Here is a 72,089-nt window from a genome sequence, read left to right on the forward strand (position 1 = left end):
TGGATATCCTCTCATTTTGGGAAGGCCTTGGTTAGCTACTGCAGATGCTTACATAAGTTGTCGTGCAGGAAATATGACCATCAAAAATGGTCCCATGTCCAAGCAGCTAGTCCTATACCCTCCTGCCCAACCCTCCTTAGAGCATGATTTACCACTTTGGCTAGAAGAAGGAGAAGAAGACGAGGTGTACTCAGCACCTCTGTGTACCCTAGATACCACTAGAAGAGACCCTCCAACCGAGGATGACTTGATCGAGAACTTGATCCAAAACCCACCTACCAGTGCACTACCCTTAGAAAAATTGGTGGAGGATGCCCAAGCTGGAACCTTAGTGGATCTTTGTACAACCAACCATGTCACTCCCAGAGTTAAGAATGTGGAGTTCGGCCCTGAGAGAGCATTGAAAAACAGCTCCTCCCTATCTCCTTCTCAGGAAAAGGAGCTGTGTAGCCTGTTGGCCAGCCACCTAGATGCTTCTGCTTGGAGCTATAAGGAGATGAAAGGAGTCCATCCCTCGGTCTGTACCCATCATATATACATCAAAGAGGACTGTAAACCGGTTAGGCAACCCCAGAGGAGAATGAATCCAGCCCTTAAGGACATTGTCAAGGAAGAATTGCAAAAACTGTTGGATGCCGGATTCATCTACCCCATCTCAGATAGTGAATGGGTGTCCCCTCTAGTGTTGGTTCCCAAGAAGAATGGGAAGTGGAGAATCTGTGTGGATTACCGAGAGCTGAACAAAGCTACCAAGAAAGACCATTTCCCCCTACCTTTCATAGATCAAGTGTTGGATGGACTGGCAGGAAAGAAGTTCTTCTCTTTCCTGGATGGGTTTAGCGGGTACAATCATATTCAAATCAGCCCGGAAGACCAAGATAAGACCACCTTCACCTGTCCTTGGGGTACCTTTGCCTACCGTGTCCTTCCCTTTGGGCTATGCAATGCTCCTGCTACCTTCCAGAGAGCTGTCTTGAGCATCTTCTCGGAGCTGGTCCATGATGCAATAGAAATCTATATGGATGACTTTACTCCTTATGGGGCCAACTTCCAGGAAGCATTGTCCAATTTGGGAAAAGTCCTAACCAAGTGCATCGAGATGAACTTGTCCCTTAGCCCTGAAAAATGTGAGTTCCTAATGACTGAAGGGACCGTGCTAGGCCATACCATCTCTCGCCAAGGGTTACAGGTGGATCCTAACAAAATTGCTCTAATCAAGAAGGTTCCACCTCCACAGAAGGTAAGGGATGTTAGGAGTTTCTTGGGATTAGCAGGATATTACCGAAGATTCATTAAGGACTTCAGCAAGTTAGCCTCACCATTGTTTGGCCTTTTGGCAAAAGATGTGGAGTTTAATTGGACTGATGATTGTCAGAAGAGTTTGAATGAATTAAAAGACAAGTTAGTGTCAGCACCAATCCTGAGAGGTCCAAACTGGGCCCTACCTTTCCACATCCACACTGATGCCTCGAACAAAGCCATAGGTGTAGCCTTAGGACAAGTTGAGCAAAAACTTCCATATGCCATTTACTTCGTTAGCAAAAACTTGTCCAAAGCTGAGCTGAATTACACTGTAACCGAGAAAGAATTCTTAGCTGTGGTCCATGCATTGAACAAGTTCCGACATTACATCACTGGCTATCAAACATTTGTACATACTGACCATGCTGCAATCCGATATTTAATGAATAAACCAGATGTGAATGCTCGTATTATTAGATGGTTACTTTTATTGCAGCAGTTTGACTTAACCATTGTTGATAAACCAGGTAGAGAAAATGTTGTTGCTGATTTTTTATCTAGATTGGATTTGTCTACAGATGAAGATGGGATGGTGGATGACCAGATGCCTGATGAGCATCTGTTTGCTATCTCAGTACTCTCTCCATGGTTTGTTGATATAGCAAACTACCTTGTTTCAGCTCAGTTCCCTCCGCACCTCTCTTCAAAAGAGAAGAGCAGAATCATCAGAAAGAGTGCCTCATTTACCTGGATCGGGGGCAATCTGTTCAAGCTTGGCCCCGATCAGATCTTAAGGCGTTGTGTAAGGGAGGAGGAAGTCTTTGACCTCCTCCTCACCTGTCATGATGGGCCTTGTGGAGGACATTTTGCAGCAAAGAGAACTGCCTTCAAGATCCTGCAGGCAGGCTACTATTGGCCCACAATTCATCAAGATGTCAGAAGATATGTCAGTCAGTGTGACCAATGCCAAAGAATGGGGAAACCGACCCAAAGGGATGAGATGCCTCTCCAACCTCAAGTGACTCTTGAGCCATTTGAGAAGTGGGGTATGGACTTTGTGGGCCCAATCAACCCTCCTTCAAGGCAAAGGTCTTACATCATTGTGTGCACTGACTATTTGACAAAGTGGGCAGAGACCAAAGCAATCAAAGCAGCAACAGAAGAAAGGGTGGTCGAGTTCTTAAGAGAGAACATCTTCTACAAGTTTGGCTACCCAAGAGAGCTGGTGACCGATCAAGGGAGCCAGTTCACATCCAACTTGGTTGAAGATCTACTAGCTCATCACAAGATCAAGCATAGGACTTCCACCCCCTATCATCCTCAAGCAAATGGGCAGGTGGAAGTCACCAATAGAGCATTAGAAGGGATCTTGACCAAGGTGGTGAGCAGCAGCAGAAAGGACTGGGCAGATCGCCTGGTTGAAGCCACATGGGCTTACAACACCACTTGGAAGACCACCACCGGCTTCACACCTTATGAGCTGGTCTATGGGAAGAAGGATTTGCTGTCCATTGAGTTCGAATACAACACTTTGAGGATGGCAGCTCAGCTGGATCTAGATCTCAGCCATGCACAACAAGAAAGGCTATTGCAGCTGAATGGACTGGATGAGCACCGCATGCAGGCCCTCCTTCACTCAGAAGTGGTCCAACTTCAGAGAAAGGTGTGGCATGACCAACATCTCCATGACAAGCAATTTCAGCCAGGAGATTGGGCTTTGTTGTATGATTCCAGATACAAAGGCTTCAAGGGGAAGCTGAGAACCAGATGGCTCGGGCCATATTCAATGGAAAAATGTCATGACAATGGATTTGTTCTTATTCGGACCATTGATGAGGAAGCCATCCCCATGCTTGTCAATGGGCATCGATTGAAGATCTACAGGAAGCCTCCCTCCATACAAGAGTTCATCAAAACTATGGAGAAGGCAGTATTGGTCATAGAGAAGGGTTCTGCCCCTGCTTTGGGCACACCCTCAAGAATCTAAAAAAAAAAAAAAAAAAAATAATAATAATAATAATAATAATAAATAAATAAATAATAAAGATCCTTGGGTGAAAACCTTTCTGAGGCGCCCAAGGCAGGTGGTAGGGGTGAAAACCTCATTGAGGCGCCCCTGCTATCTTTCAAAAAAAGAAAAAGAAAAAAGAGATAAAGATCCTTGAGTGAAAACCTCTCTGAGGCGCTTAAGGCAGGTGGTAAGGGTGAAAACCTCATTGAGGCGCCCCTGCTATCTTCCAAAAAAAAAAAAAAAAAAAAACAAAAAGAAAAAATACAAGATCAACAAGTTTCTTATGTGAAAGTTGCATGCAGATTGCAGGTGTTCTATGGAGGAGAGGAAGCCTCTCAACTCAAGGCCAAAAGTCCTTATCATGCAGCCAGGACACCTCACCAGCACCTCCTCCAAGAATGCTTATGTTCTTCAAGGTATGTGCACTTTCATTATAGATTGAGTCTCCTACAGGAAGACGCAGATTTTCTACAGGAAGGTGCGATTTTCTACAGGAAGGTGCAAATTTCTACAGGAAGGTGAAAATTTCTACAGGAAGAGTTGTCTGTCTACAGGAAGCTCTGTATTTCTACAGGAAACTTCCTGTAAAAGCTCAGAATAGCCCAGAATGCATTTCATGAACAGATCTGATGACTACGGGTTGGTTTGGATGCATGCAAGCCTCTTTTGGGCCCATGCACGACGCTGTTACCTTGCTCCACCATCCTCGTCGACATGCACCCAAGATCCCTGCACCAGCAAACCATATCAATGAGTTCTCGTGGTAAAGCCATTTGTCAAAGAAAAACAAGCACCGAGAGCTCATACCACATCCATGTCAAGCATCAGAAGCTCCGGGAGCGTGATCAGAAGATTCTATCCATCGTCGTGCAGCATGCACCCAAGGAGGCGAGACTGTTACAAGGCACCCCGCGGGAATCCTGTAACAGTCAAACCTGCATGAGTGGATACCATTCACAGCACCGCCATCTGCAAAACACACGGGCGCAGGCAACCAGAGCATCCACTCCATCGCCAGCATCCTGTAACCATGAGCCTCCGGGACTGTGTAAGCCGCATGCAGCAGGTAGATCCGCTCCCCGTCGTCCAAAAACCGAAAAATCGTGTGCAGCCGCGCGCAGGTAAGTGTCTCAACCCTTCCTTCCACCAAATCGCATGAGTATTACTTTGATTTGTTTGCATGGCGTAGAAATGAATGGTTGAGCGGCTGTATGGCCAGTTGACTGGCCACGTTGGCTAGTTATGGTATAGTCGGATGATTGGGTGGCAGCCACGACAAAGAAAATACGCAGCACGCACGTGAGGATAGTCCCGTTAACCGAGAAACGAGTTTAACCGAAAAGGGCGGCGGCAGATCTGTGGGAATGAATGCGGCAGCGAGTGAATATGCAGGCGAATGATGGGTGACGTCGCCCAACTGTCCGGCGGGGACAACTCACCCCCCACGCCACGAGCTGCGCCGATTCAAAATCTAACCGGCTAGATTATGCGCATGTATTCATCAACCTCCACTTCAAAACTCGAGTGGCTCTTCTGATTTCCTCTGCACGTTGATACGCCGAGCTTTCGGCTACCAGAACGCCGGTGAAGCACATCTCGACCGCTAGCCAACTACAGTCCTCCCCGAAGTTTGCACACTGCTCCTACAGGAACAGCTCCTATAGGAACACAGTTCTACAGGAACGCAGTTCTACAGGAACGCAGTTCTACAGGAACGCAGTCTTCTACAGGAACGCGGGTGCTCACGTAAAAAAAGGTGGCCGAGTAACGAGGTAACCCTAGAATTCTCATGCAAATGGTCATTAAAGGTGGTAGGATTGCCAGTCACTGTCTGGGTATAGAGAAAGTGGTGAAATTGCTGTCTGTGTGCCTATATTGTCATTCTATAGGATTGTTGAGTAATTAGACTGTGTTGAAAATTTTGTGGGTTATGCGCATTGTTCTACACTCTGTCCCTGAAACTAAACTCTCTGCCACCATCACCACCTCCGGTTAAGAAAATTGTGCCATCATGCCGGGTGGATTTATCAGGCGAGAACCCACGGATTCAGATAAATTGAGGAGAAATCAGGCAGTGGTAGAGCTCTTTACACGAGCACAGTGGATGACTTTTTGTGATAAGCTGCAGGGCTACGATGATGAAGTAGCCGAAAAATTCTTGCAGGCTCTGAAGCCTAAATCCCAGACACTGGCCACAGTGAACTTCAGAGGTCTGAGCCTCAAGCTCACCCCAGAACATATCAATCGGATCACAGAACTCCCTATGGGTCTGCCATGGGACAAGGACGAAAGAAAGCTAAGCCAGCAAGCCAAGAAAGAGTTCTTCCCACTTGAAGAAGCATTCACGGAGGACAAAAATGGGGTGAGAAGGACAAGCATGTTGCCACCATGGAACGAAGTCAGCTTGCAAATCATGAAATATATTACCTGTGAAGGTCGTTTCAGCATCGTGTATGCATATCACTTCAGGCTGCTCAATGAACTAAGACACCGGATTGATCTTCCTGCAGAGCAGAGACTGAGCATTCCTTACTTTTTGCTACAGTCCTTGATGGAGTGCGCTACAAAGCTCAAGGACGGCATACCGGATCAGGTAGCCCACCATGGGCTAATCAAGCTTCTTGTGGAGGATGCTCTCCACTCATATAAAGTTCCCCTCTCATGGGAGTCATTTAGGAATTTAACGAGAGAGGGGGATATAAAGATGTTGATTGAAGAAACGGGTTCCTCTAGCAGTGAGGAAGAAGAGGCAGTAGCCGAGAGTAAGAAAGGGAAAGGCCGAAAGATCCCGACTCCAACACAGAAGAAAGAACGAAAGGAGAAGGGGGAGGGAAAGGATGACAGAGCAAAAGAGGACACCCCCATCCTGTCAGCAAGAGAAAAGACGTTGAAAAGTAGGACGGTCAAAACTGAGGTGGTCCCCGTTAGCCCAAGCACCTCGTCAGCTCCTGCAACCAAAGCCAAAAGCAAAATCCATGCAGCCAAGCAAGAAAAGGTGGTGACATTTGCATCTACAGGGACGCAGAAGCAGGCTTCTACAGGAAGCCCAAGAACAACGCCTACAGGAAAGCAGACGAAGGCTTCTACAGGAAGCCCAAAAACAAAAACACAGGCTTCTACAGGAAGCCCGAAGATCATTAAGAAGCAGGCTTCTACAGGAAGCCCAAAAGCAAAGACCAAGGCTTCTACAGGAAGCCCGAAAGTCATTGAGAAACAGCCTCCTACAGGAGGCCTGAAGACAGAGAGAGGGCCTTCTACTGAAAGCCCGGGAGTGGCTAAAGCCGAATCTTCTACAGGAGGCCCGGAAGCGGGCAAAGCAGGGTCTTCTACAGGAAGCCCGAAATCTAAAAAGGAGGGTCCCTCTACAAGGAGCTCTGAGAGAGCAAAACGCAAGAAAGAGAAGGCTGGTCTTCTCGAGAAGGAGGCGGCAGCTGCGCTGGCCGCCCTCAGCACACCTGCAAAACCAAAAGAAAAGAGAGAGAGGGAGATCCCTCTACCTTCCGAAGCCAGGAAAAGTCAGAGAATGAAAACAGACAAGTCGCAGCCTCCTCCCAGCAGCCAAACCACTTTAGGGAGTGTTCCTACTTCACCCAGTACAAGAACTCCCGCTAAAACACAGGCCACCCCCGAGAAGGGAAGCCCAAAAGTCACTTCCTGGACACAAAAAATAAGCCAGTCGCCTTCTGAAGCCCGGCTCAAGGAAATGAAAAAGGGGGAAGAAGCGCCACCCTCGTCACCACCAGGGGCAGAGAAGGCAGGGCCCTCAAAAGCGGGAAAGAAAGAGCCTGTTCCGATCCCGAGTCCTCGGCCAAGGACAAGGAGCAGGAGCAAGGATGCTCAAGGATGAGCAAATGGTTCAGCTGGGGGGTGATGATGAGCCCCAATTTTGGTACAATTTGGGCTCATTTTGGCCTATTCTACTTGCTCAAACCATTCATATTTTATTGCTTATGCATGCATTTCTTAGTTTATTCATGTTGTTTGTAGGAAGAAGGGTAGGCACTCTATCCACGTGACTAATGCATTATGATTTCAGGTTTTTGCATTAAAAGGGAGAAAAGACCACGTGAAAAGGAGACAAGGAGACAATGAGGTGGCACTGCTGGTTTTTAGGAGAGGATGTCCACAGTCTTGGGACCCTCCTCGTGATTCCCACCATAGCTCCGAGCTCCAATCCATCTCCCCACCGAGCTTAGAAGCAGCCAGCTGTTCTACAGGAACAGCAGTTATAACTGTTCTACAGGAACAGCAATTATGACTGTCCTACAGGATCAACAGTTTAAACTTCAGTTGGACAGCCGAGCTCCTAAAATCAAGGACACCTGTTGGATGATCGTTTTTGCATAAGTATAGAGGCCGTAGCCTTTGATAGGTTGTAAAAACTTTCGCATTACTATTGTAATTCTTGAGCACAGCTCTGTGTTTTTGTTCCTTTTGTAAGCCAGTTTGGCATGACATCAGATTATGAATAAAGAAGGCAGATTTTGATCTAGTTCTGAGTTTTCTCAAGGAGCTATAGCTCTCAGGTTAGGGCCCAACCTGAGAGCAATAGATCTCCTCGGTGTTGTAATGTGCTTGCATTTAGTTCCAGCACTTTGAATTTGTTTACTTTCACATGCAATTCGAATTTACAGTTTGTTAACTTAGTCTTTTTCATGAGCTTAGATAGGATTAGTTTATGGTGCATTTGTTTCAGTTGCTTAAGTTCAATAGGAGGATAGTTATACATCATTGGAGCTCTAGCAAAAAGGTTGTAAAGGCCCACTGCCATCTCTGTTAGGGATTGGGGTGCAGTCCATAACCAACCACCAAAAATACGCATTTCTTTACTTCATGATTGCTGCAACACAGTCACGGTTATGTTAGATGCTTCCATGTAATTCACACCTGCACCACACACCTTCATCACAGCTTCATGCACATTCCTCTTCGCGTTTTGGATTGCTGTTCATTGAATTCATAGCACAGGTAGTCTAGGTGATTACATTTTCGTCTTGGTGACAGTCATAAGCATTTGTTTCATTTACACTGCTCTCCCTCGCTCCATTACCTCCTCCTTCATCTTGATCACGCATGCAACCACATCCTTGACCACTGCTCCGCTCTGTTATCTTCCAAATCCCTCCACTCCTCACGTAACTTCATTCTTTAGCCCTTTCATTGACATAGCCCTCTATCTTCCAACCTACTCCCTACACTCATTCCCCATCCTATCCCTCCACTTCTGAGCCATCACCAGCCTTATTCCTACCTTACATATCTCCCCCTACCATTCCATCACTCCTCCATCACTTCAAACACCCACGGTAGGTCATCCTGTAGCAATTTGTAGACTTCCTGTAGAAACCTCTGAGTTTCCTGTAGGATCCCCTGCAGACATCCTGTAGGAGGCCACTCACTCGGTTGTTGAGCTTCTGAACGTGAGGAACCTCTGTGGACGGATGCTAAGGATCCCTGGGGACCTCTCCTAGCCTCCCCAACCTTTCCCATGCTTTCCTTCCTTCTCCATCCCATCTGCACAACCAAACCCTAATAAGCACAAAATCACCATCATTCCATCCACTTAAAGAAAAAATACAAAAATATGTCTTTTAAGATGCAAGCAGCTTAGATTCATGCATTTTCACTTATTAGAGGTAATGACAGCATTGGTAGAAGTTTCATTCACATTCTTTGCGTTATAGAGGTTAGACTAGTCAAATTAGGGTTTCCTAGGTTTACATGCTTTGATTTGCTTTCAGTCCATTTTTGTCAAGTAAAGTAGCTTTCCTTTGAAAATAGCTTTCGTCCATCAATTAGCAAGCTTCTTCTGAGAGCCTATAGAAGTTGGCTTGAGCCCTAGCGGACTTGTGCCAGCTGACCAAGTGACAGCTGCGACAAGAGCTAGTACTTGTGCATATAGCACCGTCGCTTCCAAGTTTGTACGAACTACCGGGTTGATAAAATTAAGAGACAGGAAGCCCCAGGAGTTGTAGCATTATTGCTACAATACTGGAGCTCACCAAAATGGCATCACATTTATACTTTAATGTGTTAAAAGGGCATGACAGGACTGAAGCCGTATTAATTAACTTAGCATTAAATGTCAGCCCTCGCCGACGGTTTAGTATTCTTTGTCATAACTTTAAATAAATAAATAAATAAAGTTGTGTACAGTGCTAACATAGTTGTAGCTACCAATGCCTGGATATCAAATGAATACAGTAAGCCATTCTCGCTCATTAATGGTAAATCTAAATATATATGAGGTTTTATGTTAAAACATGTAAATAATTAATTTTTTATTTATTAGAAATTTGTTAATATTGGATGTGTGACATATGGTATCAGAGCACTCAGGTTATCAAAACTGAGGCCTCTGGAAAACAAAATTGAAAATATTTGTGTATTGCGCACAACAAAAAGACAGGAACAGATATAGCTATTATGAGAAGAATGGGAACCATACCACACCGACCAGTGACAGGATGAGGAGAAGCAAATTTTTAGGAGACCAATCCTGAAGTATGGGTGCAACTAGGAGAGGAACCTCGAAACACTAATTCCATAATTCTGGAGATTGTGCAAGAACTAAAAGCAGAAATGGCTCAACTACGGGCAAACAATGAACGATTAATGTAGGAACAAGAGAAAATCATGAAGAGTCTATCAGATAGACAGAATTAGAGGCAAACCATTCGTAGTCTGGATCAAGGAAATATGATGGGAGAACAGGAATATCATACTGAATGAGTAGAAACTAAAGTAGTGAAGAGACCCAAGAATAAGAATCCGGAAATGCATCATAACATAACAAGCACAAGAGACAAAAAGTACAACTTCAGGGATAATTCCGGAAGATAAAGTGCCACTCTTTGATGGCGAACAGGAGGAGGCAGCCATAGCTCATTAACATGAACAAGTATTTCCAACTGTACGAATATGACCATAATCTTAAGGCTAGATTGGCAATTTTTTAGTTGCAGGGGAAAGCCACCTTGTGGTGGGAGGAAGTAAAAACAGTTCGTGGTGTAAATGAACAAAGCATAACCTGGGATAAATTTCAAAAATATTTTAAGGAAAAATATCTAACCGAAAGATTTTACGATGAGAAGGCCAAGGAGTTTCATGACCTTCATTTGGGACAACTCTCTATGGATGAGTTCATAACCAAGTTCACCTCTTTACTACAATACGTTCCATACATACTGGAAGAGAAGGCTAAGGTACAGCGGTTTGTCAGCAATTTTCCATTGTTTATGAAGGAACACCTTGAGTTCGATAATCCAAAAACCATGGATGAAGTCATACGAAAGGCTCGGGTGTGTTATCAGCAAAATAAGCAGAAAAGGGAAGGAGGGAAGAAATGGAATGACAAGAAAGGAGGTAAATTCTCCTCTAGTCATAAAATAAATAAATTTGTGCTCAACAAGACCCCTAGAGGACAGATGAATAGAAATGTGAACAGGAATCCACCCAGGTTCAAAGTTCCCAGTGAAACTAAGACAAATGAGCAATCAGTAAGGACTGAAGTGGAAATGGAAGCCAAACCACTAGTACAGTGTTGGGGATGTGGAGGGCCTCATTATGTTAAAAACTACCCACATCTCAAAGGAACTGATCAGGTCGCCCAGGCCCAATAGACATCAACAGTTGGAGAAGTGGCAAGAGGTATTCCGAAAATAAATGCTACCCTTGAGGACCACCAGACAGAATATCAACCGACTATGATAGAGTTTGAAGGTAAAATTTACAACCAAACTATGTCTATTTTAATTAACCCCGGGGCTACGTTAAGCTATATTAGCCCCAAAATAGTAGAACAATGCAAGCTGCAACCAGTTAAATTTAAGAATCCATGGTTAGTACAATTGGCCACAGGGGCCAAAAGAAGAGTGCTGACCAAGGTTAGTAATTGTCTTCTACAAATAGCAGGACAACCCATTATGACAAATTTAAATGTACTACCCCTAGGGTCATATGATATTCTAATCGGAATGGACTGGTTGGAAAAACACTGGTCTCTCCTCAACTGTAAAACTAAAACCATTAACTACATGGATGAGGACAGTGGGAAGCGAGAAATTCAAGGGATAATAAGACCCTTAAAACTGAGACCTATGACAGCCTCTCAATTGGCCAAATGCATCTAGTTTGGATGCCATATTTAGACAATTCAAGTAGGATATTCCGATTCAAAAGAAAAATCTACTTCTTTGGAAGATATACCAATAGTATAGAATTTCCCAAATGTATTTCTAGACGAAATCTCAGGGCTTCCACCGAAAAGAGACATAGAGTTTACTATCGAATTAATACCAAGAGCTGCACCTGTGTCTAGAGCCCCTTATCGTATGAGTATACCCGAATTAACCGAGTTGAAAATGCAATTGCAAGAACTCCTTGACAAAGGATATATTCGACCAAGTGTATCACCCTGGGGAGCCCCGATACTTTTTGTAAAAAAGAAGGATGGAACTATGAGAATGTGTATGGACTACAGTCAAATAAATAAGTTAACCATAAAAAAAGTATCCCCTACCTCGCATAGATGAATTATTTGACCAAGTAAAAGGGGCCACTATGTTTTCCAAGATTGACCTTTGATCGGGCTATCATCAAATTAGGATCAAGGAAGAAGACATAGCAAAAACAACCTTCAGAACTCGATATGGGCACTACGAGTTTGTGGTGCTACCCTTTGGTCTAACCAATGCACCTGCAACTTTCATGTGCCTCATGAACAGCATATTCCATAAATATTTGGACAAGTTTGTGCTAATTTTCATTGATGACATCTTAATCTACTCACGAACAGTGGAAGAACACAAGGAACACCTTCGGATTATTTTTCAAGTTTTAAGGGAACACCAGCTATATGCCAAATACAGTAAATGTGATTTTTTTAAAGAACAGATCCAATATCTTGGTCACGTCATTACTAAATATGGAATAATTGTGGACCCAGAAAAAGTAAAAACCATAATGGAATGGCCAGTACCAAAAGATGTGGCGGATATAAGATCGTTTATGGGCTTAGCCGGATATTACAGGTGATTCATTGAAGGCTTTTCCAGGGTAGCCTACTCCATTACTTCGCTGCAAAAAAAGGGTAAGGCCTTTTTATGGAGTATTGAATGCCAACATAGTTTTGACCGACTTAAACATTTACTCACCACTACGCCCATATTAAGCATTGCTGATCCAAATAAAGATTATGTGGTGTGTACTGATGCTAGTAAGGAAGGCATAGGAGGCGTACTAATGCAAGAAGGCAGAGTCGTTGCTTATGAATCCAGAAAGCTCAAGGAGCATGAACAGAGGTACTCGGCCTATGATTTGGAGTTGACAATAGTTATTCATGCTTTGAAAATGTGGCGACACTACTTATTGGGTAAGAAATTTCTGCTAATGACCGACCATCATAGCTTGACTAATTATTTCAAGCAGCCCACATTGAATGCTAGACAAGCTCGTTGGGTCGATTTTATGAGCGGATTCAAGTTTGAGATTAAACATCTAAAGGGTAAGGAGAATTGTGTCGCAGATGCATTAAGTAGAAAAGATAACTGTTTATATGAAATATCATTTAGTGAAGTGCAAAACACATTCAAGGAATAAATTAAAGAAGCAACAATGCAAGGCCCCAAGTACCAAACTTTGTGGCAGCAAACAAAATTTTCGAACAACAAAGAGCAACAACTTGGGTATGAAGTAAATCAAGACGATTTGCTGATTTAAAAAACAAGGATGTATGTACCCAAAATAAAAGCCATTAAGAAATTAATTCTAGATGAATATCACAAAGTTCCATATGCCGACCATCCTGGATATCAGAAATTGATAACCGCTCTTAGAAAAGAGTATTTCTAGCCTGGCATGAAAAAGGAGGTGGCTGGATATTTGGCTCACTATTTGGAATGTCAACAAGTCAAAATAGAGCACCATCATCTAGCCGGTTTACTCCACCCATTACCAATTCCAGAATGGAAATGGGAAGTTATTTCTATAGATTTTATAACAGGTCAAGGAAACATAATGATTCAATCATGGTGGTCGTAGATAAGCTAAGCAAATCCACCCACTTCACACCAGTACAATCTACCTTTAAGGCAGTGCAGATTGCTAATATATTTATGCAAACTATTTTTAGATTGCATGGCATACCGAAGGTTATAATTTCAGATCATGATGTAAAGTTTACATCAGCTTTCTGGAAAGCCTTGTTTGAAGGATTGGGCACTCAACTACATTTCAGTACCATGTACCATCCTCAAATAGATGGGCAGAACGAGCGAGTAAACCAAGTGGTAGAGGATATGTTACGAGCATATGTGATGCAACAACCATCTAAGTGGGAAGAGTACCTACATCTTGTGGAATTTTCTTACAACAACAATTATCACACCTCTACACAAATGAGTCCTTTTGAAGTGCTCTATGGTCGTAAATGTAGAACTCCCTCAAACTGGGGTGGTCCGGAAGATAAATTAATGTTGGGGCTTGATATGTTAGCAGAGATGGAAGACATGGTCAAGAAGGTGCGATCTAACTTGAAGGCTTCCCAATAACAACAAAATAATTTTGCAGATCGGAAAAGAAGTTTTCGGGAATTTCAAGTAGGGGATCATGTCTACATTCGCGTTCGGGCCAAGAAAAGTACACTACAATGGATGGGTTGTGCCAAATTAGCACCCAGGTTTTGTGGTCCATTTCAAATTTTAGCATGGATTGGGCTCGTAGCTTATCAGCCTTACCAAGCCATATTTGAGTGCACAACATTTTTCACAATTTGGTATTAAAGAAATATATTTATGACCCCAAACACATAATAAAATAGCAAGAAATACAGGTGAAGGGGGAAAAATTGTATATATGAATGCATAATAGGTTTATATTCTGATTTTGCCAAGGTAGCTAAAGTAATTCTCTATTTCTTTTTGGCAAATACAGGTAGAACCGAAAGGTGAGTTCCTGGTCAAGCCAATGGGTATACTCGATCAGAGAGAAGTAATGCTGCGAAGACGAGTTATGATCTGCAATGGGGGTTTGATAACTTGTTATGCTTACAAGAACCTCCCACTCAGTTAAACAAATAAATGATCTAGCTTATATATGACATTTGCGGAATTAAACACTTGAAACAGGTGTATGTTTTATTTTAACTGTTTAAGTTTCTTAAGTCCATTCGTTTTTGCTGATATTAAACACATATAATAGCCATATAATTCAACAAATAAACAACCATGCATAACAACAAATTTAATCTAGGAGTTCATCCGAATATCATGGGCTACGTCTCCTTGAGCTTTTGTCATCTTGACTTGGTTCTTTGGGTTATGGAAAAGTTTATTTTAAAAGTTCCACACTTAACTCCAAAGGTTACTGAACTGAACCAATGGGCTTAGAATACCATCTATTTCCCTGTCATGGTTGTCATCACTCTACAAACAGATCTAAGCTCCCTTAGACTTGATTCCTTTAATCAGTGCTCTCAGCTACCCTGAGCTTCTTGATGACACTAACTCCTTTAGAATTCTCCAACTATCACTAAAACCTCATCCACTATCTCCAGCATATATCAGACACTGAAAATAGACTGATCATTTGCTCAAAATGAGCACTGCATCCCCAAACTAGGCCTTCCTCCACGGTTGGCACTGGGCTACATTAAACTTCCCTGTAGAAGTCTCTAAATGCTTCTGCAAATCCTTGCAATGGATTTAGAATGCTCATTACAGTCATAAATGACTGTTGGTTCTCTGAGAATGAGTATTGGTAGCTCCTACAACTGCCTCCAACTCCTGGTGGCCCTAAGCTCCAAAATCTCCCTGGATGTAAATCTCCATGAATATGACTTCTTTAACTTCTCTGGACTATTCCATTGGCTTTAGAAGGCCCCAATTAGCCTAGCTAGCCTCTTGTTTCACTCTCTCTCTTTCTGGCTCTCTTTTTTTGGCTCTCTGGCTCTAGATGAAAACTGCTCCTGGAGTGCATTTTAATCAATATCCCCTAGGGATACTCCACCAAATTTGGTGAACCGCACCTAACTCTAGCTAAACTTAGCATTCTACCTTTTCTTTAGCTGCTCTGCCAAGTTGACCATTAGAGGTGAGCATTACAATAACTATTTAGCACGCATATGAGGTGGTATAATCTCGGCGGTTAGGGATAATCCTCTAGCCTTTCAAATAGCGGAATCTTCACAAAACCTGACCAATCACTGTCAGTCCTTCTTTGACTTTTCCTCATACCAAGCACTTCAATCTACACCATTGATCTCACTTCTCTAGATCTAACGGATATCGCGTCGTCCACAAGATACTAGTTTCCACTTTCCGAATACTACCCACGTGCTTAATTCACACTTTTAAGAAAGGCACTTAAGGAAAGGTTTAGCGCTTAAAACCAAATTAATCTTGGTCAAATGTCCATAATTTGCAGTTTACTGGACTTTTTCAAATTGCGATAACTCCTTCATACAGTATCGGTTTTTGAACCGTTTGTGGCACCAGAATCAAGAAGACGAGATCTATCCGGTCACTCAGGTTCGACACTCTTTTGAAAACTTTGAAATTTGAGCTATCATTAAGGTCCTAGATCAATATCTGATCAAGTTATCACCCAAGTTAAGGTACAGTTGTAGCATTTTGGTCCTGACGAGGCTACCTAGGAGGATGAAAGGACCATGAGGGAGATATCCCCAAGGTTATTTTTGATAGAAGAACATCGGGATGATGTTTAGTCTTGTGGAGGGGAGATGTGATGTCCCCCATATACATGTAAGTATTTATTTTACTGCATTTTTTGGACAACTGAATACTGATTAACTTTGTTGTATATAAATAACAGTTCTGTTTCTATTGCATAAGTGGATTGCTGGAATTATGACAACAATTAACTGATTTAACTTAAAGTAAAAAGTGAGTTATCAAAGGATAACAATTGTTCTCAAACAGTTAGGCTGGGCGGTTACTCCAACCCTAACTACTTCCAAAGGGGAGATTTATTCCAGGAATCAAGAGGATGATGGATCTGAGATCTGGAAGAAAGAAGAGAACTGGAAGAGGTAAAGAACCAAAGGATTAAAAACTATGGTGTAAGGATAGACAATACAAGAATGGCTATGTGTGGTTAAGACCAAATAGCTCAAAAAATTCAAGAAGGAAAAAGTCTTGAAGAGATTTCCCTGAGGAGGGTAGCTTAGAGGCAGACTTCAAGAAGAATAGTGCTTGTCTCAAGGTTGGGAGGAAAAACACAGACAGAGGACTCAGTCCGAAAATCCTAGAAAGCTGAGATAGATAAGTACCTCTGAATACTTTAACTTAAAAATAGCAAGTATTTCTAGTGGTGGGAAGCGTATGGCATCTGTATTAAAAGGAAATAGAGGTATTTATAAGATTATTTATTATTTGAGTGAAGTCATAGTTAGGAACAATGAAAGTATTTATGATGCTAACCTTTACTGTATAAGGGAAAGAACAAAATACAAAACAATTGCAATATAAATTCAAGTCATACGACAAACTCTTGAAAAGCTAAAATAGCTGAGTTATGACATTTAGAAATAGTAAGAATGAATATTCTCTATTTATAAAATATAAGAAGGACAGCAGAACCAAGGTTTACACGGCCATATTGTAACCAACAACTGTAGAAATTAAAACTACAGATATCTATAAATATCATATTTAGAGCATCGAATTAACGTCGATTCACAGTTAATCGAATATATTACTAGCAAAACCCCGAGAAAGTAATTGGGCACTTGAAAAAACAAGAATCATTAGTAAATATGCTAGAAATTCCTATAACAGAATCATAGCTAAAAAAAATATACAAACAATGAAACATGTGACAAAGAAGTTCTCGCGTGTCCTATGAAATGATAACAAATACTTTATATCTGAACCCATAATATGATGCCATTCATAACTGTAGAATAAATATAGACGTAGGGTTCTAAAACTGTACAGTAACAATGAACCGCAAAGAAGTAACCACACCTTTCCATTACTATATGAGAAAAACAAAATGAATAGTAGAATCCTTTAGAAGGATTAAGTAAATAAGAGACTCAGGCATAAGAAGACAAGAAATAGCTCCTCATAACTTTGAACTCGACTCATTTAAAAAATAGTAGCAAGGCAAGATACATTTCAAACCAGAACAAGAACTGAATATTGATTACCCTCTGCATTCAACAACATCTTCTGAAGATTATTACATAAACCCTCGGTTCTAAGCCGGAGTGCCATTAAAAAAAAGGAAAACAAATATAATATTCCGCTCAAACATGAATACATATAACAAATAACGCTCTTGGTTAAACCCTGCAAATGGCATACCCGGTAGTATGTGCCATAGAATTGGTAGTCATGGCCGCAAGCCAGAATGACCTCGAGGGTTTCACATCCAAGTTGAGCAGGCCTGTCCATAAACCAAGCAGTGACGAGATTAGGAGAAAATGATACTAAACAGTAAAATAAGTTTAACGAATAAAATGAATAAGCTCAGTGAACCAATACTTGTGTTAAGGTAAATCAATGTCGGCAAACCCCTTCCAGAACCAGGGATTGAACCAGGTGCACGCAATATCATTCCATTGATAAGCAGTAATGTCGAAAGAACCCAAAATGTAGGTAGCCTGGTTGAAAATGATCGACAACAAAATGTAGAAGCAAAAAAGGAACCTTATCAGAGAAGCAGATGGTCGATTAACCCAGAGAGCCGATGAATGTTCAAATGGAGCAAGTCAAGCCTGGACATACGCCTCAAAGCATACAATGTACCACAAGTCAACTCCTCGACCGTTAGATCCGTTGGGAGCACAAGCACCGTAGATCTGGCACACATTTCCGCACGAAGATCCCAACTGGAGGTACCTCGGCAGTCGGATCGAAGCCCTAGGAATTAACAACCGTGTTATTAAATGAGAATCGTAAGGTTAAGATATGGCTATAAATGGCATCACATTTATACTTTAATGTGTTAAAAGGGGATGACAGGACTTAAGTCGTATTAATTAACTTAGCATCAAATGTCAGCGCTCGTCGACGGTTTAGTATTCTTTGTCATAATTTTAAATAAATAAATAAATAATAGTTTTGTACAGTGCTAACATAGTGGTTGCTACCAATGCCTCGATATCAAATGAATACAGTAAGCCATTCTCACTCGTTAATGATAAATCTAAATATATATGAGGTTTTACGTTAAAACATGTATTTTTTTTTTTATTAGCAATTCGTTAATATTGGATGTGAGACATGCATCTATATAATTCTTATTTGACCATTCTTGCTAAGCATATATATTTAATTACAATTAACAAAATATAATAATTCACCTTAACACTACAATTTTGTATTTTTATTTAGTTATATGTAAACTAAGTAGCAAATACTAGTTACTATGTAGCCCTTGTTTATTACCATATAATTTTTTTTAATTATTATTATTATTATTATTTATTTTTAATTAAAGAAATAATTAATATATATTATACTGAGATTTACCAATATTAAAATATGATAGTTATATATAAAATGTTAATATTTTCTAAATTATGTGTATGTAAAGTATAAATTAATAAGTTATTATAAATTTATATTTTTTTGTTGTTAAAAAAACTTAAAGAAATATTATAAATTTAGATATAAAAGAAAATCATACTTTTATTTAAATAAAATCATTTTTAAAAAATCTTCCAATAAAAAAAAATCTAATTCAAAAAAAAAAAAACTAAAATCAATAAAACTTAACCTTCAACAATGAACCTATAATATCTTAGTCTAATTTAAACAATTCTTTGGAGAGACACACATAAAAGGGGAAATATTTTTTTCTGGCTAATTAAAAATGTTATTTATTAAAATTAAAAATTATATTTTTCTTTAATAAAGTTTTTTTTGTTTTGTTTTTTATTTAAGAAATTAACTTATAATATTTTTCTTAAAAATTTGTTATCTAATAAAGGAAATAATGTGTTATCTAATAAAGGAAATAATGTTTTTATTTAATGAAAAATTCATATTTTCAATTATAGTGCAAATTGTTTTTGGTACAAAACATTTCATAATTTTATAATCGAATGTTAACAAAAGAAATGAAAAAACATAGTAGATTTAAATAATAAAATGAAAAAATGATATTTCCAACACAAAATTTCTAATGAATTACGGAAAATAAACTTATTCACTTACTTTCTAATAAATCACTAATAATATACTTATTTACTCACTGAATTATTAATAATAATAATAAATTCTAAATTAAAAATTAAAAAAATTAATAAAACAAAAATAAAATCATATAATTTTAGCTAATTATAATCCACAATTGTAACTATTTTGTTCCAAGAATAACATATTTTTTCATGGAATTTAAACAAAATTCCTTATCACTGGTATAACTTTACCTAACATCATGATGATGGTGGTGGTGGTTAACATCCGCTGAGACCAAACATTGGTCTATCGGACCTAAAGAAACAAATTATTTATTTTGATTTAAGATTTTATTCCTATGCTCAAAAAGCTTGGAGAGAAGCCTCCCGAGCTCACTATAATTTTGACATTGTAAAAGGCTAGGAAGGTCAGCGTTGTAACAAAGATTGTAAAACTGAGATCTAATGTGGTTGTACGTGGGGCACTCTAAGAGGAAGTGGTTTTCATCCTCGATGTTCTATTCTCACATCTATGGCAGATCCTTTCCATCCATGGTGTTTTAGGAACTTCCCAACGACCTGTTTCACTATGGAGCTCATGAGAATTCATTCTAATCTTTGCTATATTAATTTTCTTCTTTGAGCTAGTTAAAATAGAGAGATACTTTTGATCTTCTAGGGTGGGGTTCATGACCTTCTTATAATAACTTAATTTTATTTTATCTACTGGATCTTTCTCACACCACATTTTTTTCTTTGAACTTAGAAGTAACAATATCTTTAATGTTATTAATGTTTTGCAATGCATCATTATCGTTGATCTCCCAATAGTTTAACTAGGCCCTTGTGTCTTTATGCCACCCCCGTTTAAGCCTTAGGTGGTTTTGGCTGGAATTTAATGCTAGCTTAGGAAGTCTATGATCACCAATGTTATTGATTTTGTGCTTGTATAACAGAAACCTATTCATAGCTAGGCTCTCAATAGGGTAAAGACCTGCTTTTATAAGGAGAATAAGATAGGGTGTATTACTTTTAATTTTCAGGTTATACATTATAAAAACGCTTCTGGATTTGCTCAATATTTCTCCACGATTCTCTAGAGATGCTGCAACCCCAAACCTCACAGCCATATAAGATAACAGGAGTGACCAGAGTTTCTAAGAGGAACTTCATTTTATCCCACATTACTAGGTTTGCAGTTTTACAATTATTTTAAAGACCAAAATAAGCTTTCCACCCCCCATTAATCCTTTTCTTAATGCTATGGTTCCAGTTGAGCTTGAGATGAATATCAATTCCTAGGTACTTGTAAGAATACACTTCCTCCAAGTTATTATTGTCATACATAAAATTAGCGTAAGTGTCCTTCTTGGATTTGATAATCATAACTTTTGTTTTGTCAGTGTTAACAGTCATACCCATGGTAGATCAGAAATCCTTAAGAAGCCTGAGTTGCTTATGAAGATCAGATGGGCACCTTGTGAAATAACAATATCGTCAGCATAGAGAAGAAGGATGATGACTATTCCAACTAAGATCGTGCCATCACAGCCTGCTTCCTCTAAATAGCCTTCAAGCTTGTCGATGTAAATGCCAAATAGGGTAGGGGAGAGGGGGCAACCTTGTTTAACTCCGATGTTACACTTAATATCTTTTGACCACCCCTCATTGCTCTTTAGCTTGGCAATTACATTCTCATATAACCTTATAGCGGGAGCTCTCAACTCGAGAGGAACCTTTAGCTCTTCTAATCTATTCCAAAGGTTGTATCTAGGGATTGTATCGAAAGCCTTTCTAAAGTCCACAAAGCAGAAAAATAAATTGGATTTATCATTACGACATTCCTCCATAATGATCCTAAGCATAACGAGGTGGTCTATTGTTGAGTGATGCCTTCTGAAACCTGGTTGGCCTTTAGCTCGCTTACCTTTGCTTTCAAGCCATATGATTAACTTCTTTTCCAAAGTACTACCACATAACTTGGCTAAGAGAGGGCTGATCATAATTGTCCGATAATTAGAGGGGTTATTTGTATCCCCACTTTTAAAAATAGGGATAATGAGGTCCTTAGTCCAAGGTTTAGGGAACCCTTGCTTGACTGCTTGATTGAAAAGCTTGTGGATGTGGGGGATGAGGACAGGGTCGCCAATTTTTAAGATTTCTGCCTGGTAACCTTCAATGTCCTTAACTTTCCCATTAGCTAGGCGATTAACCCCAAACTTAATGTCTTCTAAAGAGAAAACTTCTTTCGCTATGACCAGGATTTCCAAGTTATCCATGCATTTGGAGATTCATAAAGCTTTTTAAGATAGGAATTCCAATCATGAAGAGCAATTGTATTATTATCTTTAGTCTTCCTAGTTAGAATCTGCCTCCAAAATTTCTTAGGAGCTACTTTAGAGAGGTGTAAGAGATTCTCCTATCTTTGACGAATGTACTGACTCTTTTTCTTTTAGTTAGGGCTTTGTATATTTTTATCTTGTCCATTTTAAGAGATTCATCAACAGCTTCCTTAATTGCTCTCTTCGCACTTTTACAATCTTTGTCATACCAAGGGTTGGTTTTGCTATTTCTTTTATTATTAAAAAATTCAATTGAGAAATTGTTAATAGAATATGAGAGGGTTGTAGTAAAATTATGATAGAGGTCTTCTATGTTGCCTATACTAGATAAAGGAAGCAAATTAGTTTTTAATTCATTTAGAAAGAGATCGTTTTTATTTCTATCAAATATTAAGTTCTTTTGGTTGTAAGTATTATTTTCTGTGGGATCTCTATGCATGACAAAACTAAGAGTTATAAGTAAAGGCCTATGATCAGAGTCAGGTTCGTGGTCATTTAATATGTCAAAATTCATTATTTTGTTGTATAAAGGGAGATTGGAAATGACGTAGTCTACCACGCTGATACCAAGTCCATGGATGCAGGTCATCTTGCTGGAAGTGGGCCACTTCTTTAGACCGTTGCAAATTATCAGATCTTGAGCACTACAGAGCTTGACTAGCTCCGATCCAAACAAATTTTCCTCGAGGTCTACAGAGCTCCTTTTGTACCTACTAGCTAGAGTAGGGTCTTCGTCTAACCAAAGAGGATTAGGGTTGGAATGATTGCTTAGAATAATAGCTTGGTTGTTTGAAGTTTGAGCATTAAAGTCACCTATTAAAAGGATATTGCCTTCATTCCTTAGGCTAGAAATATCATTCTCTAAACCATTGTAAGGGTTATTTTTATCTAGATTCTTCTTCTTATAGAAGTTAGAATTGATGGAAGGAAAATAACATATTGATATGTAGGAATTTTTATTATTAACGTCACTGATCTCTATCCCCCAATGCCTCTACGGGAGGATCGCTTGTTCTAGGTAGACCATAGCGTAAAGCCATCTATGTTAGGGACCTTAAATTCTTCGTGCTCCCAAGTTTCAACAAGCAAAATAATATCAACATCATTTGAGATCCAACTTAGCTTGGGGCCTTTGTTCCATGCGAAGCCCCGACAGTTCCAAGAAAGGATCTGGAGGATGTTTAATTGCTATTGATTACTTTCTTTTTGGTTTCTATCTCGAATAAAGGCTTTTCTATTCCTGATTATTGCCCATTTTCCTTCCTTTCTAGCTTCTTTTACCTTTTGAACCTCCTTTCTTAATTCTACTTGATCTTCTGGAATGAGATCTTCATTTATGAATATTCCCGTTCCTTTTAGACTTGAGGTTTTACTAAGTATGTCATACTTATGATCAGTGGAGCTCACCTTTATGCGGATTAGTATTCCTTTATTCTCGGTTAATTTCCCTAACCTTGTTGCTTTTGTGAGACACACTATTTCAATTTGTAATCTATTATGTAATTATGTCTGGGCTAAGGCTAAAGTATCCTCATCTACTTCCTCTTTTAAATCGAAGATTATAAGGTTCAAGGCCCTTTTGTTATGCTGGTGGTCTAATTCTATTAATTTTTTCAATTCATCTTTAATTGGTTTGATATATAATTTATCTACCACATTATTTAGGGTGAGGCGGCTATTAAATTTTTCTTCTAGATCTTTAATTATGTCTTTCATTTTAAGACTCTCTAAAGTATCAGCATCTCCTTGCTAGGATGTTTGGTTAGTATTTTGGTTTTGTTTTTCTATAACTTGCAACCTAGTCTCTATTGCATCCATTTTATTCTCCAGTAGTTCTATTTTATTTTCTATTTGTTTTTGGATTGTGTCATCAAGAGATGCAAATTTATTTTCCAGCATGGCTTCTAACTCTTTTTGTAGCTTGGAATCTCTTTCTTCTCTACGTTTCTCTAAAGACTCTATATAATCATAAAGGTCTTGTAGAGTAACTGTGCTAGTTCTGCCCTTGGTAATCTTTGGTAGTTGTGGTGAAATATTCATACTTGAAATTATATGAGCAAATATGTATTAGAAAAAGAAAAAGATAAGGAATGTGTGCACCTGATATCAACAAACCTGACTTCAGATCACCCGTGCCCACTGCAGCCCACAGACCTGATATCAGCAAACCAGACGGATTGGATCGAACAGCAGCCCGCGAACCCTTGTCACAGATCCGCAGAGATCAAAAGTTATTCCTCGCCACATATCAAACCACATAAGAGTTCACCCTCGTCGCAGATCCGTAGAGATCAAAGATTCTTCCATAGACCCGCAGATCTGAATTCAAATATTGTTATCGCATAACCATATATCTGCAGGGATCAATAATTATAGACCACCACAGATCAGACCACATAAACGGAATCCGTAGAGATCAGACCACGTAAGCGTATATCGTAGACCTCCACATATCAAACCACGTAAGCATATATCTGCAAATCCACAGAGATCAAACAGTCGTAAGCGTATATCAACAGATCCGTAGAGATCAAAGGTTCATAGAACCACAGTGGTATCAAATTCTTGCCACAAAAATCATGGTGCGAAGTTCTTAGGTATAGATCAAACCACGTGATGAGATTTGGGAGGGGAATGGCTAGGCTTTACGTAGGTTTCACTTTTACTGCTTTCGTCGTTAAGCTTCAGCTCTTCTTTAGGGTTTATGGCGGTAGGGAAAATGGAGAGCGTCAGTGGAGCTCAATGGCTTATGATGAAGGAGCCCTCACAAGATTTATTTCATCTAAATATGTCGTAGAGATTTGTCTCCTCCCTGTTGTAGATGATAGTGGGTGTGATACGGTTTCTTCTCGTCGTTGAATGAATATCACCAAAGATTTTAAATGAGTTTCTGAACCACAGAGATTATATATGACTACATAAACAGGCTGCACATACAAGTGAGTATAGCCGCAAAGATGCTTTCGGCACTTCCGTATTTACTACCACAAAAAAATATTTCTTTCAAACATATTATTATTGAGAATGATGTTAAATAAAATTACCAAATAAAACTATTAAAAAATATTAAAACCAATTTTAAAAAATAATTGTGTTTTCTTCATATTTTGTTTATCTATATTTACGTCGTAAGGCGTTTCCCTCTGAAATCAACTTTGTTGAATGACACCGTGTACTTTTAAACACTGTTGATACTATTTGTTAGACGATTAAAGTATTTTGCCCCGTCGGATCACAAAGTAGGTATTACACTTACGTTGAACGTAGCTAAGGTAGTTATATGTGTAACTGTGTCGTTTTTAAATGCCGTTGATATTATTTGTTAGACGATTAAAAGTTGTTAAGGTGGTTATAGGGGTAACTATATCATTTTGGGTTCATTACTATCACTCCAAGGAAGTTACAGGAACTGAAACACGCCAAGAATGGATACAGAATGCTAGAGATATTTTAGTTCCTGCTCGATTATCTTTTAGTCGTTTCAAGCACAACGTTGTCAAAGCCGGATTTCCAACTACTCCTCGTTTGAGGAACAAAGTCCTGGGACACCGATTATCAAGTACAGCTAGTTTAAGCGATAAGGGTGTCCGAGTAGAGAAAGGATTTTTAAGCTGCTACATCTCTAAAGGAGAAGATTCAAGATGTGCCAGAGATACTGTTATTTCTGAGATTCTCAGACTGGTGGATAAATTCAAGGATGAAAGTTTGAGCGTAACTTTGACTGGACACAGCTTGGGAGCTGCCCTGGCAACGTTAAGTTCATATGACATAAAAAAAATTCTCAACTCAAACTTTCCGGAACGGCCCTTACCTGTGACTGCGTTTGCATTCGCGAGTCCGCGCGTAGGGAATAGAGCATTTGCCCTGCGAATGGAGGAGCTAGGAGTGAAAGTGTTGCAGTTGGTGAATAAGAGGGATGTTGTTCCCAAAGTTCCTGGATTTGTTTTCAACGAGAATTCATGGCGATGGTTAACAAAACTGTTGGATTGGCTTCCCTGGACATATTTTCACGTGGGTGTAAAGATTGTTTTGGACAACAATGACATCCGCAATCTTGATCCTGCTTACGCCCACAATTTAGTGGTTTATCTTCATCTGATTGAAGGCTATGTCGGAGTGGGTAGACCTTTCAAATCTTCGGGGCGGAAAGGGCCTGCTCCACTTGCTGCGGCCTATTAATTGAATATCAGATTCATAAATCTGCACAAGAAAAAGAAAATTTACGGAAATAGAGCTTTTGCTGCTATTTTGTTTTAATTTTCCGTCCATGACCTACTTGTGAGCAAGTCAAGTGATCGGAACAAAAAAAGCTTGGTATAGGATAAAACTAGTTAGATGACACTGTCCAAATTAAACCCCTTCTCTATCTATTGTTCTAATAGCTTTTGTAAGAGACCTGACGCTTATCTAACAGACTTGTTAAGAATGTCGATTGCATCATAGACTTAGAGATGTTAAGGAACATCATTGTTGATTTGTTATTCATCTGAACAATTTGTTGATCTTTTTCTTCTGTACAATTAAGGTCATCATATGACACTATACTCTCAACTTTCATGACAATTCTGGCCGGTTTGGGTTCTTTAATGTTATTTTAACTCCGGGATTTTTCTCTCGGACGATGTTTGGAGTGATGAAGAGAACATTATACAATTTTCAAGTAAATGACTTCCTCGGTTGCGTAAAAGAGAGTAGTCTATTTAGGCAAAGATTGCTGGTAAAATAGTTGAAATTCAAAGATGATTTTTGTTAAAATCTACAGAAATTTTGGAATCCAAGTTACCGTTCTCAAACTTCAATTTTTATGGAGTGTATAACCAGCTAAAATTAACTTTGGAAAATCACACTAAAAAAGACAGAGATATTTTAAAACAATAAAAATTTAAAACAAATTGAAAATTAAATATACATATTTAATTATTAAACTTGTAAAATTGTTACTTTTAAATATTTTTTATATTTATGCGGTCGTCTGAAATCAACTTTGCTGAGTGACACCGTGTACTTTTAAACGCCGTTGATACTATTTGTTAGATGATTAAAGTATTTCACCCCATCGGATCACAAAGTAGGTATTACGCTTACATTGAACGTAGCTAAGGTAGTTATATGTGTAACTGTGTCGTTTTTAAACGCAGTTGATACAATTTGTTAGACGGTTAAAAGTTGTTAAGGTGGTTATAGGGCTAACTGTATCATTTTGGGTTCATTACTATCACTCCAAGGAAGTTCCTGGTGAAGATTCAGGAGCATCTAATGAAGTAATGTAGAGAGAAAAAAACCCACGAAAGGAAAGCTTGACAGTTCTTAACTTTTAAAATCTTGGAGGAGCATGGTCGCTAGTTGTGTAACAAAAAATCATGGAGGAAAAAATGTCATGTTTTCACACCAATAAAATAAAATGGTAATTATAAAAAAATATTTATTGGTTTTTATCTTTTTTTTGTTTACTAAGATGCGTGAGTTTTGAATTAATTATGTATAATGCCTATTAAAAAGATAGTTAATCAATAAGTTTAATATAATATAATAAAATATATTAAATAGGTTAGATTATCTATAATTATTGGATAATAGAAATGTCATGTTTTCACACCAATAAAATAAAATGGTAATTATAAAAAAGTTATTTATTGGATTTGGGAAGATCTCCCTCAAAAGTAGACCTAGACATTTTTTTTATCATATAAATCTAATATATTATATCATAATTATGGTGCTCATTTGTCATTTGAAGGCACTATAACATATGACTGAATACTGAGAGAGGTGGAGGCAGAGATTGTGATGACGATCATGGGATTCTTTCTTATTTTCTGCAGATTCTATTTTGTTGGGCCTCATGTGCCTCCCTCGAAAGTAGACCTGGACATTTTTTTTATCATAGCTGTCTAATATATTATATCATAATTATGGTGCTCATTTGTCATTTGAAGGCCCTATCTGTTTCTATTCTCAATTAATTACAGTTGTACTTTAATGATTAAGATGGGATGTTATCATGATCAGACCTAGGTTCAAACCTTAACAGACATAAGTCTTGAAAATCAACTTGTTAACTGGATTTGAAAACCATTCATATGTTCTAGGTAAGAAACACACGTTAGCATACATAAATCTTGAAAATCAACTTGTTAACTGGATTTGACAGCCATTCATATGTTCTAGGTAAGAAACAAAATAATGCAAACACAATAACACAAACTTTGTTGGAGAACATCTCAGTGACTAAAGGTATAAATCTGTGCACATTGAGCTCCAATGCTCAAACAAAGCAGACATAAATCTTGAAAATCAACTTGTTAACTGGATTTGATTGCCATTCATATGTTCTAGGTAAGAAACACAATAACATAAACACAATAATGCAAACTTTGTTGGAGAATATCTCAGTGATTGAAGGTATAAATCTGTGCACATTGAGCTCCAATGCTCAAACACAATATTTATGAAAGGTAATTGACTGGTCTGTGGATGAAGCAAGCATTTGGAGCCTAATTCATGAAGCTAATCCAAGAATTTAAAGTTTAACAATGATGCCCTAACTAGACACCCAGTAGGGCATAAATGGTGGGTTTGTTTTGAATCCTCTTAAGGACATTTAGAAGGAAGGTTTGTGAGAATTATTCAAACATTTTTAAGATTAAAGTCTTGGCATAATTCTGAGGGTAAGTCCAGAGAGTTGTTGCAAAAAAATATAAAGATATGAACTTACAAATGCAAAAAAATATAAAGATATGAACTTACAAATCTGAGGTAGCTTCTGTGAGTTGGCAATGTATAAGCTTTGTGGGAATGCTTGACACCTTTTTAAGGTTAAAGTCTTGGCATAATTCTGAGGGTAAGTCTGGAGAGTTGTTGCAAACAAATACAAATATATGAACTCACAAATATGAGGTAGCTTCTATGAGTTGGAAATGTCTAAGCTTTCAACTATCCCTTAATATGAGTGAATTATGTATTCATAGTTTAAGATTAATTAAGACAAACGGTCCAATACCAATCTACATCCTTTCTTGAGGCTACTGTGGAATATTTGTTCTACAAAACTACATCATACTTATAGATTGTGGTCCAGGTGTTAACATTGAGCACTAAAGTTATTTTAGTCAGAATGAGTAATGATAGGACAGACAACCTTGTATAGAAATTGCAATGATATTTTTCTTAAAGGTGACTTAATTGTATTACATTGATTTTGACATGACAGCATCAATAAAATGATATAAGTCATTGCATCTGGTACACCTATGTTTGGTGCATTAATCACTGTATGAGATTGAAGGAATCTCGTGGCATTCTTGATTAGAACTATTGCTTGGTTGATTAGAGCTATTGCTTGATTGACAACAACGTGAACCTTGTGTTGTACAACAAGCTAATCCAAGAATTTAAGGTTGAACAGTGATGCCCTAATGAGACACCCACTAGGGCGCAATTGATGGGTTTATTTTGAATCCTCTTAAGGACATTTGGAAGGTAGATTTGAAAGAATGCTTGGCACATATTTAAGGTTAAAATCTTGACACAATTCTGAGGGTAAGATCAGATATTTGTTGCAAACAAATACAAAGATCTGAACTTACAAATATGAGGCAGCTTCTGTGACTTGGCAATGTCCAAGCTTTCAACTATCCCTTGGTATGAGTGAATTTTGTATGCCCAGTTTAAGCTTATCCAAGACAAATAGTCCAACACCAATTTGTATTATAAAATAATAATAAATATTAATATTAACGAAAATTAGTTATCTGGCATTTAATTTAAGAAAGAATTGTGTCTAGTTTAAATGTATGATATTATGGAAACCTATCTAATCTCTAGATTTTTTTTAATTGAGAATTTTTTTTTATTTAAATATATAAGATTATAGCCCATGGAGTCAGCGCAATTGGTAATTTCCATGTTATGAAATATTGTGTAAACCATGAGATTCAAGATTCAAACACCCCATAGATCAAGCCAACACACACATATTCCACCTAATCTGTAAAACCTTTTTCAATGTAAAAACACTAAAATCCAATATTAAATAACAAGATATGAGAATTATTTAAATATAATATATCTCTTTGCTTAAAGGGATTTTATTCATTTATTGATTTTGACATCTATGGTGGAAGGAATTAGCCTTGATTTTAATAGTGTAATAAGTTATTAATAATTATATTTTTAATTTTTAATTTATATTTATATATATATAGATATAGATATAGATATATATTTTAATGTTTTTTTTTGAATTGGCTAAACCTTGTTTTATTTTTTACCAAAAATATATAGATATATTATTATAACTGTTGGTCTATAATTAAGGAAATTAGAGTAATAGCATAGTAGTTTATATTTATATCACATGAATTGTCTAAACATAGTAACAAAACCAAAAAGAAATGCCTAAAATAGTATGGCGATTTACTACTAAGCTAAGAAACCACTTCTCCTATGATTGTAAACACATTTATTTGAAATGTGAATCCAATTGGATAGTGTCGGGACTTCAGTGTCCTCTTCCAAATTGGAAAAATCCAAACTTGTTAATTTCCCCCAACACTAATACCCTAGTGTTCAACTTCCTCATATGCTTTTGTACTTCATCAATACATAATAAAATCTCTTGTTGGGTTTCAGAGCATTTGAATAGCACTTTACCCATGATTTTCTTAACCTACTAACATAAGTTAATGGTCTTAATATACCTAGTTTTTCGAGTTTTGGATTTTCTAGTATTTGGAACCCCAGGCTCCTACCTATTCCTCAATTTCTACATCTGATATGAAATTTCTTTCAATCATATCCTCTATTTTTGCATTATGTAATTATATTTGAATATTAGGAGGGGTGGATTGCACAAAGAGAATTACATAATGTTCAACTAATTGCTAGAATGCTCTGCTAATTGTTGGGCCCTTGAACTCAAAGGGTAGTGAGAACCCCTTCCCCCACCATGATCCCCTAAACCTATGGTTCTTGCCATATTAACATAGAGGATGGTGGAACTTAATAGGGCAAAGTCTAGTGAAACTAAGACAATATCACTAGGGGGGAGAAGAACCAATAAAACCAAAACTAGAAGGGACCCGAAGATAACTGTGAGCCAAGAGACAGACTTGGTGGAGAGAAGAATACCAAGGATGAATATGAATTCCAAGCCCAGGGGAACAAGGGAAGATAAATTATGCTAAAAACTAGAGTAGTTCCTACGCCTTCCAACTAGAAATCGTGCTTAAAACTAGAGCCCACAAGAAGTCCCATGCCTCATGGAAAGACTCGGGAAGGAAAATACAACAACAAACCCATACACTGAAATAAAGGCACAAAGTGACATTAATAATACCACTAGCTAGAAAAAATATAGACTTCCAAATAAATAAAAACCACCTAAAAGAAAACCTAGGATGAATCTAAAAGGAGAATAAGGGGAAATATATTATTAAAGGATCACATGAATCTTATTTTTGCCCACACAAAATCAAGATTGAAGCAAAAGCCTTTGAATAAATACAAACCTATTTAATTATTGGAAAGGTTAAGCCCATGACCAAATTCTATGACAAAGACATCCATTGTCAAATATTTTACCCCCAACTAGGAACAAATTGGTCTTCTGGGTATTTAAAAAACTATAGGAATATAAAATCTAGGAAAAATGAGTGTCCAAAGAGTAGTTGTTCCAAAATACAAATAATTTCCTTAATAAAATTCTTTGGAAGATGCCAACTACCCATACTCATACCCCTTTCCTCGTTATGATGCTTTGTGGTCACATCTATCACTTGCATAATAATGATTCCTAGTTGGAGAGATTATCAAACACAACCTCCAAATAGAAACCAACATAGTAATGGTCCTTCTCTCATGTGCATGAACCTCAATTGCATATGATTTTCAAGTGGGAGAATATTATATCTTTCACCTATAGAAATTAATGTGTAGATTCAATATTGCTCATGAAATTTGCTAAATCACAAGACTTGAAGCTACTCTACTTATATGTGGAAGTTAATTCACCATCTAAAACAAGAATCATAGACATGCAAAAGGAAACATCGCACATGCACAAATATTTATCTAGGGGAAAGCAACTGCTCAAAACCTCTTACTATCTAAACAATGTAAACTTTGAAATGGGAACTAATACTGTTACCCGTTTCGTAGAGATAGCAAAAAAGTGACTTGATTTTGAAAAGGGGTGATGCAGAACACACATGTTTTTTTTAGAGCATAGTTTTTGGCACTTTAATTTTTTTATGTACATTGCATTTTAGAATGCTAGTGATTTTCATGCTAATTTTAAAAAGTGGTAATTCTGCATTAGACCCTTTTTTTAAAAGACCTATTTTTTGACTTTAAGTTCTCTAATGTATGAAATGTAAATAATTATTTTGTAAATTTAATAATTTTTGAAGTGGTCGTTTTCTTCATATTTTCTTGTTTTTATTTTAATTTTAATTTTTTGGTAGTGGGGTTTTTATTGTTTTGCATTTTTAAATTAGAAGGTCGATATTTTGAATCTTTGATATTCTACATATTTATACATCCTTAATTAATTTTTCAATCCACATGAAATAATTGCTTCTAAAAAACAATATTTTTTAACAATGGACATAAAAATAACCATTTTTAACATAAATATAACTAAAAAACTACACGTTTTGATAATTTTTTGCTAGAATTGACATGTCAAAATCACAATTTTTATACAAAAATTTTAACTAAAAATGGTTAAATAATAGTTTTTTTTATGAATTTCATGTCAAAAAAATAATAATAATCACTTTTTTTTCAAAAAATAATGATTAACTTAAAAATTAATGCGAAAATCACATATTACAAATATTGAATGCATAACAGTATCAGTTCCTGTAATCGGAATCGAATAACCACCGCCCGACTGCCCATGGGGGTGGCTATCCGATTCTCGGAATCGGATAGCCACCGCCCGACCACCCCCACGAGCGGTCAAGCGGTGGCCATCTGATTTAGCCACCGCCCGGCCACCCCCACGGGTGGCTGGGCAGTGACTATCTGATTCTCGGAATCGGATAGCCACCGCTCAGCCACCCGTGGGGGTGGCCGGGCGGTGGCTATCTGATTCTGAGAATCAAATAGCCACTGCCCGGCCACCCCCACGGGTGGCTGGGCAGTGGCTATCCGATTCCGAGAATCGGATAGCCACCCCCATGGGCAGTCAGGTGATGGCTATTCAATTTCGAGAATTGGATAGCCACCCCCACATGCATCTGGGCGATGGCTATTCGATTCCGAGAATCGGATAGCCACCCTCACGGGCAATCGAGCGATCGCTATTCAATTCCGAGAATCAGATAACCACCCCCACCGGCGGTTAGGCGATGGCCATCCGATTTTCGAAATCAGATAACCACCCCTTGACCGCCCTTGAGGTGGATATCTGATTCTCAAAATCGGATAGCCACCGCTCGTCTGCCCCCACAGGTAACTGAGCGGTGGCTATCCGATTCTTAGAATTGGATAGCCACCGCTCGTCTGCCCCCATGGGTGGCCGAGCGGTGGCTATCCGATTCTAAGAATCAAATAACCACCACCCGGCCACTCCCACGGGCGGCTGAGTGGTGGCTATCCGATTCCGAGATCAGATAGCCACCGCCCAACTGCCCATGGGGGTGGCCGGGAAGTGGCTATTCGATTCTCGGAATCGAATAGCCACCACCCGGCCGCCCGTGGGGGCGGTGGCCGATAAAATTGTTTTTTTTTAAATAAAAAATAAATTTTGTTAAATATGTTTATTGTATTTAATATATATATATATATATATATATATATATATATATATTTTAAATGCTTTTTTAAAATTTATATATATTTGTAAAATATTTATATTTTAAATGTTATTTTAAAAGGTATCAAAAATATATTTAGCTTTTTTTAATTTTAATGTTTTTTTGAAAATGATGTTTAATTTGAAAATATGTATTTTTAAAAAAATTTAATTGTTTTTTGGGTTTTTATTTTATTTTTAATTTTAGCTTATTTTTGTTTTTTAGGGTTTTTTGAAAATGTTTTTAATCTTAATTTTTGTAGTTTTTTAATTTTTTTTCGTTTTTTTTTGTTTTTTTCTATTTTTTTAATCTAGTTTGTTTTTAATTTATTTTTTTTTAGGTTTTCTTAATTCTTTTTTAAAATTTCCTATTTTTACTTAATTTTATAGTTTATTTTATTTTATTTGATTGTATGTTTTTCAAAAAATTTTATGGTTTACCACATTAAAAAAATGTTATTTTTTTGAAAATATGTTTTTATTATTATTTATTTCTTTAAATTTTTTTAATTTTTTAATTCTTATATTTTATAAGTTAATTTTGTCTTTTTTTACATTTTTATGATTTTTTTTTTTTATGTTTTGTGTTTAATATATATTTTTTTATTTACGTTTTGGTATTTTTTTAATTTTTTTTTAATGTTTTTTCCATTGTTTTTATTTTTGTTTTTATTTTTAATTTTATGTTTTCATTATTTTTTTGAAATTTTAATGTTTTTGGGAGTCATAACAAAAACTTTTACACAATTATTTCAAAATGTTGAAAATTTACCCCAAAAAAAAGGTGTTATTTGAACATCAACACTTTTCGTTTTGAGGGTGTTTTTTGCACAATTTTTGTACATAAAAATTCATTTTTTTAAAATGTTGAAAATTAACCTTAAAAAAAAAAATCCATCTTTCCATTATTAGCGCTTTTCATTTTCAGGCTAGTTTTTGCACAATTTTTGCACAAAAAATTCGTTCTCACTACCATTTTTAAAACATGTTCAAAATTGACCCTAAAAAAAAAACCATCATTCTAGTAGACACACTTTTCGTTTTTAGCACAGTTTTTCATGTTTTTTCAGGTTTTTTTGGGCAGAGTTCTCGTTTTGAGTTTATAGTTCCCGTTTCAAAATTTACATTGTTTCTATATTTCATTAATCAAAGAATAGATAAGAAATACAATGCTTTCTCACGCTTAAGCACACCCTATAAGTGTATAGTCTATCCCTCCACCTAATTGACTGAACCTAGCCAACACTTAGCCAATTTCAAGACTTCCCAAGCTCCCATTTCCTTACGATATTCCCTTGGGAAATTTCCCCTATTTTTTAGGAATTTCACAGTCTGGAATTGCGCAATAGCCTGAGGTGATTATTTGACTGCATGCACCACTTGTACACATTGGAATATGTTATAACTGATAGTACACTACCTTGGAATCGCCATCTCAACTGGGTAACTCGAATTATCCACATGAAACAATTATTTTGGGTTGATTGATCAGTTAACTGGTTGATCACTGATTGTGGTTGAAGTTCCATTTCCACAACTTGACCTCCACTAGTTCTTCTGACATTTACAACTAGTTAAACTGACAATAATTCAAACTAACTGAAACAGATTGCTACAAATTAGCATTCAATCATGTAGAACTGAACTCAAGCTTCCCCAACTTGAATTTTCCGAGTTAACTGAGTGAAAAGTGCCATGTCACCTCAGTTAAATACCTCCAAGCATTCTGCTAAAATCGAAATTCGAGTTTTATCTAGTTTGACCAAGGCAAAGTCAAAACTAGATTTTCTTGTTGCATTTTCAACACCCTCACAGCAAGAAAGGGATTATCAATCCCCTATATCCTGAACCTTTGGAATGTACTACATGCAAAACCTCTCACTATTTCTACTGCTACTGCAACATCTACAACTGAGAAGCGTCCAAAAAAATAAAAATAAAAAATTGAATCAATTGTGTCTACAACTGTCTACTGGGAAAATTGTGTTTTTTTAACTCTATTATTGAGCTTCTTTCTTTGCTATCAACACTCATTTGCACTCCTCATTATCTGAATTACATTGATCCTCTTGCTACTGAATACTCTGGACCCCTATAGCTAGGTAATGATCCATGAGGAGAAAACCTCCATGGACCCTACCCAAATTTCTGCAACTCTTAGACTAAGGATCTAAATCACTCCACCTCGCTCCTAGAGGTATAGTTTCATGTGCTCCCTTTGCCCACTTGGGTCGAACTGTCCCCTTACTTTAGGTATTTCCTTTAATAGATGTCTCCACTCTTCCTCTTGTCTTCTTCTCCGTTTGTGGCTACTCCACAACTTCCCGAGGCTTCTTCTAAGGCTGCATGTTGAGAGGTCTAATATCCTCCCTCTCAACCACCAAATATCTAGTCTCTTCCTTGCTCCTCAAGGCTTTTCATGCATCTTCTACCTTAAGTACATACAGGTTATTGACTCGAACCCTGATCTGCTTCACTTGTCTTGTGGCTATGTGTCTCAGGAATTTTTTGCCGTTGTTGAAGATCACATCGTAACCACGACCTTCCAAAAATGCAATGGAGACAAAAATTTTCTTTAGACCTGGAACAAACATCACATCCTTGAGTCTAAGAGGGGAGACCGACTCCCTCTGAAAGGTGACTATACCAATCCAGGTTGCACTGTACCTTTTATCGTCTCCAAACTCAATATTCATATGAAGATCTTTCTCCTCCACGTCACTGAAAAATTCTCTATTCCCCGTCATGTGGAAAGAGGCACCACTGTCCAAGTACCACATTCTCCCCATCATTGTTGTCTCCATGCATGCGATGAGCATGAATTCAAGCTCAAACTGTGGATCCAAAGCTTCACTTGTTGTTGATACTGCAAGCTCCTTCTTTCTTTGCTTCTTGTGTGGACACTTCATGGCAAAAGGCCTAAATTAATGACAGTGAAAGCACTTGATTCTAGACAAGTCTTTCTTCTTGCCCTCTTAGCTGGAATTAGCATTACCTTGGGACTTCTTCCCCTTGGCCTTCATTCCTTTTCTAACTAATACAAATTACTCTTCCTCTTCTTTGGACGAAATCCCATCTCTGGTATTCCACCTTATTTCCTCTTGCACCAAGTCGGAGCATAGGTGCTCCCAATTTGGTAATTTCTCCCTCACATTCACTGGATCTTGGTAGTTGTACCAGCTCTTAGGAAGGCCTAGAAGGGCTAGGCTCACCAAATCATTCTTTGCTACATTAACACAAACTTGACCAAGTTCATCATGACATTGTGTGAACCTGCCCAGGTACTGTGGAATGGTCTCGTTCCTCTGCATCTTGAGATTTTGAAGTTTATCCTTGAGTGCCAATTTCCTGTGGTCACTACTATTATGGAACAAATATATCAGCTCTTGCCACATTTCATATGAAGTCTCTTTCCCGCGGATATTAGAGACAATATGGTCTCATACTCCCTCCAATGTGATCCTCCTAGCCTTATCAACACACTTCTTCCATTCTGTTAGATCCTTTGCATCAGATGTTGTTGGTTTCAAAATATCATTATCATTGAATTCCTTCAACCCATTATCCTCTAGTACTTCCTCTATGCAGTCCTTCCATTAAACATAATTATAGATTCCCTCAAGGGCATACTCAAGCCTTAGTCCATTGAAATCCATCTTCTCAGTCTTGAAGAAAACCTGCAACCATGATCTGTAAACTCGAATATCCTGCAATGAAAACTTCGAAATCTCTACTCAATAGTGATTCCAGCTCTGATACCATGTAGAAATTAATGTGTAGATTCAATACTCCTCTTGAAATTTTCTAAATCACAAGACTTTAAGCTACTCTATTGATTTACGAAAGTTAATTCACCATCTAAAACAAGAATCATAGACATGCAAAAGGAAACATCACAGATGCACAAAGATTTATCTAAGGGAATAAACTTCTCAAAACCCCTTACCATCTATATTGCATTAATCAGTGAATAGAGAAAAAATACAATGCTTGCTCAAGCTTGAGCACACCCTGCAAGTGTATAGTCTATCCCTTTGCCTGACTGAATGAACCTAGCCAACACTTAGCCAATTTCAAGCCTTCCCAAGCTCTTATTTACTTGCATTATTCCCTTGGGAAATTGCCCCTATTTTTTATGAATTTCACACTCTGGAATTGTGCAATGGCCTTAGGTCATCCTCTGACTGCATACACCACATGTGCACATTGGAATACGCTACAATTGGTAGTACACTGCCTTGGAATCTCCATCTCAATGGGTAACTCGAATTTTTTGCATGCAACAATTATTTTGGGTTGATTGATCAGTTAAATGGTTGATCACTGAGTGTGGTTGAAGTTCCACTTCCACAACTTCACCTCCACTAGTCCTTCCGAAAGTTACAACTAGTTAAATTGTTAATAACTCAAATTAACTGAAATAGATTTCTACAAATTAGCAATCAATCATGTAGAACTGAACTCAAGCTTTGCCAACTCAAATTTACTGAGTTAACTGAGTGACAAGTGACATGTCACCTCAGTTAACTACCTCCAAGTTTTCTGCTAAAATAGAAATTTGGATTTTAACCTAGTTTGACCAAGGCAAAGTCAAAACTAGATTAAATCATGTTGCATTTTCAACACCACCATCATCAACTATCACATCCTCTAGTAAATGGTTGTCTTTTCATTCATGAGCACCCATGGCGGTTTTTTTTTCTAAATACTAAACATTAACAAGAAGAAAAAATTAAATATAATTTTTTTTATATAACATTATTTCTTAAGAATATAGTAATTAAACATATAGATACATATCATGAAAAACATATAATAATACACTTATTTTTAATGATAAATCATATTCATTAGCTACAAACATTGGATTTTCCTTCTAGCCACAAGTATTATTGACTAGGTTTTCTACAATAAGCCAACTCTGAGATGGGGCCTATTCACTCACACAACCATCCCAATTTACTAGCTCTCTTATCCCCTTCAATTTGAAAATCTCAAAGCATGGTTCCCTTTCTCTATAATTGAATCCCTTAAGCTATCACTCACCTTTCTTGGGCTTCAACACAAAGTGGCCAGGAAAATATCAATTTTAGGATCTACAAAGATGATCAATGATCAATTTCACAATAAATTACATACAAGATATCCTCATCCCCATGTTATAGCATACCTCTATTCCTACTTTTACCTTGAGCCAGACTAAGATCATGGGCATAATGAATGAATGAGCTCCCCTAAACACAAGGAATAAGTAAGCATGTTTTGAACTTGCCACCTGACACTCAAAGAACTCCACCTAACTAACTTGACACATATCCCAAGGTTGTTTTTTCCTTTAGTATAAGGTAAGGACTTTCAATTATAATAAAATATTATATTTCCAAGCTATCGCATATTTATGCCACCTTAGTCCCCTTTCACTACTCTATCATGGAGCTATATCCCCCCATCATTTTAGCCCCCTCATCTTAGAAATAATGATGCATTTTTTTATTAATAACTTTGATTTACAACATTTACATTGTTTGGCCCTTAGCCATACTATTTTACGCGAAGCCTAATTCATACATATACATTACGTTATATTCCAAGGATCAATAAGAGGGTATTACACTCCCATCCACTTCTTTTTTTGCACTATCCCCATTGCACATCACCATGTGGGTGTTCATGTATATAATTTTCATATTAAAAACTCAAAAATATTTATGGGTATGTTTAATATCCCTTTTTCTAATCCCCTAGGTTTGGTAATGCAATTAAAGGATGATAATCTTGGAGAACCAACATAGTTATATGGCCAAATTGCTTGATGTAAATATTTTTTTTATTTAAATTATAAATTGTTGAAGTTGAATAAGAGGACATGCTTATATGGATCCCAATGTTAGGGAGGGTAGCTTGCTTAGAAATTATGAGAGGGGGATTGGGAATTTTTCTAATCTTCTATGAATATAATGATAAGACCCCATGATGTGTTGGTTGAGATACTAACTTCCACATGTAGTTATGAGGAATGGGAAAAATATATTGGATCTACCTAGGCAGGAGATACGTACCCTATGACAACCTTGGGTTGAATCTACATCCTGATATGGAACTATAGACCCTCCTACATGAAGCAAACACTCGTGGCAAGATATGTGACTTATCATAGAGTTTTGGGAGTGAAATAGTATCAGTAGAAATGGAGAGAGAGAATCAAATTGTTGGTGCACTCTAGATGATTGAGAACCCTGTGAACCTATAACCTATGCATGGAAACTTAGATTGTAGAGTCTAGGTTTGACTAGTAGTAGTTGGGTAAACCATCAGGAGAATACTGACATTTGTGTCAAGTTGCAGAGAGGAATTTTCTTGTGCGATTTTGTTGTGTACATGATGCACTAGAAGAGGGAGGACCATCGAGGGACCCTAGGAGAAAATAAGGGGTATCCCTTCTTGTTGTGCATGCTTCAGTGGCCATACTCAAAGCTTAAGAGGGGACATCCCGATTTCCCAATATTCAAAGGAGATTTGCCTTTAATATTGTAACAACCCTGGTTAAAAATCCATGTAAAAAATATAAGACCATGGTCATGGGACACGTATTCCAAGTTGAATGGTGGGTAAAACATCCTATTGGGGTGTCACTTTGGTTTATTGTGGCTAAGGAAATTGGCAAAGGCAATGGCAAAGGCTTTGGAAAGGTATGAGGCATTTATTGTCATTTTATTTATGAAAATAATGGAAATTAGGAGAAAAGGGAGGTGAAAGGTCATAGGTTGCATGTGAGGAGGAAAATGAAGTAAAATAATGGAAATTGAAGAAAATGGAGGCCTCGTTGATAAAAAGGATTTTGAGGACAATTTGGCAAAAAATTTCTCAAGTTTTTGACAGGTTTTGGTGGAGCTCTCATTCTATTCTCTCTCTCTCTTACTCTTGGAAACTTAGAGTTTTCTTGGAGCACTCTTGGAGGAGTGTTGCATACTTGGAGTTTTGGAGCAAGAAGGTAAAGGAAGAGAAGGAAATCACAAGAGGACATTGGGATTGGAAACTACAACGAGTTTTGCTTGTAGGTACCGAATTGCATGAATGTTTTCCTCACCAATTTGGCATGCATGCATATGCATGTGGTTTCTTGGTTATGATTTGACATTGGCATGGAGGATTGTCTGGATTGACAATGGTTTTGCCTAGCCTTTCCATTTCTTGGATACCATGGTGCTGTGGGTTTTACCTTTGTTTTTTGGTTGGTGCTCATGTTCCTTTAGATGTGGGTTGAGCTATTAGTTCTTGTAGCCTTGGTTCAACAAATGCTCTGGAAACCCTATAATGGCTTGGGTTTATTTACTAGTCCTAGAGCGTTGGTTGGAAAAATGCTCTGGAAGCCCTATAACAGCTTGGGTTGAGTTACTAGTCATGGAGACTTGGTTGGAAAAATGATTTAGAGCCTGACAGCAGTTGTGGGTTGAGTTACTAGTCCTAGAAGCCGAGTTGGAACAAACGCTCTAGAGCCCTAGACAACTTGGGTAGAGACCAATTTGTTGATGGATGTCTGACCATGAGGTGGAATCACTGGTTGAGGATTGAGGTGTTTCAGCCTCTAGAATCCCTGGTTTGGTTTTGGTTAGTTTATTCCATGAGATCCCATATTCATGCTTGGAATATGGGATGGGGGTGATTGGCTGAAAGAAAGATTTGGTTCAACCAATCTATGGTCGAGTGGTACATGGAATTTCCATACCCAGATGCATTTTTCATTTGTTAATAAGATCTTCTTACCTCTTGTGTTTGATGGGTAAAGGTACATGTTATTATGTGGTTTATATGGCTACTATATCCTTGTTATTTATGTTGGTTATATGCTGGTTATGAGCAGGTTTTATGATAGTGGTGATGTATGTTTATCATCATGTTTTGATTTTTAAATGAATGAACAATGAATATGTGACTAAATAGATGATAATGTAGCTAATGTGATAAGGCATCAATGCTTCTTAGCGATTCTCTTATAAGTATGAGACTCGTATGCTCAGATTTGTTATTATGACATGTAGGATGTATATTTGTGACACGTTTGACAAAATTCATGTCGTGGTTGGGCTCAATTACGTCAATTCCTTGATCATGTTTTGTGATAGAGGCTTTTTCTTGGTGTCATTTATTGTCTCGGAAAATCTCCTCAAGTTTCAGGTAGTGGTTTGGAGACTAACCCTGAAAAGTGGCTTAAACCTCGCAGTCTCTAGCACAGATCTAGATGAAAAATATTGCAGTCTCTCTCTTGTAGGAATTGTGGGAGCGACTCAAGGGTCCCATTCGCATGCATTCCCATGTCATGGGAGTGATTGGGGGTTTAATTCATTGAAATCCTAGGTTAACTCAAGGGTTGGGCACTTGGAGTGGTGGATTAGCTCCTGGGGGTCTTGTAGCACCTGACGGAGGTTTGTAAAGTGTTGATTCGTCGGTTCCACTTCCTTAACTACACTTAGGTAGATTAATCATATTATTGTAACTCTTTGTCACATATTTACCCCAGTGGACAGGTAAGCTTGGGTAAGTGTGGGAGGAGGGTGTTACAAGTTTACACCTATAAATGATCCTTGGTGTAATGCCTTAAGTCAATCATCCTTCAGAAATAAAATACAGGTTGAGGGTGGATAGCTACAATAAATTACAATGTATTTGTGTCTATGATTGGGTCGAGAGTGGCAATACCGTCTTCAGTTTCCGATAATATTAAGAAGAACATACAAGTGTATTTCTATCCTATGAATGAATTATAAATGTTGTTTAATTTTTCCTATTCATGTATAAAGTTGGATTTAATTTGTTTGTATGTATCCATGGACTAAGAGTAGTTATATATAATGAATGATAAAATGAATAAGTAGACATGATAGTAAGTTGAGTTTTGAGCACAACTTGCTTAAATGGATACTCAACATTTCAGTTATAGATGGGATTATTAAACTTATTAGAGGCCCTTCTCATATGTTAAGTGAGATATCCTATATGCTCCTAAAATGGAGACTTAGCCCTGGCCATGAAGGATACACTCGTGTATTCATGAATGTGGCCATAATGATATGTTGTATAGATGGTATGTCGGTGTGGTAACCCTTTGGGCTAGATGTGGGAGACCTTTGTTAAAGATGGAAATTGGTGCTGGCCTTGGAGAGATTATAAGGTTCCCAAATTATTTGGGAGACATCTTTGAGTACTCTAAAATTTTGAGTTTGGAGATGCCCCTACCTTAGCCCCTAGTCATATGGGCCAAGGGGAGCTAGTATTGAGATCTAGCTGTAGGAAGGGGATTACTAGAATATCAATCCCCCAACAACCAATGTATGGAGAAACTCTAATAAACTAATGCTTAAGAAATATTCTTTCATTTGACAGCCCTAAATTCCCAATACCTGGATTGTCAACTAATTCCCTTGGATATGGAAGAAATTGTTGAGGCATTAGGCCCTCGAAGATTTTGGATAGTGATGTTACAATTTTTGACATGAAAATTCCATGTGGATGACACACGCCACTCAAACATAGCATTTTAGTTGTGCAAAATATGAAAAAATGAGTGACACGTGGAACATAGCAAGAGTACCATATGGAAGTGGAAATTTCAAATGGCTCCATATTGTAGGTTGTGATTGGTTGGTAGAGAGATGAGGTGGCAAGATAGGAGGGTCACTGACCTATCATTCCATCGATGTTTTGTGGGGTTTTGTCTATTATATTTTTTTTTGTTGGGCCTTAGTAATCTACATTGAAACCATGCCATATCAACATATTTATGGGTCTAGGGGTCAATGGTCATATTAATAATCAAGACTATCAGCTTATCAAGAGGGTTATCTCACATCAATTGTACTAGAGATTGAGAGTGTCAATGCCATATCGAATATCAGTATATTGGGCCCGCGGGATGTCAAGACCTCATTATATTGAAGTATTAGATGGTTAGTGCCACACTGGCTCTACTAGTGATGAACCATAATGGAAATTTTGGCTATTTAAACCCTATAAGATTTAAACCTTTCCATTTACACAATTACTCAGCATGACGAGGATCAATATCACACAGGGGCCAAGAGATGTGGATCAACGTGGATGTGCCACGTTTGAAAGAGTTTCCGTGTGGTGGTATAGATGATTATGTGACCTTAAAATGGAATAACTTTGTTCATGTAGCTTGGATTGAGATAAAATTTGTATCATTGAAAATCTCTTGATGAGAAAAAGATGATAGTGGCGTTGAAATTCTAATATGAGGTGATGAAAGAAAGAGGATTTTTGGATAACCACATCTTCATCGTGTACCTCAAAGGTTGGGTCTAATTACTTCCCATAACCCTAATATGAAATTAGGAGGTTGGGTGTGTCTCAAAGCAATATCATAGTTAGGTTTCAATACTTGAGATGAATGAGCTCAAGAACAATCGAATTATTATAAGTAAAATTGGAACTTGAAGTTCAACATTTGGGCTGAAAAAGATTGAAGTAGAGAGAGATAGAGAGAGTTAAATTTTGAATATTTTCTTTGCTAACATGCTAACTAATAGTTGTCTGTGTGTTTCTAGTACATAACAATACACATTTCATAGCGAAAAATAAAAGGAATGTGCAACGTAATGGTTTAGTACAACATGGACAAGACTTCTCATAATAGAGAAGAGGAGTAAGATGAGAAGAGGATAGTAGATACACCTCCTAATTGGATGGAAACCCTTATAAACATGAGGTATGAACTCAACAGTTGTAAGGTTAATAATCCAAATATAATACCATCCTTGACATGTACATCCTTTGAGATAATACCATCCTTGACATGTACATCCTCAAGTTAGATCTTAGCTTCTTCAAGTATTTTCTGGTGACCTTCTTGAATCTTGTCTTCCTTCTCCTATTAAAGATGAAATGTGATGCCATCTGTTAATTTTTTACACCCTTTATCAATTTTAGATTGCATTTCAAATTTCACACCTTGTACTATTTAGTGTACATAACATTTTCTATTTAATGAATGAAATAGTTGCATATCTTTCTTATTTTTTTATTTTTTATGTGACTTGCGGGACTAGCCTTTAGTTAAGAAACCATGACCTAGGGAAATATAATCCATCAAAATCACCTAAGGATGACAACTGTCCTAAGCCACATCAACCCTTAACATGAATGGATTTTTTTATACCCATAGGGTGTCAAAGTAATAACCTTCACACAAGGAATGCCTAAACTATACATCATGTTCTCCATTGTTCTGCATCTCGTAGGTTGTTAATAAAAGATTCAAGAATTTTAAATATCTTAATTTTTAATAGAATTATATGTTTTTTCCCTCTTTATATATAAATTCATTATATGTCTTAACTATAATAATATGAAGGAGAAAAAAAATATTAAGTCTTTCCTTTTATAAGGAAAAAGGTATTTAATTTTATTAAAATAAACAAATTTACAACATATCATACACTAGATGGATTCAAAACTACTTTTTATCCTTGTACATATCTTTTGATCACACATGCCTCTTCATCCCACTCTATATATTGTAATCAAAATTTATCAAAGTATTTTGTCATTGTCTCAATAGAAAATAAAAATAAAACATACTCCCTTTCCTATATATCTACCACCATTTGTTCTCAGGCTTGTATAAGGAACTATAAAATTAATAAATAGATTTATATCCAAGACTCATATGCATAATTAGACATGTTCTTGTCATATTACATTAATACCAACCAAGTTCCATGTTTCAGGTCTAGAAAGTGTGGCAAGGGTCTCCCCATGATTAAAAAAAAAAGAAAAAAATGGTGGTTCTTTGTGTCTATTTTTGGTGGATTTTGGCCATCAATTTTTCAACCAATGGTTTTCTAATTCTAGTTAAGGAATTATGGTTGTAGTTAAAGTCAAGTTAATGGATTAGGGTTTTGGATGATGTGAAATCCTATATATTGTATTGTAAATGATGAAGTTAGTTGATGATGAAAGTTAGAGGTGCAACTCTAAAAATTTGTTGAAGTTCCCAATTAAGGGTTTTCATGGTAAATCTTCGAGTAATTTGTTTGATTGTTATTGTTTATTTTTTCGTTTATTAAGAATATATTTATGTATAGCTTTATTGTAAAGGTTTAAACAATTACATTCTTCTTCTTGTCATTTTAAATGTGTAAAAAGGATATTTGTGAGAAAGTATTGACTGTACACCATTAAACAAGGTTTGTAATGTAAATTTTCTTAATATTATTTCCTTGTGCATCAAATTCATTACAAGAAGGGAATCCCAGTAAATTTGGATAAGAGAAACTGCTACTTCTTAGCAAGTTTTGAAACCAATTTGAGGGCCATCAACTCATGGAAATTATTTTATCCTTGACCAATTCCAACTTTGAATTTAATGCATTGGTTTTGTTATATATAAAGTATTCCTCATGCTTCATGCCTAGGAGGGGTCTTGTTAGAGGCATAATCAAAATAAGCCCATGGAAAGTCCTTATTTATTGGAATTTCAATGTGAGTGTGTGTTGAATGTTTTTCTTTAAATTGTCGATATATGTTTAGTATGTTTAAATCCTAGACAATACATTTTAAAGAAAGAGTCTCGTTTCCTTCAAATAGTTTTAGATTCCAAGACAGCTAAAATCCCCATGAAATATTGAATGGAAGAAAGTTTGATCCTTTTTTTATCTGTATTTCCACACCATAACCTAAATACCTCCTCTATATCATCATCCACACAAGAATTTTGATACTCTACTAGCTTTTCCACTTCCTTCCACACTTCCTCTATAAAAGGGTATAGCCATAATGAAATATGCATTTGTTTCTTCTACATTTTGAAATAAGAAACACCAACTAGTTCCAACGAAGGCTTTTTTTATGAATGTTCCATGTGAGCCCAATTATTTAAAATCAACCATATAAAAAATTTGGATTTGGTTAGACTCCTTGGTTTCTATATGATTTTCCACCACCATAAATGATGTTCCTCCTTTCCCCCCTCAACAAGTGATTTATATCATATTTTTGGTATATGTCCTTAATGGATTTACGGACCATCCAACCAGTCATCCTCCTCTCTAATTCTGCATTGTTGTATTTTAAATAGCCTATGTATCTCTACCATTCAATTGCATACTCTTCCCTCTAAGTCATCCATTCTTGTATCAAAAGGTTTGTTCCATACCAATTTACATTGTATCTTAACATATAATATCCTCTTCCTCTCAACTATAATGTCAATTGTGGGGATAATATGTGTCTTACTTTACTTTCCACCCATGGATCAAGTCCATTTTGTATGTTTTCTCCTTTTCCAATTTGTAATATCAATGAGATCCAATCAAATGGGAAGTAGAATTATCTTCCTTCCACATTATGGAAGCATTTTGTATTCATCTTACAGGGTTTCTAACCCCTTCATGTACTATGTATGGTGCAATATATTTCCTTTTATTAATTAAACCCATAACCTAGTTCCTTGAATTAAACTCCACCCATTTTTTGCTACAAATGCTATTGAGAAGAGGAACGGGGTTCTTTAATTCCCCATCCTCCATTTTATTTTGGATTGGTTAGTCTCTTCCATGATGTCAAAAAAACCTTTTGTTTCTCATTATCTCTAAACAATATGAATCTATAATATAGCTTTCTAATGACTTTTAGAACTCCTTTGGGGATCCATGCCATCAACATCTATGTATTTAACTTATTTTCAACCATGGAGATAAACCATTGCCAATCTCTTTTTAATACATGTTTAGCTTTAATTGGAAACCCAAGTACTTCACTCCATGTCAGGGTTTGCTAATTTGAAAGAAATTGTTTGTGAGAAGTTATTCATTTCCTGCTCAGATATACCCCATAATGGGAGAGTAGATTTTTCTAAAATTATTTTCAATCATGAATCCTTAAAGAATAAGTTCATTATGTCTTTAAATTACTCAACAACCCTTTTGAAGTGCTTACAGAAAACAAGAATGTCATCAACAAACAATGAGTGTGTGATATTGCATGACTATCCAGGTACAACCCCTTAAAAAATACCATTTTTCAAGGCCTACTTTAATAGCTTACTAGAGCCTTTAGCAATTAAAAGGAAAATGAGATGTGATACACGAAATCTCTCTCTTAGGCGTCTTCCTAACTTGAAAAGGTATAAGTTGCCTCATTTATCATAAAAACAAATGATGTAGATGTAATGCAATTCATCACGCAAAGTATAATTGATGACAAAAACCTATATGAATAAGAGAAGATAGAGATATAGCAACCTTACCCTATCATATGCTTTGGAAAGGTCCATTGTGACCACCATTGATTTTCGGTCTTTTATCAAGTGGAGTCCTTGAGCAATCCCTATAGGCTCATGTATTTTCCTTCCTTCTAAAACCCAAATTATTCATAAAATAATTTCCGCATTATCACCACAATGGTCACCTAGCATTGTTGCTAACCACTACCTAATCCCATTATAATAACCTACAAAACGACTAATCAATATTTAAATTAAAATGAGAAGCATTATGAAAATAAACCCCGATCACTCAAAGTATTAAAATAAGAAACATTATAAAAATAAATCCCAAACACTCAAACTATCTATAATAAGATAAAAATTTAATTATTTTAATAAAAATATTCATTATTATACTTATTATATATAAATGTTTTATTTATGTAAATTATATATATAACATGAAACATATGTAACAGCGTAATTCTCACTTAGCTAATTGAAAGTTTGAATTCCAACATATGTAACAGCGTAATTCTCACTTAGCTAATTGAAAGTTTGAATTCCAACCTTTGCAGTAGAATATTTTTGTTTAGGCTTTATGATTCGGAGAGGAATTTCTTTTGTATTTAAACCGTATGGAATTTTACATGTCCAAACTCATTATTCATGAGTTACAAAATATAACATTTTCAAGTTAATTTGCTTAAATATGTATTTTGTTTTGTTTGTATATGGTATTATAAATAAGATGCATTTTGTTTTGTTTGTATATGGTATTATAAATAAGATTTTTAAATTTTTATTATATGAATATTTTGAATTTAAATTAATTAGCATTTGCATTAAATGTTGCAAAGGAAACGCTGTAAGGCATAAATCGTGAAACAATCTAAATAAGATGGAGAGGTGTGGCATAAATTGAGAAACCATCTAAATAAGATGGAGAGATGTAAATTGAGAAACAATCTAAATAAGATGGAGAGATGTGGCATAAATTGAGAAACCATCTAAATAAGATGGAGAGATGTAGCAGAAATGAAATTCTAATGTTGTATAAACTGAAGTTGATTTAGGGTGTGTAAGACTATATTTTTTTATTAATTATTGAATTAATATTGCATATAAATCTCATAAACTTCAACCAAGCAATAGTTCTGATCAACTTCTTTATAAGAGGGCATTAGATGAAGCCAATGTGAGATTGAGTGAGTCTTGTGTGGTTCGGAAGAGAGCACTAAAGAAATGTAAGAGTGAGAAGTTGTCGACCGATGAGCTTGAGTAGGACACAATTGAGGCTGCTCAGAAGAGGGATCAAGGCCGACAGTCTGAACTTGAAGCTATGTAGAGACAAAATGCTTTTGAGGCAGTTTCCTTGCAATCTACACATCAAGAGCTTCAATGGGTCGAGAAAAACCTCTCCATTGTGATGGATTTTAAGGACATCGCAGCTAAACAGGGCATGGATGCAGTCAATGCTTCAAAGGCCAATGCCAAAAAAACAGAGGAATTGTCTGCAGAGATATGTTTTCTGAAAGAGGCTCTCAATTCGGCATATGTATCACGTTCAATGGTTGAGGATGAAAAGGAAGCTATCGCTGCAAAATGGGAATCTGAAACCAAATAAGCATTTGCAATGGCAAGTAAGGCTAATGAAGAGGTTCAATTGTTGAAGAAGAATTGACCAATGTCAAGGATATTGAGTTGAAGTTTTGTAATGCACCGAAGTTAAAGCTAAGATTGTTGCAGCAAAAGAAGATGCACAAAGTGCTAATATGGAAATTTCTATTGTCAAAGATCCTCTTCTAGACAAAGAAAATGAGCTTCATCTAAGAAATTAGATGACAATTTTGTGTCAATTACAAAAGAAGGGCATGATTTGCTATACAAAAAAGAATAAGAGGTCGAAGAACATGCAAGTAAAAAAATAGAAAAGGTCCCTGCCTAGGTGGAGCATGTTAATGTCAAGGAAAAGGAAGCCTTGCAGAAGTTAAATGTGGTGAATTCAGATCTCAAGAAGAGTAGGAAAGTTATAGATCAATCTTCTAAGCAGCTAGAGGTTGTCTGAATAGTCAAACTAGCCCTAGAAGAAGATTTGAAGTAGTCGAAGGATCTAGAGAAGAGTAGGAAAATTACATATCAATCTTCTGAGCAGCTAGAGGCTATCTGAATAGCCAAACTAACCCTAGAAGAAGATTTGAAGTAGTGGAAGGAAGGGGCATAGTAGTGGAATGGAGAAATGAATGGAAATATAACTAAATTAAATAAGAATAGCTCGCATCTCACAATGGATAAATGAGTGGAAATATAACTAAATTAAATAAGTATAGCTCACATCTCATAATGGAGAAATGAGTGGAAATATAAGTAAATTAATTAAGTATAACTCAATTGGAAATATAACTAAATTAAATAAGTATAGCTCACATCTCACAATGGAGAAATGAGTGGAAATATAACTAAATTAAATAAGTATAGCTCACATCTCACAATGGAGAAATGAGTGGAAATATAACTAAATTAACTAAGTATAACTCAATTTCAGGGTAGAGTCTCATTCAACATATTGGAAGTAGGTGTAGAAGACTTGCAAGAATTATTAGATTAATTATTTTTATTGTCGGGAGAGAGACACTTATATTTACTTTCTAAAGCCGCCATAGGTTTAGGATTTGAGAAAAAAATAAAACCCTAGAAATGGAATGAGACACTTATATTTACTTTCTAAAGCCACCATAGGTTTAGGATTTGAGAAAAAAATAAAACCCTAGAAAGGGAATTTCATTGCTAGATTGATTTAATTGGCGGAAAGAGTATGTGCTTCAACACATCAAGAAACCTAATAATAAGCGGCGCCGACATTCCCAACCCTCCCAAATATTTGGAACCAACAACCTTCTTGATGAGCTTCATCACATTGATTTCTTCAAAACTAAGAGTTTCATAACCATGAGGTCAAACAACCACATTCCCATTATAATTCACCACAAAAAAATTTCTTTGGCCTTTGTTATTAATTATCAAATTTTGATATTTATATTCATATTATTATTAATGTAATTATAAGTATTAATAAACTTAAATTTAATATTAATTTAAATGAAATACAAATAAATTAGTTTCTAGAAATTAAATATTAAAATATACAAAAAAAAGTTTTTCTTTGGTCTTTGTTATTAATTATCAAATTTTGATATTTATATTCATATCATTATTAATATTATTAATGTAATTATAAGTATTAATAAACTTAAATTTAATATTAATTTAAATAAAATACAAATAAATTAGTTTCTAAAAATTAAATATACAAATAAAAAATTATATTAATAAATTTAGGATTTAATTTTTTAAACTGTTAAAAAGCCACAATTTAATATCATAATTTAAATAATAAATCAATTGATTTTTTATTCCTCTCACAAAATTTATGAATATATAATATTATAAAAAATCACATATTTTTCTTTCATATTATAATACATTTCAGAGTTTGCAAACACCAAATTCCTGGTGTTTTCATTTGTAAGAAGCGTTGCATCAGAGGTCAACAGACCCTTATTCTTTATAATACCGTCGTAGTACACATTGTCGAGGGTGTTGGGTGTTACATCCTCCATGGCCACGGTCCTCTTGCTGTTGCGTTCACTCCCTATGGTATGTATTAAGTTCAATAATAGGGCTATTTTATTTTCATATTTTTTAATTATGAAATAATATTTTTTCAATAAAGAAAATAATGAGATATATATAGAAAATATTGAAAGAAAGGAAAAAAAATATTTTTCATATTACAAAATAAAAATATATTAATAATTATTTAGTTCTAGAAAATGTGTTGTTTTTTTTTTTTCATAATCCTAATACTCTTTTATATGTATAAAGTACTTGATAACATATTTTTAATTAAAACTAATGTTATTTATGAGATTCTTTTCATTGAAATATAATTATACTTAATAAAACAACTATACCCAACTAAATGTAAGACACTTGGAAAACAAATTTTATACCTATAAAAAAAATGAAAATAATAAATAAAGACGAATTCCAACTCAAGCTAATAAAGAAGAGTTAAAAGGGAAAAAATAATCATGAAAAAAAAAAAGTTGAAATGGAAAATATAAAGAAAAAAGAGACAAATCTTTCATTACATATCATTCCTTATATAAACCACCTAAATCTCCATTTACTATATAATATGTATAGATAATGACATCAATAACAATAACTCTTAATGTCTTATTTCTATAAAAGATAATTATCACAATGATTTTTATATCCTAACAACCCAAATTTCTTTTTACTATATGGATAATGACATCTATGACATTGACTCTTAATATCTTATTGCTACACAAGATACTTATCACAATGATTTTGTACCCTAACAGGGAATAATGCCATAAAACCCTCAAGAAAATTACAAATGTGAGGATGGTGGTTTTAATGCAATGGTAGGACATATAATATATATAGATAATGACAATAACTCTTAATGTCTTATTTCTACACAAGATAATTATCACAATGATTTTTATATCCTAACTAACCAAATTTCTTTTTACTATATGGATAATGACATCTATAACATTGACTCTTAATGTCTTATTTCTATACAAGATACTTATCACAATGATTTTGTACCCTAACAGGAAACAATGCCATAAAACCCTCAAGAAAATTACAAATGTGAGGATGGTTGTTTTAATGCAATGGTGGGACACCATTGTCAGTGCTATGAAAATAGAATTTTGTTAGGCAAAGAGCAATCTCCTAATGGGAGGTAATTGTTTTTTATAAAAGTGTTTAATAAGTTGATAAATTTAATTTATTTTTATTTTTTGCTAAATAAAATTTCATTTTTGTTGGATATTTTTGGAAAAGAATTGTGTAATAGATTTTTGGACATTTCAGATGATTACTCTATCAATCAAACCACAAACCTTTTGATATATCTGGTTTTTTTTAAATGAGATTTTGATAATATAAATTATATTAAAATTAGGGAGTTTTGCCACAAATCGTCTGGGTCACTTGGTAAGCCCCAGTAGGAGGCTACTCCTTCCTATCGTTGCATAAATTGTGATCCATAATGCTAAAGTGTACTCCAACTAACGTCCTCCTTCATGTGACCACCCCTTCTGGCCAACGCTGTTATAATCCACCTGTCTATTGCGAGGACCAGGGGACCGGGGTTCTTACACAGTAAAGCGACCGTGGCAGTTGTAAGTACTCCACCCATGTGATGTTGAGTCAGTCGTCCACGTCACTGTCTCTTGGACAGGGTGACACGTCACCACCGGGTTCAATGGGTAGTGATTGCAACGGGACAATGTATTTAATGAAACGTGTCCGTACTGCTGTGAGTGGAGGTATTGGCATTAAATGTTAATGTGATTTTTGTGCGTGATGTTCACATGTCACCGTTAATAGCAAACAGACCGTAACAAACACAACCGACTGGTTCCCTTAGAAAGTTAAAACGCAAATGATACTTATCATTGTCGCTTTGTCTTGCTTCATTGAAATACTTTGTATTTAAAAAGATGTGGGGGATATGTTGCTTGTAACTCAATATGGTCCCCTGCCTCCCTCCCATGCAAAACAAAGTCTAGGTTCCCTTCCTTTCCATTAATGCCAACCAAATTTTGTATTGAGAATCGACATATGTAGTGTTTATGGTCTACTATCAAATTAATATGTGCATGGCTATGTGCAAGAAAATGATCTTCACCACACATGGTGTCTCCACTTGATGATGATGTTTATGATAAGGAAATTTCTCCACTTCTGGATGATGATGATGTTCATGATAAGGCAAATTCAGTTGTTCATATGGTGTCTCTACTTGATGATGATGTTTATGATAAGGTAAATTTCTCCACTTGATGATGACGTTCATGATAAGGCAAATTTAGTTGTTTTGATTAAGAAATACATGTGGACTTAGTATTCTAAGCTATATCTACAATGTATTGGTTGGATGGACTATTTGTTTCTTATCAACTTATTATGATAAGGTTAGAAAGATAACTGCCTCTCAATAAATTCTCATCCATACATATACATGCATACATCTATATATATGTATATACGTATGTTTGTAACTTGGTCATTATAAGCCAAACAATCCATATGGTTAGTGCATAATTGTAAACTTGGCTATCATCAACCAAACAATCCATATACTCCCTTGAGTGAAAGAAGGTTTTCAATGAGTAAACTTACTTGGTTTATCTTTACATTTAATGAAAAGGCAAATAAGTAGCAAACTTATAGACCAAATTCTTGATCATCCACTACTAAAAGCATTGTGTCTTTCTCTCAATGCAACTCATTTACTCCTTACCTAATTTTGTCCTTTTTCTTCAGGGTCCATAAGAATTACACCTGCCATTTATCCAAGTCATAATTATATAAGCCACGCCTCATGAAGCTTAACATGACTCATGATTTGTTAGGATCATTATAATTTTTAGGTTCAAGTGGAGAATTTAAAACTTTGCTACCAATAAATACACAACTAACAAAGTCCATGAGAAAGGCAAGGCATCTTATGAAAAAAGAAAAAATGTTTACATAATGGGTTGCAAGACATAAAAACATACAGAGAAAATAAATAGCTTCAATAATAAATGAGTGGGAGTTATAAAGGAGCAAGTTTCTGCCTTTACCTAAGACTATTTGCAAAATGTCCTCTTTTAAAGCATTTTGTGATTATCTAATTATAGAGTAAGATAATCTAGATTGCATCATGTATTGACCAATACTACTTATATATTTAGCAATGCCTTAGTGGCTCAATAGCATCAAGGCCCCAAGCATTTGAAGTAGCAACATCCTTGAAAACACAAACAAAACAAAGGGTCCCAAACCCCCTTAGCCATCTCCTACTTCCACTAGAAACAAAGGAGCCAAGTTAAAAGCCAAGAAGACTAAGAGACATTGTGGACAGGATGTTCATGCATAGTGACATAGTCTTTATGTGTCAAGGAGATGGAAGCCTTAAAAGAAACAGTGGAGAAGAACACTATCAATCTGGATCTTACTTCTTCTCCCTCAACATCTTCTTCTCATGGACATGCACTTCCTGCCTTCGGTTTCTTCTTTAATGCAATGACAACTTCTTCTTACAATGAATGACCGATTGATTATGGAGCATCTTATCATATGGCTAAGGATAAAGCCATATTTTATATTCTTAATGAATGTAATGTTGAACAAGTATTTGTTGGTGATGATAAATATCTAGGTGTTATATCACATGAAATAGTTATGTTAGATTATGAGTATTTTAACAAAATATTATGTGGTCCAAGTCTTTCCCACAACTTTTCATTACTGTATCAAATCGCTTGACATTCTAGTGAAGAAAAAATGATAGAATTTTCATCTCACCAACTTGTAATCAAGGATTTAAAGGATCCCAAGCATATCACAGCAATTGTAATTGTTGATGATATTATCGAGTTGTACAAATTTGACAACTTTAACTCATCAGCTTTTCACTAAGTTTTTATTGCACATATTAATGACATGAGCAAAATTTTGCATGAGTGTTTTGGTCATCTAAAATATTAGTCATTGCAACAACTATGCAAATGGAATGTGGTGACTAGTCTTCCTCATATTTCTTGTAGAGATGGGTTTGCCTATTTTCTTAGTTAGCATCATTAAAAAATTCTTGAAAAAGCATTCCTCTAACCATGCATCAGTCCCCTTGTAGCTAATTCATGATGATTTTTTTTTTTTGCTTCTTTCTCTAAGTTCAAGAACTTCTTAACCTTCATTGTTGTGTTTTTTAGATGCCCTTGGTTTTATTTTCTAAAACTTAAGATTGAAGTTTTTGACATATGTTTGGCCTACAAAGCCCTTGCTAAAAAAATTGGACATCACCATTAGAAGCTAAGAATTAATAATTGTATAATTGTGGCAAGTATGTTAACAACACATTTGCAATCTACTACACTACAATTGGTATTTAATGCAACATAGTGTTTCATACAGACCACAACAAAATGGTGCTCCTAAGAGAAAGTACATTAAAAGAAATGGAAAATGGTATGATCCAATATAAGGAATTAAGTCATTTGGAACAAATTGATTGTGTAAATTACGTACGTAATCACATTCCACAAAGGCTTCAAAAAGTCAAGAAAAAATATTGAAATAAGCATGGAGTAGCATTAAACCAAAAGTAAGTCAATTTTTATTTCTTTTTTGAAACCACTCTCACATTCCTAATGAGAACTTAGGGAAATAATTACAATTTATAAAGAGTGAGAACATTTTTGGATATTTGGAAGATACAAAAGTTATGGACTTCTTCAACCTTACTCAATAAAAATATGGCTAAGAGAGATGTCAAGTTTGATGAAGGTCTATATGCATGCATTCATAATTCAACATGTGTGCCATTTTCATCTTGTAAAACATCTTTGATGCATATGCTATTTATTTCTCCCTATTTTATCCCATTTTTTATATTATTATTCCTCTTCTAGTTTCTTATTCTATAGATGATGGTAGCGAGGATTAAAATCCAACTCTACCTACTCATTTTCATCTAGTTGAGTCCATTGAACATGAACCTACAATGGACTTCCTAGATGGGTTTGTACAACATTAGAAACAATTGTTGACCTTTTCTGTGATATTTTTATCATCATCATTCATTTTCATAGTTCCTAAGCCTCCTCTCTTTTGGTTCAAGGTTTAGAGACTCACGATCTATAAACATTTGCAGAAGTTTCTAGCCATCCTGATTGGGATGCAAGAATGGGTGACAAATATCATTCCTTAATGGTGGGAAATGCTTGGGATCTTGTCCCTCTTTCAAAATGAAGAAGACTTGCTAGATGTAAATGGACGTAAAGGACATAGATGGATCTATTGATAGACATACAACCCAGTTAGTTGCTAAAAAAAATTCACAAGTATAATGAACTCACTATACTAAAATATTTACCCTTGTAGGCGGAATGAACTCCATCTACCTTATTTGAGTTGTTGCGGCATCATACAAATGGTAGCCTTATTGGATGGATGTAAAATATTCCTTCTTGCATGGGGATTTGCAACAATAACTTTATGTGGAACAACATTCTATAGCTATATATATATATATATATATATATATATAAATGACTTCAATCTTGCTTGTCACCTAAGAAATATCTCTATGGCCTTAAAGCAAGTTCCTTGAATTTCGTATGCTAAAATCAATAAATTTCTTAACTCATTTTTTTCTAAATGGTATTCTATCCCTAACAGATATGCCAATAACATGGACGACCATCCCATCATATTTGTTATTTATGTTGATGACCCTATACCCACTAATTATAACATCAAACTTCTTACCCATGTGAATTCTAATCATATGATGAAATTTGACGAAATAGAATGAGGAAATTTGCATTATTTTCTTGGCATATATATCTTGAAAAAAAAAAGAAGGGATTTTCCTTTCTCAACCTCAGTATGCATGTGACCTTCTTCACCACTTTCACATGTAACAATGTAAACCAACCACATATTGCTTCAAGTCAAAATTTAAATTTATTTGCAATACAACACACCCAAGTGTATGTCACTATGTATAGTTTTTAATAGTTAGTTAGTTGGTAGCGTTTTATTTTGACTCATACCCATGTTGATATTTCCATTATTGTTTTCCCAGTACATGCAAGAACCCCATGAGAGTTTTTGGAAAGAAGTAAAAAGGATAATTTGGTATATCTAGGGTATAATTTAGATTTGGATATAATATAATTTAGGGGGTACTCATTTGTTGGTTGGTTTGACTAATTTTGATTGGGTTAGTAACCATGATGATCATAATTATACTGTAGGTTATGTTTCCATTCTTAGTTCTAGAATTTTTCCTGCGGCTTGTGAGAAGCAAAATGCCCTTGCTATTTTCCTAAAAGAGTAGAATATTGAGCAATAGTTCACACAAGTCAACAAGCTATGTGGCTTAAATAGGTCATTTTAGAGTTTGGATTCTAATAGTATCATCTAACCACACTAGAGTATGCCAATTAGAGTGGAATTCAATTTTCTAAACATCTATTTCAACATTAGCATAGAAAACATATTGAGCAACACGTGCATTTAATCAAGAAGCCTCTCTAGGATCACCTCCTCAAAGTGCTATTGTTCCAAATAGATGATCAAGTTGTAAACATTTTCAAAAATACCCTTATATAGGCCAAGTTTTCAATTTTTTAGTCAAGGTTAGGAGTTCAAGAAGTTCTCAGATTGGATGCTTCTGTGATTCATGATATAATGCTTAAGATATTTTGGAAAATCACATGGAGAATTTATGGTCTACGTGTTTCGAACCTCAATCTAGGTTCATCATCAGGACCAGGATGAGGAGAAATTATTCTATTAATAAGTTTAGACATTACATCATCAACTGTGAATTTTTTGTACATACTGATCATTCTGCTATTCGGTATCTCATGAATAAACCAGTTACTAATGGAAAAATTACTAGATGGCTTTTGCTGCTGCAGGAATTTGACATCATAGTATTGGATAGGCCAGGAAAAGAAAAACAGGTAGCCGATTTCCTTTCTAAGCTCAACCATGAAGGTGTGGATGTTCTTGTTAATGATAGCTTCCCAGATGAGAACTTGTTTGCCATTTCTGCCAAATCACCTTGGTTTGCAGATATGGCTAATTACCTTGCTACAGGGAAGTTACCACCTTACTTTTCATCTAATTAGAAAAATAAAATTATTAGAAAAAGTGTTGCTTACTCTTGGATAAAAGGAGACCTCTTTTTCACTGGACCTAATCTGATTATTCGCAGGTGTGTCAGAGAGGATGAGATATATGACATATTGAGAGCCTGTCATGGTGAACCCTATGGAGGACACTTTGCAGACAAGAGAACAACCTATAAAATCCTTCGCTCGGGTTATTATTGTCCAAGTCTTTTTAAAGATGCAAAGAAGTACATTCGAAAGTGTGACAACTGCCAAAGAATAGGGTGACCTGTTCAAGTAGATGAAATGCCTTTTGCAGCCCCAAATTATCATAGAACCATTTAAGAGGTAGGCTCTTGATTTTGTAGGCCCCATGAATCCCATGTCCAAAGGTAAGAAGTATATTTCAGTGTGTGTTAAGTATGTTACGAAATGGGTGGAAGAAAAATCAGTGCCTATGGAAACGAAGAGAATAGTGGTAGATTTTATCTTTTCTGATATTTTTGTAAGATTTGGGGTAGCAAGGGAAATTGTTATTGATCAGGGTACCCAATTTGTATCCAAGCTTATGCAGGGAATTGTGAAAAAATATCAGATCACTCATCGGAAGTCCACTCCCTTCCATCCATAGGCCAATGGGCAGGTGGAATCAACTAATAAAGTGTTGGAGACAATCCTAACTAAGACAATGCAACTACATAAAATGTACTTGTCAGATCGACTTCCATAGGCCTTATGGGCCTATAGAATTACTTGGAGAAACACTATCAGCTTCTCTCCATATGAATTGGTATATGGAAAACAATTTTTATTGCCAATTGAATTTCAGATCAGAACTTTTAAGATGGCAGCAGATTTGGGCATAGATTTCACCGAGGCACAACAGCAAAGGATCCTGCAGCTCAACGAACTAGATGAGATTAGGCAGGATGCTTTTCAACATACTGACCTTATCCAGTAGCAAAGGGCTAAATGGCATGACAAATACATTAAGAAGAAGTAGTTTAAGGAAGGAGACTGGGCATTGTTGTTCAATTCAAAATTCAATAATTTCAAAGGAAAGTTTAACACACATTGGCTTGGTCCTTATGAGATCGAGAAAGTCTTTGATAATGGATCTGTTCAAGTCAAAACAATAGATGATGAAAATGTCACCTTCTTGGTTAATGGGCATAGACTCAAGTTATATCAGAAGCCCCAGTCTAAGGAGAAATTTTTGGAGGAGATTGTGAAGAAGAAAGAGTTGGAAATGGTAGGAAAGGGGGGTATCTCTTTCACTACCTCTTCTTGATTTTCTGCCATAATAATTGAGATTATTTTGCTCCTTCTCATGCTCAATAAACCGTGAGAGGAGTTTCTATTGGATACAAGTTTATTCCTTTTCTGGCTCCAGTAGACTATTTATGGAAAATGAACCCCATTGGAGTTTTCTTTTTCAGTATTTCAGACTCTCTAAAATTGAAATCTAGCGAGCATGAACTACCTTGGGCTCGTTAAAATCACAAGACAGTAGATCCCTCGAGATCCCCAAGTAAATTATGTTTCATACCTTAATAAATCTTTGATTTTCTCGCGTTGGACTGATGTGGGATTCTCTAAGGCCCTCCTTCCAACAGTCTTGGCCCATCGACATCAGCACATTATCTAGGTTCAAGATCAGAGATATGTGATGCCTTGAAGCCTGTATACATCAATGATAGGTTATCTCGCCTGCAACAATGGAGATTCATCAAGGCTCCTTGACTGTTGGATCCTACAGGGGGTTCAACAACAACTTGTCTATTCACACCTGCTAGGATGCATCGGTTGTACCTTGGTCCTCACTTTCATTATTGGTGATGGACCTCGCGTTGGTTAACAATTGATCTTAATGACTGGTAATCCAACGAGATCATTGCACATTCAACTTCGACACCTTTATTCATGTAACAGTGAATTGTACAAGGATAGGTAAAGATGGAGTTCAAAAATTTTCCTGCCGACAGATCAAAGACCAGTTAGCAATAAATGAGGCAGCAACTTATAACAACAAATTTGCATTATCATTTTGTTAAAAATATAGTGGGATTCCTTCATAGGAATTTTTATTTCCTACAGAAGTTACGAATTCCTGCAGAAGGATTTCCTGTAGAAGGATTTCCTGCAGAAGGATTTCCTGCAGAAGGATTTCCTGCAAAAGGATTTACTGTAAAAGGATTTCCTGCCAAAATAATTTTCCTGTAGCAGAATATTTGTTGTTGCACTCCTGATATTATTTAAATCATTCCAGCAGAACATCTCTTCAAGGATCTAACAAACATTAATTTGATTAATCAAAGTCTTCAAAGCTAATCAAAACCATGAGATTTCATGATCCTGTACACGATATGGTTTTTAAAATGGCTCATCATTGCAAGGAAAGGGCATGCATCATCTCCAGGTACCCGATGGTTGGACAGTAAGTTAAAAAGGTAAAGTTCAATGTCAATTGCTTGAGGATTAAGGTAATGATACGATTTTTTTTAAATTTTTGCATCATTATGAGTCATGGTCATCCTTGTTCAAAATGGCGACTGTCCCATGCAAGGTTCCACTCCCAATACACCTTGAAATGTGCAACATTCATCTCTCCAACGAAATCTTGCATAACGGATCATGATTTTAATCATGATCACGTTTTGCGCTACACAGAATTGCCTTTATTTCATTGTCACTTGCTTAATCGAGCCCTCCTCATTCCATTTGATCCCAAAATGCTCTGTATAGCCTGTGGAAAACGTCGAAAGGGACGAATTGAAACCTTGCACTCCCCTACTCACAGCATATGGAAAAAATGAGGGTGACTATCCGATTTGAACCACAAGGTTCGGAGTTATTGGATGCATACCCTCAGAGAAAGAAATGATTGGAGAAGGTGGGGTGGCTGCCATTGTTTTTTAATTTCAATGGGCATAATTCCGAAGTGACCAAGTTGTTTTCTCTTAAAATGAATGGAGAACAGGTTTATGTTGGCAATGTGAAGTTCAAATTAACCGAAGAATTGGTATCTCAAGCTTGTGGTGTCCCACGAGAAGGAGAACGTTGATTTAAAAATCAATGAATTGACAAGGAGGTTTGTGCACCTTTCCTAAAGAAGGAGCGTGCAAATTCGGATTGGGGAAAAGGAATTCCACAAGGCCACCTCCGAAGTAAGTATCAATGCCTTTTGTTTCTACTTCAAAAATATATAACATGTGAGGGTCGGTTCTTGTTGGCTTTTATGTTCCACATTCGGCTTCTTAGTCACTTTTGAGACAAGCCTTTGAATTTTCCTCATTATTTGAGGATGTCTTTGTTCAAAATGGCTACTTCCGCTCAAAATAGGGTGGCTAACATAAAGGAGAACCTCTACCACCACAATCTAGTTAAGATCATCATGCTGGAAGTGTTAAGGAAAAAAAAGAAAACTTTGGAGGAATTCCTAGTGGAAAAGTATTTTGTGGATGAGGAAGATGTGCCTAAATAAAAAACTAGAGATGCAGAGTCAAGTCGGAGGCTAAAGAAAGAGCCCCGAACTCCTACCAAACTAGAGAAAGTGCCTAAATCGCCAGATACCTGGGAGGAAACGAGTCAGAAATCAAAGAAAAATTTATGGACTTGTAGCCATGAGGAAGCGTCTAAGACCGAGAAGGTCGAGCCAAGTCTGAAACCGATAAAGAAGACCCGAACCCATATCCATCTAGAGAAAGAAGAGGACGTTATGGTAGTCAAGGAGACTGTGGGAAAAGGGCCAACATCACTAATAAGTGCCACTCCTCTTACCAAGAGCTTTACCATGAGCCAAGCTACTAAGTTGGCCACGCAAGAAAGCGAAAAAGAGGGCACACCATAGACAATGACATGAAATAAGACAAAGGATTCCAAAGGGAAGAAAAGACAGATCGAGATGACCAAATTTGTTACTCAGGAGGACTGGGAAGCAACAACCCAGGAAACCCAATAGCTGAAGGAAAGCGTGGAGAAAACCATCGAGGACTGTTAAGAACTAAGGGAACATAACCCTCCTCATTCTCCTTAAGAAGATGAAGGGACCTCCAAAAGAAAATAGTTGCACAAGGAGCTAAAGGAAGCTATAGTTGAGCTTACAGTGTCTGAAAGGGTCCTGCGAAAGGAAAATGTGACTCTTAAAGAAAACAATACGCACCTTCAAAAATAGTTGGATGAGTGGAAAACTAATTATCAGATGGCAGACAGGTTACTAAAGAAGAACTAGGTCCAAACAGAGCATGTGCAGAAGCATAATGAGGAGTGCAGAGACAGAGACAAGGAGGTCGAATCCAACAAAGCATAGTTGGACCAGTTGGTTGTAGTGGCTGCAGCACAAGGAGAAAATTGAATTTTCTTTATATATGGCAGACAGATTACTAAAGAAGAACTAGGTCCAAACAGAGCATGTGCAGAAGCGTAATGAGGAGTATAGAGATAGAGACAAGAAGGTTGAATCTAGCAGAGCACAGTTGGACCAGTTGGCTGTAGTGGCTGCAGCACAAGGAGAAAATTGAATTTTCTTTATATATATATATATATATATATATATATATATATATCAATTTTGCTTACATAGGGACATGCAATATGCTAGGTGTAGGGAAGATGTTGGGCCTAGATTTCGACTACTTTTTGACAGTGTTTCTAAGGCTTTGTTCCCCTTTAATTTTCCTTCTTAGTCACCATCCTTTTTTTATCCAGTGCCTCATTTTGACCAAAAAGGGTGATTTGGATTCTAAGATATGCAAATAACTCAAACGTATCACTTTTCTTTATTCTTGAGCAATTTGATGTTGAATGCTACCTAGTTAACTAATCTACGACTTTGAAAGGTACTAATCGAATTTCCTATAGATCAACTATCTTTGGGCAGATCCAAGATTTCCTGTAGAAGACCAGGGATTTCCTACAGCAATGCCGATTTCGTGCAGTAACTTCCTTACAGTGGCTGGTTTTCCTGCAAAATCTGTGAAGGTTAGAGACGTTCTGATCATCCTCAGGAGAAATGGGAACATGGGTTTTGTTTGAAAACCCATCCACATGGATTCTATCCTACCAGTTGTTCCAAATTTGGTTTTCCTAACTGCCTAGATTTTGTTTTAATTATTTCGACCAAATTCGGGAAAGCGGTTCACGATCAGCAGAGTTTGTTTTGATCCATGCTTCAAGTCATGGATCAAACCAACTATCTCAATATGCTATGTTTCCTTATTTTTAGCAACAGTTCTAATGTTTACTTAGTTGGGCAAAGTTACTGGCCTGCGACTTGTATAAAAACAATGTATTCGATTTACTAGGGGGTAGAGAGAGACATATATCAGACTTTTGTATTGCTATGTAATCATCTTTATTTTCAGATTAATACAAGTAATGTTTTGTTGATCTTGTTGTAAATTTGTTTATTAATCAAGGGGTTGTGAGTGAAGGAGGGTCCTGATGCACGGGTCCCCGACATATAACCATACTTAGCCAAATTGATGCCAAGGTTACCCAGCATATAGCCACAATATGCATATTAACAATGCATCCATAAATGCCTAGGTATTTAACTCCGAAATGGAGTCAAATCTTCAACCATTTAATGGTTACAGCCCCTTTATAAGTTCCTTTATCATAACTAAATCACCCCGCTTTAAAACCCTCTATCGGAGTTTTATAATCTTTATAGTCCTTCCTCCTTTTCATCGGGATTCATTTATTCTTCAGACCCTTTATATAAAATATTGAACCCATAAGATGTATATATATATCAACCCCCCCCCCCCCCCCCACTTAAACCTTGGTTAATATATATTTATACATAAAACCCTTCGCAGGCGCTATTCCTTACAAAACCTTTTACAAAGGGAAATGTATGCCAACATACCCTTTTTCCACCTTCCGTACAACCTGGTCATGTTTCCCGAGGCTATACCTCAATCACAATCGGCTGTCAGCTTATTCACCGGTCATACATATATAACTCATCGCTTTCCAATATGCGATTTCCCTTTAGGATCGCCTCGCATCACTTTAACATAACTAAAAAGGGATAACGGGAAAATCTGCTCCTGAAACACATAGCCGGATCTCAATTCTTATATATTCGCGTTCATGAATATCGTTGGGTCTGCCTTCCCTTTACACTACTCCTTCGATCTCTGCTTCCCCAACCTTCGATTACCAACACCTCTGATCGCCGATATTTAATCTCTGTCGTCCATTTCAATCGTCGATCCAACGACTATCGGCGCATCGTTGATCAGCCTATTGGCGTTCCACTGCCTCTATGCTTGGTCTCTACGATTAGTCCGATATGCGATTAACACTTTAGATCTGGGCCGTCCATCTTAACTCTCGATCTGACAGTCTAGGATCCATCGCATAATCGCAATCGCTATAACTCAATGCTTGTTCTAATGACTTAAAAGGACTCCCGCCAATGCAATTAGATCTTAGTCATTGATCTATGAGATCTAATGATTGTTGAGCTTCACTTTACACTTCTCCGTTTATTCCTTTTACTTGGAATTTCTTCGTGTTTTCTTCAATTTCTCTCTATGCTTGAGTTTCTTCAAAAGCTCCCATCCTTGTTGTTTCCGCTATGCGACTCTGATTCGCTTCGCTATTATGCTCGAACAGTCCTCAATGTCTCTTCTGCGTGTCCTCTGAACTCTGCCTGCAACCACTTTACATAACCTATGAGTTGACACAGTAATCAATCATAAACACTCGACTCACGCATATGGCACACTCAGAATCAAATTCCTCCTCTATATAAAAACATAAAAATAATTGATTACATTTGAGACTCTCGGTCTCTCACACAGGCCTGATTTCCACTATTCGTGGCCTCTTTCTTTCTTTGCCCGTAGGCTTACAAATATTTTACCAGTCTCACCCTCTCTTAATTGAACGCGCAGGTTCACTATTTATAAGAATACATTGGATCGGATCACTGAAGGGATCAAATCAATCCTTTCCTTAAATCACTCAACTAAAGCCCTAAAGCTCGCTACAGAATACATATGGTAGATTACATTTAATTAAGTCTTCTAGAGACTTATTCATTCCATATTTTTCTCTGTTTTAAAACAGATTTGTCCCTTTATTCAGCTCGATGGTCCACATCCTCTCTTATCTAATTAAATCACTAAAAGGCTTAAATTAGATTAACTTGAGACTTAGGAAAGCTATTTCCTAAAAATACAAGACCCCCTATGTCTACTATTTACAATGATTTTCCATTGGGTGAATGCTCCTGCATCAGACTCCCAAAATAGAAAGTATTCATGATCTCCTGATCCTGTGTCTTCTAATCTTTGTCTTCTTGGATCCCACACTTTGTTCAGTAACTGTCCACATGCTTTGTTCCCTTGTTGTTGCTGCACTTTTGCTGTCTTTTGCTCCATTTCATTCTTATTGTCAATGAAATTCAAGTTCTGATTGATCTTGCTTCCTGCTGCTACTATTTTTCTCCTTTTTTTCTGCTTCATCATCAACTCCCACATTTCTTCAATCTCTGTCTCTAGTACATCTTTGGATTGGTCCATATTCTGCTTTGTATTTCTGCCTCCTTTTTTATTTCAGGTCGTTGTTGTTGTCTTTTATGCTGACTTTTTCTTTGCTTGCTCCAACTTTGGGTTTGCTTGCTCTTGCTTCAATGCTTGTTGTGACTTCTATATTGACTTTAACTTTTCTTGATGTCTCCCTATCATCCTTACCCTCTTGCACTGAATCATTACTGTTCAGCACTCTCTCCAGCAAATTAATTTCTCTATTCCATGGATTGAGTTCTTCCATAGAATTCTCTTCTTTCACTTTTGGTTGTTCATCTGTGCCAAATCTCCTTCAGCATTTGCAACAAAACTTGCATTCACAAAACACTTGTTGAAATTAAAAACACAAGGCTGTTGTGCCTTGTTTTCTTTTGGCAACAATTCATTTTGTTCCACTGTTTCTTTCTCCTCTGCCAGCGCATCAGTATGTTGTTTTTAATTCTCAAAATAATTCATGAGACTACCTATTAGTCTCTCTTCCACACCATTTTCTTCAATGATATCTTCCTGCTCTTGTTCACTGTTGTGAACTCCTTTTTCTGCAATCATACTGTCATACTTTGAATTCTCCAGCAAATATTTCAGCAATGCAAATTCTTTGTGACACTTTGCCAGTATTTCATCATCATTTATGTTTCCTGCATTTACACACAGATTATTAGTTTGGAAATCATAAGGTTCAACAGTCTCAACTGTTGCCTCATATATCAGCTCTTCAAACTGAACTTCATCTTCTTCTTCCACAAGAACTTGTTCCTGTGTTGTCACATCTTCACACATCCATGCATTGTTAAATTCTTTATGTTGTAATAAATCATTGTTTCTCTCATTTAAGAGACATTCTTAATCCTCCTTTATTTCAGAGTTTTTATCTTCTAAAAGATACTTCCTTATACTTCTGACAGTTTCAACAGATTGCTCTACAAAACACTCTTTTACTAGTGTTCTTTCTCCTTTTTCTAAGTCTTTCCCATATACTTCTTCCTTCTGAACATCCCTCAATAGATGTTCTTCTTCTTCACTGACTGTCTCAACAGCTTTCATGGCTATTTCCATTGTTCTTATCATCATGGTGAATTGAGGATCCTTTACTATGTTTTCAGCTAACATAGTCTCTTCTCCAAGCTTGCCTTCAGTCTCTTTATGTTTACCTTCTCCAAGAACTATCCTTGTCTCACCATCTGCATTAATATTCTCCTGCATTTGTTCTGCATCCACAGACAAACTATCAATCTTAAAAACATAAGACCCTGTGGTTCCACTTGATGTTTCAACCATCATATCTTCTTCCTGTTCCAAATCCTTCATATGATTAAGAAATTCTTTGATGGTCTCTTCTTCAATCTCTTCAAGCTCTTCACTTTGTTGCTTGATATCTTCCCCAACTGTATATGAGATCTATTTATCTCATCTTCTTTCAAGACAGAAATTAGATTCTGCTTGTCTTCTTCCTCCTTTATGACAATATTAGCTATTTGTCCTTCTTTACATGTTTCACCTTCATACATACACAAATTGTCAGTTTTAAACCCATGTGACCCTTTGGCCTCACTTGAAGTTTCAGTCTTCAAGTCTTCATCTTCACTTTCTCCCAGAAATTCTCCTTGTTCTGGTTCACAAATGGATTCTTCCATTTCTAACTCAACTTCCTTGAGTTTTTCCTTCAGCCACTTTACTTGCATTTGTTGTAGCCTTCTCTGCATCTCATGTCATTTTACTAGCTTCTTCCTCAAGACCCATCCTAGTCTCTGGCTTTCCTCAAGCATTCTCCTTAATGCATTGAGTTGTTCTTTTAACTCTGCAACTTCCTTGTCAATTTCTTCTTGACTCATTCTCATGCCATTTACTTTGACATCTTTCCTTCTGTTGTGGCTTCTCTCTGAACCTCTGCTATGACTATCAGTAGTCATCTTCTTCTCCTCTATCTTCATGAGCTTCTCTGCAACAAGCCTTTGCAACAGCTAGTCCTCATCGCTGTAATTTTTTACCTCACTAAGCTCTCTTCACTCATTCTTTTGGTAAGCACGGGTTCTCTGTCTGGAACCTTCCCTTGAGCAACACCTTTGCTCCTTTTAGGCTTCTACAATCTCTCACTCTCTCTTGAGAACACTTCAACTGTCCTCTCTGTCCAATCTCTTGTTGGGTTCTTCATATTCACTACCACTTTTCCTTTAGAGTATTCTCCTTACTCTGTCTTCAAGAACACATATGTTCTCTTCTCACAGCTTCTCTTGTTGTCCTTTTCTGAGATATTTTTATCTACAACAGACAATCTTCAATTCAACTTTGAGATAAAAACACACTGTCTTACCTTCAAGATCTATGCATGATATTGCTTCACCATTCTTCTGCACTTTGAATGGCTTGTCTTCTGTTTGGTCTCCAAGTCCTCTTTCCTTCAGAACTTACATTAAATAATCTTGCTTTCTCTTTCCTTCAAGAAATCCTCTGTTCCTGTTTTGTTCCAAGCCTCTGCTGGAACTGTTACAATCTTGCAGAACTTCAAAAGTTCCCCTTACAATCTTCTATTGCAGCCTTATGCACATTACCTTCTTCAGTGTGCAACCTCCTTCTCATAGAAATCTTCCTCGTTCTGATTACAATTCTGCTCTGGTACAAATCTTCTCTGATTTCAAACCTGCTTGATACCAACCTGCTCTAATACCACTAATGATGCACGGATCCCAAGCATATAACCATACTTAGCCAAACTAATGCCAGGGTTACCCAACATATACCCACAGTATGCATATTAACAATGCATCCACAAACGCCTAGGTATTTAACTCTGAAATGGAGTCAATATTCAACCATTTAATGGTTATGGCCCCTTTATAAGTTCCTTTATCGGAACTCAATCACCTAACTTTAAAACCCTCTATCGGAGTTTTATACTCTTTATAGTCCTTCCTCCTTTTCATCGGGATTCATTTATTCTTCAGACCCTTTATATAACGTATTGAACCCATAAGCCGTATATATATATCAACCCCCCCTTTAAACCTTGGTTAATATATATTTATACATAAAACCCTTCGCAGGTGCTATTCCTTACAAAACCTTTTACAAAGGGAAATGTATGCCAACATACCCTTTTTCCGCCTTCTGTATAGCCTAGTCACGTTTCCCAAGGCTATACCTCAATCGCAATCGACTGTCGGCTTAATCACTGGTCATACATATATAACTCATCACTTTCCGATATGCGATTTCCCTTTAGGATCGCCCCGCATCACTTTAACATAACTACAAAGGGATAACGGGAAAATCCGCCCCTGAGACACATAGCCGGATCTCAATTTTTATATATTCGCGTTCACGAATATCGTTGGGTCTGCCTTCCCTTTACACTACTCCTTTGATCTCCGCTTCCCCGACCTCCGACTACCGACACCTCCGATTGCCGATATTTAATCTCCGCCATCCATTTCAATCACCGATCCAATGGCTATCGGTGCATCGCTGATCGGCCTATTAGCGTTCCACTGCCTCTGCGCTTGGTCTCTATGACTAGTCTGATATGCGATTAGCACTTTAGATCTGGGCCGTCGATCTTAACTCTCAATCCGACGATCCAGGATCCATCGCATAATCGCAATCGCTATAACTCAATGCTTATTCCGATGACTTAAAAGGACTCCTGCCGATGCGATTAGATCTCAGTCGTTGATCTATGAGATCTAATGGCTGCTGAGCTTCACTTTACACTTCTCCGTTTATTCCTTTTACTTGGAATTTCTTCGCGTTTTCTTCAATTTCTCTCTGTGCTTGAGTTTCTTCAAAAGCTCCCGTCCTCACTGTTTCCGCTATGTGACTCTAATTCACTTCGTTGTTCTGCTCGAACAGTCCTCAATGTCTCTTCTGCGTGTCCTCTGAACTCTGCCTACAACCACTTTACAGAAACTATGAGTTGACACAGTAATCAATCATAAACACTCGACTCACGCATATGGCACACTCAGAATTGAATTCCTCCTCTATATAAAAACATAAAAATAATTGATTACATTTGAGACTCTCGGTCTCCCACACAGGCCTAATTTCCACTATTCGTGGCCTCTTTCTTTCTTTTCCCATAGGCTTATAGATATTTTACCAGTCTCGCCCTCTCTTAATTGAATGCGCAGGTTCACGATTTATAAGAATACATTGGATCGGATCACTGAAAGGATCAGATCAATCCTTTCCTTAAATCACTCAACTAAAGCCCTAAAGCTCACTACAGAATACATATGGTAGATTACATTTAATTAAGTCTTCTAGAGACTTATCCATTCCATCTTTTTCTCTGTTTTAAAACAGATTTGTCCCTTTATTCAACTTGATGGTCCACATCCTCTCTTATCTAATTAAATCATTAAAAGGCCTAAATTACATTAACTTGAGACTTAAGAAAACTATTTCCTAAAAATACATGACCCCCTATGTCTACTATTTACAATGATTTTCCCTTGGGTGAATGCCCCTGCATCAGGTCCCTTTACTCGGAACTCTAGTAGCTAGTGTTTGTTAATTTATTTGCTTTTCTGTATTAGAAATAGATTTGTACACAGTTCCATTCCTATTCCTTGTTTTTACAGCAACACATGCCTTTAATGGTTAATGGTTGAGTTTATTGCATGAATGATTTCAATTTGATTAAAGGATAGATCTAGGTATGCATCTTGTTCTTAGATTTACATTATGAAATTGAGATTGAATGGTTGGGAATGGGTGTGATTTAATTGTTGTTATTTTATCTTCAATCTTTTCTTGATCTGCATCAGCAATCTTAAGTGTTGTAGAGAGATGAATTATCTACTCCATAGCCTTTGCTGCTAAGTGTTGAGAGAGAGAAGAAGGATTTAGGATTGTGTGTGGCTTTTATACACTGAAAGTGTCAACCTGCATATATTTTTCATTGCACCTCACAAGGTTATGATTACCCCTAGTTGATCATTTATGTTGTCAAATTATAAGTTTATGATTTGCATCAACACACTCGGCCTAGACCACACCAACCCTTAGCATGGTTGAATTTTTGCCCACAGAGTTTTGAACCAATGACCTTTACACCATAAAATGCCTTAACAGAACACCCTGTCATTGTATGCTCTATGTCCCATGGGAAATTTTTTATATATCATTATTATATTTGAAAATCGAATCAAATTAAGTAATAGTATTGGTGATATAAAAGCATAATTAAGACTCTCGTAATTTTGTGCACCCAAAAATTATTTTTAGTTTTATTTAGTTTTGGTTCAAGTTTTTAAAATTTATACAATGTAGATAATAATTTAATATGTTCCTTGACATATTCATATTTCTTGGAATCATATGAAATTTGGATATTCTGTATTATACCTTCTCACAAAATTTTAGAAGAGGATATTGAGTTTAAAATGTATGCCCAAGATCACAAAATTTTAAAAGAGGATATTGAGTTTAAAATGTATGCCCAAGATCAAAACTAACATGTAGAAGTAGTGACTTAGTATCTTCACCCTCACACACTTATATTATCTTGACCATGACACACTTACATTGTAGAAAAGGGGGTTGAAATTTGGATACGATATTAAGGAAACATATTTATACACATCAAATTTCAACAAAATTTGATGTAGTTGAAGTGCCCAAATTAGCACATAGTGAGCTCTATATTTTATTTTTGCATTGATAGAGAACTAGTATTTATATAGTTTAAACATATAACTAAATATGTTGTATACGGCACATTCCTCTATCAATAAATTTCATAAAATATTATTGATTTTAAGTGATTCACCCGTTATAGAGACTATGCACAAAATTTTCCAAACACGAGGGTTTAATGTTTTGAGTGTGCATTGCCAATATTGCACGATAGAGTCTAAAACGTTTATGGAATGTAGATAAGTATTTATCTATATGGGATCAAAATTTCATTGAAAAATATTGAGTTTAATAGGTCCAAATAATTCAATTACAAAGCACAATCTAAAATGACAAGTTTGGAAGCTAATGAGTGAGGTATTAGTGATTTAGTGATTTATTAATTGTAAAAGAAATTGAGTTTCGCATGGGAATGGAAAGT

General features: G+C 36.5%; 1 protein-coding gene across 1 annotated transcript; it reads left to right on the forward strand.

Moving 5' to 3' along the window:
• Window positions 1-25,045: 25,045 nt before the first annotated feature.
• Window positions 25,046-25,921, forward strand: LOC149140395 (phospholipase A1-Igamma1, chloroplastic-like). Its single transcript, XM_089450972.1, has one exon. The coding sequence runs from the start codon at window positions 25,046-25,048 to the stop codon at window positions 25,919-25,921; it is 876 nt and encodes a 291-aa protein (XP_089307098.1).
• Window positions 25,922-72,089: the final 46,168 nt, after the last annotated feature.

Source organism: Pinus tabuliformis, chromosome X (genome assembly GCF_031772625.1).
Source record: "Pinus tabuliformis cultivar Carrire ecotype Pingquan chromosome X, CPIR1, whole genome shotgun sequence".
Classification (NCBI taxonomy): Eukaryota; Viridiplantae; Streptophyta; class Pinopsida; order Pinales; family Pinaceae; genus Pinus; species Pinus tabuliformis.

Bases quoted from the DNA above. Each gene is read 5' to 3' on its own strand.
- LOC149140395 (XM_089450972.1), top strand. From the start codon at position 25,046: ATGCCGTTGATATTATTTGTTAGACGATTAAAAGTTGTTAAGGTGGTT.